We start from the raw sequence: 72,089 nt of genomic DNA, 5'->3' as shown, positions 1-72,089 counted from the left end.
CACATTATTGTTGTCTATTCTTGATTCATTCAGGTATTATACCTAATTTTAGGGACTGAGCTTTTGCCTTGTGATTCACTCCCAGGACCTTTTTGTCCCTCTATATTTCCATTTTGGTTACATGGACAGCATTCCAGTTCTGCCTTTTGCATGCTGTTCTGCTGTGAAATTAAAGTATTCAAGTTGTGTGAACTTGAGTCTTCCAAGTATACAAGTTCACACATAGCTCAGCTTGATTTACCTCTCTACCACCTGAAAGCCTAAGTTCAAGACACTTTACAGATGGTAACATCTGCTGGCCCTGGCAATTGATTGCATCAGGGGTGAGGGAGTACTATCTACATTGCTACTATCATTTTCTCTCTAGCTAGATAGATGGGGTATTAGACATAATCCTGCTGCATATTCCTGGCCTGTATCATTGAATGGATGTTGATGCCTCATATGGATACGGAAGGAATTAATAATTGAAGATGAGGCCAAGGGAAGAATTAAGAATGAACCCAGTCTGATGCCTGGCTGGCTGCTGGTGCCATCAACTAAAACAGAAAATCTGGGAGAGAAAAATGTTTGAGGAGAGTGTAGTAAGTTATAAACATAACATAGATTTGGACACAGGAAGCTTAATACACCTTTGAGACTGAAGGTAAATATACAACTCTTGAGTTTAGAAGAGAGTTAGCATTAGAAAGATAGGGGAGTTATCCACATAGGATTTTATGTGTCTACAATGGTAGTGCCAATGAATGGCATGGGGAGGGAAAACATGTTAATTCTCAGCCGTATTTTAAATTCAATCTTAAATAAAAAGAATGGGAATTTTTTCCTGTGAAAAATGTATACTTTCTTAAATTTATGTAAAGTACAAATAAAATTTTATAAAATATTAGTATTTTTAAATTGATATTTTATTGACTATCAATAAAATGCAGAACAGTGATTTGCTCTGTATAGTCAATAAAATAGGGAGCAGTGTATTTGCTCTGTAAATGCAGCTTCAACGCAAGACCCCTGGCTTAGCTGGATTTCTGCCCTGAAGCCCCACATATGTAGAATTTTGAAGCCACCACTGTATGTCTAATGTATACATTTCTAGATTCCACTTTCATTAAGGATATTCAAGACTTTGATGGATACAAATTCAGTATGTATTAAGAGGAAGTTCTACTTTTACTTACTGTTGGACTGTGTATATGATAAGTAATTTTGCCCTAAAATTACAGGGTCAATAGAACAGAACAGAAGTAAAGTGCTATGTGTTTCTGAAACTCAATCTTACGCCCACCATTTGCAGTAATGTCAGAACTTATAAAATGTCATCAGTTTAAAAATACTTACAGATGATAATTTTAATACTTTATTGACTAGTTAATCAAAGACAATATATGTATTTAGTCATAACATGCTTGCTACGTAAGGTGGTTTTACTACCTGCCTCACTTCCACTTATATTATTTTGTATTCAATAACATGATTTTTACATAAAAATTAGATCATGGGTTAAGAGAAAGAAAGGAGACTCCTTACTCTATGAATGGAATATGATTATACATTATATTTTCAGAATGGTATTTTGTAAAGTTTTCCTAGAGTGCTATGAAATTAAAGAATCATTAGTATGCGACTTCTTTCTTATAAACTTCAAAATTTCTATTGAAGATTCAATTAAGTCTTAGTGATCATGGAAAGCATAATTTCAATAATAATCATTTGTGCCAAAATATCCTCCTCTACCTATAATCTTTCAATAAGCTTTCCTGAATACATATTTGGTCCTAATCTTTTGGCATCTTTCTTATGGAATGCAAGCAAGGGGTCATCTCTGGTGCCACTGGGGCCCTCTGCACAGCTGGATAGGTGGGACACTAGTATAAGGGTCAGTCCTGGCTTTACTGTGAAACGTTTGACTTCCATCATTTGGAAAATTATTTCTATGCTACTTAGTGGTTATAACTCTTCTTTTCTTCTAAGATGTGTATGCCCTACTGCAAGCTAAACATTTTGAATAATATGCTCATGTGTTGCTTGATAGTAGGGAGTGCATCTTTTCATTTTTGGTAACACCTGGTACAATTCCTAGCATGTAATAGGTGCTTTATAGTATGTGTGAACTAATGGAAGAGTTTTGGGTTTTTTCATATTTATGGGGTATGATTCTCAAGTTATCTTGTTGTTGTTGCTGTGAATTCTCTGGTATTACAAAAATATGCCTACTTTAGAAAAGAACCACTGCCTATGCATTTTTAAACTGAGCCACTCCTAAAAATATTTTAACAAACATTCCTTTTTTCCTTTTAGATTCAGCTCAAAGGTTCTCTCTTCTGGGAAGCATAATTTTTAAGTCAGAATCAATCATTCACCTTTAGCTACATGGCAAATGTTTAATGGGATCTCTATATTGAATATTATTCCTGTGGCTTACTCCTTTGCTTTTGTGAGCTCTAATCCATTGAAGAGATCTTTCTGCTTTGATGCAGGTTGAATATCATATTATTTTGTATTGAGGAGAGTGTAGTAAGGAATGAAAAGGAAAAGGAATGAAAAGAAAAAGACAGAAGTAGTAATTAGTATTCAAGAGTAGACTGTATGGCAAGGCAATAGTCTGGATTTCAGTGATTGAGAATTGGAATTTCCAAATTCCATCATATCTATCATTAACACAGACTTAGGGACCTAGTCCATAGATTTTTATGTAAGTTTTCTAGACGGGAAGAGGATGGAGGAAAAAACCTGTCCCTTTCTAATCCTAGAGAAATGTGACAAGAAAAGAGAGAATGGGAGAATATGCTGAACAGATATAGCCCTTCTATGAGTAAAGATATCACTGCCAAGAGTAAGGCCTTGCCCGACTGAGACTCTGGGTGGAGTGGCTCTCATACTCTTTCTTATACCATTCTGGCTGGGGCTCAGCTATAACAGAGTAATTTTGAAGGCACAGCCTGAAATTTTATTTTTTTCCAATTCACTCTTACCCTTTCCTGTGTATTATAGGCCCCCTGGGGAGCTAAGAGTCTGATTGGTGACTTGCCAAGACTTGGCAGTGTGATGTATTTCTGTGAGTGGACCACCTAGGCTGGTACTGAATGGGACACTCAGCTCAGTGTTTATAGCAGCAATATGAGTAAAAGTGAGGCTGAACCTGCTAGGGGAGCAATCTGCACATTGGAGAAGCCGAAAGAATTGTTCACCATTTACTTGCTCAGATTTCAGCATGGGAGGACCACAGAGCACCCAGAAGCCAGGCAATTAAGGGGCATCACTGGGAGCTGGAGGAGCCAGACAACCCCATCCAAGGGATACCCCACCCCTGCCACCCTTCCCCCACACCCAGATGTCATATTGGAGAAGAACCTGGGAGGTGGTACAAAGAGTAAGGAATCTGAGAGACTAAACATTTCCCAGAGTTGCTGAATATTATCCAAACATATTATTTCTACTGTCATATTGGTTTAAGTTTTAAAATGGGTTGGACAGTTAGTTAATGCTTCTCCCAACAAACAACAGATGGGGACTCTTGAAGCCCAGATTAGTTACAACAAAAATAAAGAAACTGTATATTCTCTAGGAATTAAATTTTGTAACCCATCTTCATATTTTTATTAAAGTAAGTTAAAATTTATTCTTCCCATATATTTGTGCATCTGCTAGTTCTTTTCATATTCTTTTATAGAAAGTGACATATGTATCTGTCTCTGTATTAGCCTGCTAGGGCTGCCCTAAAAGAATAGTATAGACTGGGTGACTTAAACAATAGAAATTTATTTTTGCACAGTTTTGGAGGCTGGAAGGCCAAGATCAAGGTATCAGCAGGGTTGGTTTCTACTGAGACCGCTTTTGTCGGTTTTTAGATGGCTGTTTCTCACTATCTTTTCACATGACCTTTTTTCTGTGCTTGCACACTCCTAAGCGCCCCTTGCTCTTCTCATAAGGACACCAATCCTACTGGATTAGGGCCACTCTGATGACCTCATTTAATCTGAATTGCCCTCTTAAAGACCTTATCTCCAAATACAGTCGCATTGAGGGTTAGGTGTTCAACATATAAATTTGGAGGGGACATAATTCTGTCCACAGCCGTCTCCATCACTGTATCAGTTATCTGAAAACAGGGACCTTGTCATTATATTCTGAATCCCTACCATGGTGACTGACAGATAGTAGTGCTTAATAAATGATGAGTAGATACAAAGGAAAGTAATACATGCACAGTGTAGTATAAGGTGGTGAGAAAAGTCACAGACTTTTGAGACTTGTGTTCATTTTCTGGCTACACCTCTTATCCAGACCCAGTTTCTAAATCTGTAAAGTAGGCATAATAATAACGCCTCTCTTTTTTAATTATTAGAAGATTAAATGCATGTCTAGTAAATTACACATGCTCAATAAATGTTAGTTATGACTGTTAACATTTAAACATTTTATGTGATTAACCTACTTTCGTTTGTGTATCAGCTAAAACCAACACCTCTCCTGTCTGACCAGCAGGATCAGAGCACCCTGGGTTATCATCAAGGGCTGCAGACGTGGCAGTAGAGTGAGCATGTCACAGAGCCATCATTCTGGGCCCTTGTTCTCTAGGGATTGTTTCTGTCTGCTTGGGGGTGATATTTTGGCCCTCGTGATGGGTAATATTCTTAGTGTTTTCAGGCAAAGTTAGGCTGAATTAATTTTAGAACTGACCCACTTACATATTTTTAAACTTTAGACTATGGCAGCTGAACAGCTAAGTTGGACAATTTACAAACTGTAATATGGCTTATATGGGGCAGGTTACTCTCAAGATAGGACCAAGAGGCTCAAGAGTCCAAATGAGAGGTTCTTGACAGATACAAAATATCAATTAAATCCTTAACCCTTGGTCATCTGCTGCAATTCTGGCAGTTTAGAGGGGGAAGTAAAGAAACATACTATACAGTCTGGTTGTGGAATCAAAAACCAAAAATGAAAAATCAAATCTAGACTATCATAGAATAGTTAAATAGAAGTTTGGGCAAGTTTCCATTACACTGAACTATAATTACTTACCAAATTTCAATTTTAATCCTTGGATTAATTTGGTAAACTTGCAGGCTTTTCATGTGTTCAGGAAATGGTATACTACTCATTCTTTACCTCAAAACAATATTTGTGAAATCTTTTACCATTTCCTCCATGAATCTTAAAGTAATCCTTTGAATTAAAATTCTCTCCCCTAAACCCCTACACTGATTAGAACTTTGTCTGTGCTCCTCATATGTAACATTTATCATTCAGTGCATTTGGTTTGGTTTACCTCTTCTTCCTCCCTCACCCTGCTGCCTTCCTGAAGTCAAGGGCGGTAACTGATTTATCTCTGTATCTCTTGCAGTGATGTTCAGAGTCCTACACATAGTAGGTGCTGAATAAATATTAATGAAATCCATAGTAACCAGCACCTATTCAGAGCTTACTCCCTGCTTCTTGCTCTCATTCAAGATTTTACCATAACATTTTTCCTACTGAGTTGAATTTGGACCTACAATTTTTCTCAACACAGTGCTCCTGGGAGCTACTATCTGCCAGTTATTCTTGGTATAAGAACCAAACATCTTTGCTATTCTGGCTCTTGAGTTTCTAGCCAGAGATTTTGCCTTGAATTATAGTCATTCATCTAGACCCTTGTTAAGGATAAATGAAGTGAGGTGTTTTAAAATGAGGTCAAAGCTATCATTGGTAGCTAAAAAATAACTCCTATATTCTTTTTTTTTAAAGATTTTATTTATTTATTTGAGAGAGAGAGAATGAGAGAGAGAGAGCACGAGAGGGAAGAGGGTCAGAGGGAGAAGCAGACTCCCTGCTGAGCAGGGAGCCCAATGTGGGACTCGATCCCGTGACTCCAGGATCATGACCTGAGCCGAAGGCAGTTGCTTAACCAACTGAGCCACCCAGGCGCCCACTCCTATATTCTATTTGTATTGATAATAGGTCAGGAACATGATTTTATTGTGGGAAAGATGACCAGCTCCTATCAACAGTTGTGACTAAATAAGAGTGTAAGTGTGAAATAATTGCTATCAAGTATTCTGAGTTATATTTAGGTCAAATCAATTGTTTTGATAATTAAACATAAGAATAGCCCTTGTTTTTGATGGTTTTTATTCAGTTCAGTGTGAAATAACTCCATGTTGCCCTACCATTCCCACTGGAGAAGTTAGTTTATTGACCCCTGTTTTAAAGATTATGGAGTTTTCCTTTAATCTTTATTTAGTTTAAATTATTTTAAAAGGCAGCACCTGGGTGGCACAGGTGGCTAAGCCTCCAACTCTTGGTTTCACCTTAGGTCATGATCTCAGGGCCATGAGATCAAGCCCCATGTCAGGCTCCACGCGCAGAATGGAGTCTGCTTGAGATTCTCCCACCCTTCCTCTCCCTGTGCCCCTCCCCTTTTGTGCTCTCTCTTACAAATAAATACATCTTTAGAAAAGATAAAAGATAAATTATTTTAAAAGCATTTGACACTACTATAAAGTTTCTAAGAGTAGTTATAGACCTTTGCTTCAAAATAAATGCTTTCACTCTTTTAAAAATTTTGGACAATATTTATCTTGCTATTTACTTTTATGTACATGGGAATCTATTTCTCTTATCTCCACCTCAGGGAAAAAATTGGGATCACATGTGCATGTCGAGGGGAGTTATGAACACTTGGCCACACTCAAGGAGATACAGGGGAGGCAGCCCTTCCTGACTAGACCTTGTGCTCTCTGTTGATCAGAGTTAAGAAGACTACTCTTACTAAAATTCTTCTAGTCAGTGAGAGCCCGTTTGGGGTTAAGTGGAGAAAGCTGGAGAAATGATCAACTACTTTCCCCATTATGTGATGCCTTTATACATATGGTCTCTAATGCTATTACTGCATTTGCTAGTAGCTTTGATACAAGAAAGAAATAAAGACAAAAGACTACCTGGTCAAGAAAGAATAATGAAACTGGAATAAATAAATGCTCACAATCAAATCTGAAAGTAGTAGTATAACTTCAAAGAGCTGCAACATACATAGAAGCTTTTATCCATTTTTCTTAGAAGATATAATACAAAATGGAACTATATTAACTACATGTTTAATATCACAAAGAAGTACTATATGTAGAAGGAAATTTAAAGATTTAGAATTTCGTTTCAGCAACCAAACTAAAGAGTAAATTAACTTCACACTAGGATTTATTTATTGGCAAATAGTTTCTTCCTGTCAAAATTCTATCAGGATCTGATTTTCTAAGCCTATTAAAAATAATAGGTAAGTCAATAATAATTTAGTGAACTTCTTTCCACTTCAACCTCCTTCACATAAAATGAATAAAAACATTCCATTTAACCACTTATTGAAAGAGAAAGTCATAATTTATTGACATAGAATCAATGTCTCTTGTTTTGCCTGGGTCCTGCTTTTTTAACTAAGACAAGGAGATATTACCATGTGAAAATATTTTGGTTTAAGCATATGTATTTTAAAAAATTAATTGTAAGGCTTTCTTACAATTCAACTAGAGGTAAGTCATAAAAGGGACACTTTATGGCTGCCAACATTTTGCTAATAGTGAATAGTGTGGTCAAAAAACCTGAAGTCATACAAATTTTCTGCAGTGTTTATCAATAGTATTGAATTAATATCTGATTATGGATCACATTTTGATAGTATGTTACTAGTAACAGATCTACATAGTTCTAATACCAAGAAAATACTTCAAGGATGTGTTCATAATTATGGGGATTTACTATTTATTATCTATATTGTGTGAGAAACATTTCTAAAATATTACCAATATAGATTAAAACCAATAATCACTAATGATTGATGGAGAAAATTGCCTACAACTTTGCACTTACCAATGACAAAACAAAAATTGTATAATTAAAAAATGGAAGCATAAATGCCATTCAAAACTAAAATTTCTAAAAAATTTATACAAACCCTTCTCCAAGTGCAGGCTGTTTTTATTCTTAATGGAGAAATCATGGGATAATAATTCACTTCTTCATTAAAGTATCAGTATGCCACATCTTTTATCTCCCTTAGAAAAATAACTGAAAACTAAAATCTCATCCAAAGTTCCCAACTTTGTTTCTGTAACTGTTAAGAAAAAGGAAAGTACTACATTACTTCTAAGCCTAACGAGACATTTTGAGAGTTTTAATTTATGCTAGTTGTAAAATTCTATTTGCTTATTATGCATGATGTTTTTATAATTGTTTAGGTAGGTGAATGAAACGTGTAAAAGACAGAAAGATCCCAAAGGACCAGAGGACTCTCGAACACCAACATTCAACTCCCTTATGCCTGATACCCTGGTCTTGCTTTTAGTCCCAATTCTATTTTCGGTTCTGTCTTTGTTTTTATGACATATTTCGAACTCCATATGAAGACCTTACGGGGAGTCCATGCATGGAGCATGCCTGCCACATGCTGGGCAAATAGAACTCCCTGTAATTATCTCTATTTTATAAGGGATGAAACTGAGCTGCAGAAAGGTTAAGCCATTTGTGAGAAACTACATATAAGTAAGCATTCTTTGAGATGGAGATAGAAACCTTTAATCAAGAAGAGGTTAAAATGTCACGATTCCAAATCTGAAATAGATGGTCTGAAATGGCAGATTCTTAAGAGAATAATTAAAGGAGTTGATGCCTCATTGTCTTTAACGATATTCCTTGCTGTTCCATCAAACCATTGAATAGATAAGAGGTGAGCAATAAGTTTCAAGCTGATCTTTTGTATAGCCAGATAATTTAGACAAAAGCTCATAGGGATGGTGTGGAAAGTAAATTCACCTACCTGGCCTCCAAAATCCAACTTTCAGTAGAGGGTGAATGAGTGACACCTGGACACATGGAGAAGAAAATTACACTGTATATTCTGGTTTCCTTTTTGAAATTTGCAGTGTCAGGCCACAGACCATGTATGCTATGATAATTGTAGTAATTTGAGCCTTGGAAACAGAGATTGCTATGCCACTCCTGAATTTTAGACTGGGCAGATGAACTTTATTCATATTCTATTTTCACTTCACCTATGTTCAGAAGACTTAACCTATAATTATATAAGATGGTTAATCCTAATTCTTTCCTACAGTGGCCATAAGTTTCAGTGTTTAAAGGGTGAAAGAAAATATCACCTTCCAAGCAGGCTAGCACATATTTTTGACCCCTCTCTCCATGTCTGGGAAAGTTCTAGATAGGAAATCTTATGAGGCACCTCCTCGCCCCCAATTTAAATTCCGATTACTCTCCTGGGGAAAGGAAATAGGCCATTCCTAAATTTAAAATTTTTGCAACCAGGGAGAAGTAGTGACAGTATATATTTATCACATCTCCTCTAATGGTTCTAATTCCCTGATATTGGTTTTTAATGGATCATTTCCCTCACATCTTTATATTTTATGTGAAACTATACTTGAAAATGATCTAATGTTAGTCTACTTGTTCATGGATTCATTAGTCTCTTTTCTTTTGTGCTCTATTATTCTTTAAGGTTTTTTCAACTAAGTCTATATAATGCATGATGGAAATTTATCCTATAGGCCTTCTTATATAAATGAGTATGATAAGCAACTTCATACATACGAGACCTTCTGTGGCGACTGTTAATACATTAAACCTGTTCAGTTGTTCGTTTAAAGAGGTTTTCAGAAATACACAAAGCACTCTTCCTTAGACTCCAGATAGGCAGTGGAGAAATCACCTCCAAGTGAGGATAAGCAGAGAAATGATGATATATCAGTGATATAGGACTCCTTTATCAATTGAGGAATCATCTGTAGACTTCTTCATCCTCACGGAGTATGATAAAGATCCCAGTGTGATTGCTTGGATAAAGAGAATAGATACTGCTCCCTTTTAGGGGACTGGACTGATCCTCAGAGTTAGATTTGAAATACCATCCCAGTCTTACATATGGATGCAATAAAAATATTTAGAAAAGAAGAGTTCAGCTGCTTATCAGGACACCTTCAGGAGTGGCAGAGGGACACATTTTAAGCACTTCTTTTAAATACTAAACAAGATTTACTTAAAGGGTTTGAGGAGGAAGACCATTGAATTGTGAGCCAGCTGACCAAATGCTAGCTTTGCCTATGCTGCTAGTGTTCTAATAAGAGGAGGGGAAAAATTTTCCCTTCTTCCTTGTAGACATGCTTCTGTTACAATAAAATGTAGCAGAGGGTCTACAGACTTTCTAGAATCCCTTCCAGCTTATATATATTGTAATATACAAACATCTTCTGGTAAGGCTGTGCTCTTGGAGCTGTGGGAGACATGATACCATATAAATTCTTTTCCAGCTCTTCAACAGCTAGCCCTCCTTTACTTCATGCTATGAAAATAGTACAGAAAATTAAGCTGAAATTTTGAGTCAATCTTGCAATAGTATGCAAGTAAGAACCCAATAATGCTGTCTGATCTGAATTTGATGATAACTACAGTACTATATCTTCATGGTTTGTTTCTTGGGCATGCAGATTGCCTGTAAAGAGTGAAATGCCATTCACTCTAGCAATCTAGTGTGGTTCAGCCACATGTATATGTGATGTACACAAATTACCTAAATAATGTGTGGAAAGCTATCAACTAAAATTTTTAAAATTAAAGTCACAGACTGATACACTTTTAAGGAAGTAAAAGGATGAACACTAATTGTTGTATCCTAAAAAAAACTGTCTAATTCATAATGGAGAAGTTAAGTTACACGTCCTGTTATAAAAAGGCAAGGGCACTTTCTTATCCACCCTGGCAGAGGGTAAGAGTATTAATATTTACTGAAGTGAGCCTTACAAAATGGAAGTTTGGGGAGTCAATTGATAGTGCCCGTCCCAACACACACATTTACTCACACAATGAACAAACAGGCACAATTCAACACACAAGTTTAAGTACATTGCAATAAACTTCATGGGTCATAAGAGTCAGATTTAGAAAATTAAAGGGGACCTTGGGGATCATCTAATTGTTTTATGATATTGAAATTTTATTTTAATGAGAGAACATGACTAGAAATCACATTCTTATTCTGTGGGAGCTAGGGATGTGAAAGAATTTATGTCTAACCTTTCTGAGGGAATTACCAAATTAAAATAAGTTTAAATTCCAAAAGTGTAGAAAGGATAGTATCAGATTCTTCCTATCCCTGTCTGTTTACCCTTTAGGCCTCTAGGAACTTCTTATGTTCTTTTGGTTTATTTTGGTATGGTTTGTGTGAGTGTTTTTCAGATGGGCTTATGGGATTTGGGGGTGGGAGACAGAAAGATTGGGAGTTGTCAACTCCAATGGAAAAAGATACAACATTTACAACTCTTCTTTCTCTTCTGTGGTTATTCAAGTGCAAAGTGAACACTGTAAGGTACCGTCTTTAAAAGGAAGTTACACAAGCAAAAAGAGAAGAAAGCATTTATTACAAAAGCAATAATATCTAATGAATTCGTGCTTTGAAAAATATAATATTTTACACAAGTTTAAAGCAATACCTTATTTTTCATTTCAGTGTATGCTACTGTGAACTGAACACCTGCTGTTTGCTAGGCACTCTGCTTGGCCTTTAAAAAAGATATCTCATTTAATATTCATAACATTACTGTTCTTATTTGTGCTTTACACCTATATAAAGAAAATGAGGCTCCTTTAGAAAAGTCAAATATTTGTCCAAGGTCACATGACTAACAATGTATGAACCATATTTTATTTTTTAAAAGATTTGTATTTGTCACAGAGAGAGAGGGGGAAAGAGAGAGAGAGAGAGAGAGCATGTACACACAAGCAGGGGGAATGACAGGCAGAGGGAGAAGCAGGCTCCCCAGTGAGCAAAGAGCCTGATGCGGGGCTCGATTCCAGGACCCTGGAATCATGACCTGAGCTGAAGGCAGACACTTAACTGACTGAGCCACCCAGGCATCCCCATGAACCATATTTTAAATAGAATTGTCTTGACTCAAGTGTTCTTTTCATAATGTGCTGCTCTCTCCCCTGTGGATTTTATTGAATTGAATTTATTGTAAAGTGGTGAGTAGATGAAGGGTACTAGCTTTGGGACTAATTCTATCCTTTACTAATTAGCTGTGATGAATGAATTTGGTTCCATTTAACTTAAGCTCAAAAACCAGAAAACTAATCAGTGGTGTGAGAAGTCACCATAGTGGTTACTTTTGCGAAGCAGTTATTGGGAATGACTAGGAGACGGATTTCTGGCTGGAGCACTGGTAATCTATTTTTTTCATACTAGTTGGTGGTTAAATGGCTAAGTTCAGCTTGGGAAAAATTCAATGAGCTGTACGCTAATAATTTGTGAGCTTTTCTGCATGAATATAATACTTCAAAAGTTTTGCTTCAGTTGACATAACTTTTATGAAGATTTTGATTAGCATAGTAAGTTTTTATAAGAATATCAAATGCTGCTTCCAAAATCAAAATAAAAAAGCAAAAACTAATGTAAATTAGATTGTGGCACAAAATGACAAAGAACTCTATATTAGTTTTTTTCAAAAGTGAAATATGTTGCCTTATGAAGAAGTTTGCTGTCACTAAATTCATCTAAGATAAAGATAGAAACATTCCCATTAATAAATCTTAAAAGGGAGTCTTTAAAGGGTGGATGGAGGTAGACAGAATGATTTCCAGGGAGCTTTCCTACTCTAGGAGATACAATTTTAACCTTATAATGAATAAACACAAGCTCCCAAATGTGTTCTACCAAATAACTTTCCAAACACTGATCATCAGTGAGCAAATCATTCAAACTTTCAAGCTGATTCCACCTGGAAGAACATATATTTCTCACTTCCTTACATATTTCACAACTCTTTGTTATAGGATTTAAAAATAGAGATGACTAAGCTACTGGGTTAAGCAAGAGATTATGTCTAGATTTCTTTTTTATTCTTAAGAAAAATCTAAAAAAATCCAAAACAGTTGACTACTCTATTGATAAAAGAGGATTTGCCATAAGAAAATTTAAAATGATGCTAATATATTTATTCACTGTACCGGGAGTGCCTTATGAAAAATTAAGCAAGTTCTATTTATTTCTCACCTAAATAGTCAGATTAGATATGCATAATGTGTGTATGTGTTCATATAAACATCGTCATGTATTTTTCATATTGCATAGCAAAGAGATTTTTATAATGGGTACTGATTCAGTTTGGGCTGAACTTGAGGTGCATGAAAGGGACAGACTGGCACATATTCTACTTGTAATTCACAGGACCTCCTCCTCCTGACTGTCAAATCATCATTTGCAGATATCAGTCATTCTTAAAACTTTGGCTTAGAGACCCAGGCAGTAAATTTTGTATAGTCAACACAGTTAAATGTAGACACGCACAAATTTAACATATAATTTTAGAGAATTTTCAGATCCTTTATTTTCCATCTACTTACCCTGCAAGGTCTATATACCACAGGTTCCGAGCTCCCAGCCTGGTAAACTAATATGTACAGTTGAGACAACTACAGCTAAGCAATGCTGACAGTGTTGCTGGCTTTGTTATAATAAACACTATTAGGCACCATAACCTGCATGGCAAATTCAGCTTAAGATTCTTTAAGTTGTTACTGAGGTATTAAGTACTCATCTTTACCCAAAACTGTGCCAAGCATTGCATAAAGCAAATACATATCTTTGGAACTTTGGGAGAAATCCATAGTAAATGCTAAATTTTTGCCTATATTAAGTAACCCAATGACCCATAAATATCAATTAAAAATTTATTAAGATATTACTAGGTTATGCCTATCTTTGAGAAGCTTTTAATATATTTTCCTTCTAGGGCTAATGCTGGATTCCTCCATACCCCAAGGTAAGAATCCAGCTGACCACTTAGATTTCAATGTTCTTATATGTAAAATGAAGGGTTTAGCCTTGATGCTTGCTTGCTTAGCAAACTTCGAACTCTAGGGTTCTTTAACTCTGTATTTATACATTTTTATTTCAATCAAAGGAGTTTAAAGTGCATTATTTAATCCATATAAAATAAGCACTTGGTACTTGAATATTATACTAGTTTTTCTTTTGTAAAATAAGCTAAAGAATGAGGATGCTGCTTTTGGTGACAAACTCTTCTGCTATAACGTGATCAATTACCTACACTGAATCATTCATCTCTCCATGGGATAAATGACACATACCTTTAAAAATTTATCTTCACCTGGCAAAATTTCCACTTTCTGCTGATTTATCTGTGCATCCTCTTTTGGTAGATGTGCACCTTTACAGAGGATTTTTTCCAGTAATTGGCATCTGATGAGCCAACCTGTGTCTTTAACTAATAATCCTTTAAAATACTAAGTATCAATATTAGTTATCAAAAGATCATATAATTCATTTTTATAACTTAGATCAGTAATTCCCAAACAGGAGTACAGCAGATTCTCTGAGGGAGAGAGAGGACAGTGTAAGATGTTATATTTACCAAAGGCAGCAAAGGTTAAAAAAGGTTGAGTGACTCTGTCATAAAGAAAAATTATCTGGACACTCTGGAGATCTTTCATCAAATGGAAAAAAGAAAGTTCACAAAAGTTAATTGATTTTAAAAAATAAACTGGATTAGAACAAATGAATTTTAATGACTATTTTTCAAAAAAATGATTACTTTGTTAATTTTGAATTCTAGAGCTAAAAGTTGGTGAATGTATGGGATAATATGGAGAACACTGGACTTAAAGCAAGAGAGAGCTGAGATCAAGTCCCAGCTCAGTTACTAAATGATGGGGTCATCACTGTTTCAGATCTCAGTTTTCTTATGTGAAAGTCAGGGGACCAGCCTAAATGATCGCTAAGTGACTTAAAGTTATGCTACTTTATAACTCTACTAAATTTTTATGTCATTTTTTATAAAAGTTATTTTATAGACTCTATACAAAAAAAAAAAAAAAGCACAGGGGTGCCTTGGTGGCTCAGTTAGTTAAGCGTCTGACTCTTGATTTTGGCTCAGGTCATGATCTCAGGGTAGTGAGCTACAGCCCCACATTGGCTCAGTGTGGAGCCTGCTTAAGATTCTCTCTCTCCCTCTGCCTCTCCCCACCCGACTTGTGTGCATGTTCTCTCTGTGTCTCTCAAAAAACAAAACAAAACCCAAAAACAAAAAACAAACAAATAAAAAACAAAACCAAAAAAAAACCCCCTAAAACAAACCACATAATACTTGAGGGATGATAGCTATGATTCTTTCTAACTAGAACATAAGTCCCTGACTCCTTGACCCTATAGGTTCCAAAAGACTTGCAGATCGTGCATCTTCACCAATCTTTAACAGAATCACTTGTGCATTATCACCAACCTGGAAGTTCTATTCAGTGCTCTATTCAGTAGATCTGATGATGCACCTGAGCCTGTGTGGTTTGAACACCTCTCAGTGATTTTGAAATGTATCCTTGGTTAAAAATCACTCTTCTGGGTTCTCTTTTGACAAAATATTTCTTGAGTTCAGGTTGCAAAGACTTATGCCAACAGGGAAACAAATGTGACATTATAACTAATCTCAAAAAAGATTACTTCTTTCTTAGCCATCTGTGGATAAACTCAATATTTCTTATTTATGACTTCCACTGGATCAGTTTATGAATGCTAGATATTTCAACTTTTCTTGCTGTGACAATAAAATATCAGGTAATAGGAACTCAGTTAGCACTGAGATAGAATATGTATTAAGCAAGAGGAACATATATGCATATTTTAAATTATATATGTTTAAACATAATGTATAAGCATGTAATAACTGAATAATAAACTTTTAATTTCTGATATCTTTGCTCCTCCAAATCCACTTGCTACTTTTTTTCACCCTTCTCCATCTTGCTCTCTATACCAGGAGGCTGACCTGAATGAATTGTTATAGTCCCCGTAGCCCCTGGCCAATGTGTAGCCCTGGTAGGACATCACAGGAAAGGAGAAGAGTAAGTTCAGTATATTTTTGTTCCTGGATCTCTCTTGGCAAGGTCATATTTGGTTGGCAGTGTCCCTTGACCAAAGATCACTGATCCTCTTCAGCCCGTAGGGAGCTCAGGGCACTCTTCGCTTTTGGGTTCAGATGATTGTCCCTTTCCTCATCCCTTGAAGGACAGTAACAATGCTGATGCGACCGGCCCCCAGTTTACTGCACTAGTCCTTAGGGCTTTTCTGCATTTATACTTTCTAAATAGACCCTTGTAAATAAGCCCTTCTGGAAGGAATTATCTTATTTTGAGCATGATGTTGATTTCCCACTTCGTGGGATCCTGACTGATACAGTCCTTTACATTAAAGTTACCTTTGAGAATCTTTGATTAATACAAAGAAGTGGAATATGTGAAAACTTGAGCTGTAGTTTGTTAAGAAAAAAAAAAGCCCTAGTTCTGTTAAAAAAAAAAAAAAGAAGTATGCCTAAGCAGTTGAAGAAGAGTATGGTACAAGTCATGTTAAAATTGTAGTGGTGAATATGAGAAAATGGGATGTTGATTTGATCTATGATATGGAAAAGAAGCAAAGTGATGTGAATTTTAACTGAATACAAACACCAAGTCACAAGGCTGAAACCAGTATTGTTTCTTTACATGCTCCAGAGACACCGGATCTGTGATACTGCATTCATCTGGGGGCAGTTCATTAACAGAATAATATAGGTAAGCTGGAAGGAGTTCATAGAGGAGTAACAAAATGATAGAAAGCCCTGGAGGATTGACATGTGAGAAGAGATTAAAAATCACTGGGCTTTAGCTAAGTGGTGACTAAGGGGGAACATTCAACTGTCTACAATTATGCAAAGTTTATAAACTGCAAAAGAGAGGCAGTGATTACCACAGATCAAGGGAGCAGTGCTCTGGATAAAGGCATAAAGAAAGAAGAGAAAAGTTTAGTTCAAATAATAGGACCATTTTCTAAAGTAGAGCTATTTTATGTCTTTTAAAGTTAAGTGTTACATACTAGAGTCTTTGAAAAACACAAAAATCAAATTACAGATTATTATTTAATATTATATATGTGGACTCTTTATAGTCTATTATCTATTAATGTGTCTTAGAAATCAGCCTTTCACAAGCATATTTAGAAATGAAAATAATGCCTGCCACTGTTACTGTAGGTTTTGTGCTAGACATTTAACATGCAGCTCATTTGTTAACATTGCATTTTAACAATGAAAGAAAATGAGGGTTAAAAAGTTTGAGCAAAAGTCTGAACATCACCCAGCGAATAAGTGGCAGAGACAGAATACAACCCCAGGGGTCTTTAGCTCTATGCCTCTGCTTGTAACCCTCAAATAGTTAGATTACTTTGGTACATCATTGTATCTGTGAATTTTCATTCTTCTATTATTTACATGACTGTATGGATTATTGACTAATTCTATAAATTATTTTGTTACTAATTTCCTTGAATACCTACTGATATATTTTAGGTACCTCAGAATATTGCTACTCAAAGCTCATGGTCATTAACTTTGCAAGGGATAGCCATTTTCCATTCTTGAACAATACATGAGGTCACCACTCATTCTTGCTATATGGATGAGGTAAGGCCCAAATAATTTCATTTCCTTATTCTAGACACTGCTCGTTTTTAATTTTAAAAAATAATTTCATGAGCCACTACTTATGCAATTCATATTGTCCAATAGTTATAATGTATTTACAAAGCTGTAATTTTAAAGAAATCCTGCTGGGCAGCTCTCTCTCTTTTTAAATTAATCTCCTTTCACAATTTAATTTAATTAATTGACTGAAGAATAGGAATCTCCCTATGACCTTCAACCTCTGTGATCAGAGATAACCACTGCTAACAATTTCTTTTGTCTTTCCAGGAATTTTCTAGGCACATAACTGTGCACACTTTCTTTTCTCACTTACCAATTCATCTTGGTTATCTTTCTGTATCAACATATAAAGTGCTACTTTAGCCTTTTTAATGACTATAAAACATTTTATTGTATGGGTGTCACATTTTTTATCCAGTTTCCTGTGGGCGGATATTTGGATAATTTCTAGAGTTTTTAAAATAATCAATTGTTATGAACATATATCTATATTTATCTTTGTATATACAGTGATAGGGTAAATTTCTAGCTGGAAACTTTCAGGGTCAAAGCATATGTATGTTTAAAATTTTTTTATAGGTTTTTACCTGATTGTCATCTCCAGAGTGGATTTTACATTAACACAAAAAAATATGGTGGTCTAAACAGGCTGCTCACACTTTAAAACTCACATCAAACTCCAAGATGTCATGGTATTAACTTGTTTTGTGGGCATAAAAATGGCAGTTTGCCAAAGATGAACACTTTATTCTACATAAATATTTCACTCCTGGGCCAGGCCTACCATTGCCCATTTATATTTTCAAGTCAATAACCTATTACTTGTGTATATTTTTTCCATAGCTTAATTAAAAGAAACTTAACTAATGTTTAAAATAACGGATTTGACTAATTATTTGTTCTAGGCCTTGGATCAGGCCATTTCTTCCACCTGGAAAATCCACTCACTCCAGCCCTGCATGTCTATATCCTACCTACCCTTCATGGTATATTTCAAATGATACCTTCTTCATCTAAATCATGTTTCCTCAGGACTCCCAGTGCCTCTATTTAACCCTTTTATAGTTCACATTTTAGATTTTAAGTCCCTGTTAAATAGTAGCTATCATTATTATTAGGCACTGGATTCTTCCCCACTCTATAAATGTTCTTCTTTTCTCCTGTCCACCCTTGTCTGCTTCAGTGGATTGATTTAGCTCAAAACTACATGTTAGTATTGGATACTACTTTTATTTTATTTTTTATTTTATTATTATTTTTTAAAGATTTGGGAGCCCGATGTGGGGCTTGACGGCAGGACCCTGGGATCACGACCTGAGCCGAAGGCAGACACTTAACGACTGAGCCACCCAGGCACCTCACTACTTTTATTTTCTTTAAAATAAGGGGTCTATGTTTTTATTTTTAAGATCAACTGGTTAAAACAATTTTTTAAATTCTAAAGAGTTTCATATTTTTCAACACAGCAAAAAACGATTTAAAATGTCTTTTTGGAACTCAGCTCATAAACACATGCAAATTTAAAAACAGTTAAATCTGAAACATACTGGTGAGAGTAACATGGATGCTATCATATTAAAGGCCTTTGGAGGCAAGCTAGCATAGTTTACACGCCATTGGACCTATTTATAGAGCTGACTCCTTTCTGCAATGTCAACTGTAATATAATACTTATTTTAAGCCTCAGTATCTCAAATATCAGCCTCTACTAGTTGTACAGTCCTCCCTTATTTGATATCAGAGAGCCCAATGGAGCCTTCTGAAGAACCTAGGCAGATTAGCAAAGATAAATTTTTAGAAGTTCCTAATTTATCTGATTCTCTTTCTGAAGATGAGGAAGTTAAACCTACTTTCAAACCTGGCTTCTCGCCTCAACCTAGTAGACGAGGTTCTGATTCTTCTGAAGATATATACCTGGACACTCCATCTTCAGGGGTAAGAAGAGTTTCATTCGCTGACACCTTTGGATTCAATCTTGTGTCTGTCAAAGAATTTGATTGCTGGGATTTACCAAGTGTTTCAACCGGTTTTGACTTAAGGAAGGACATTTTTCACACAGAAGAATATGTTTTATCTCCACTATTTGATTTGCCTTCTTCAAAAGAAGATCTTATGCAGCAACTTCAAGTACAGAAAGCAATACTGGAGTCAACTGAGTATCCTCCTGGGTCTACAAGTATGAAGGGCGTTATTCGAGTTTTGAATATTTCTTTTGAGAAGTTAGTATATGTGAGAATGTCCTTGGATGACTGGCAGACACATTATGACATTTTAGCAGAATATGTCCCAAATTCATGTGATGGTGAAACTGACCAGTTCTCCTTTAAGATTTTATTGGTTCCCCCTTATCAAAAAGATGGCAGTAAAGTTGAGTTTTGTATACGTTATGAAACTTCTGTTGGTACATTTTGGTCAAATAATAATGGCACAAATTATATATTGATTTGTCAAAAGAAAGAACAAGAGCCGGAGCCTGTAAAACCACGGGAAGAAGTTCCTAATAGACAAATAAAAGGCTGTTTAAAGGTAAAATCAAGGTGAGGATCTATCTTACATTCTTTACTCTTCATAATCTTAAAGTCTTTTTATGTCATTCTTTATTTCATGTGCTGTATGAAATAGCCATTCTGTTTAAAACTATACTGTTCATCATATATAAAACAATGGTGCTAGGCTTTAACAAGGTCAGTGCTATTCAAATAATAGCACCATATTATCGCTCCTCTAAATGCAAGGAAAAGTATGGGTATAATTTAGTAGATGGGGGAGGAGGGGAGCACAATGTGCATCTTGCTTGCCTAATGACTTAGGAATTGTTAAGTTCAAACCATGGAATCTGGATTCTTAACATGCAACACTTCATTTTGACATTTATAGTATATTTATTTTCAGTGGGTTTTAAATGTCTATGCTATACTTCAAAACATTTCTGATTAACATAAAACTGTGTTTCAAATGCTCTTAGTACTCAGTTATTCATAGGCTTCCCCCTAAATTTCTTAATGATTGAGTCATATAGGGCTGTTTGGAGTACATGTTAAGGTAAATCATAAGAGCTATGACTTTAGTGACAAACCAAGAGAAAGACAAAAGTATATGAGTAATGTATAAATTACACACAAAATTTTATAATTACAACCAAATATAATATTATAGAACACAAAGTAGTATAAGTTAGTAAAAGCAAATGGAGAATTTAAAAAAATGACCCAAATAGAAATAAGTACGTTCAGCTTCACAGATTAGAGATTTGGGATATGATTCCTCATTAGTAACCCTGCTCTCCTGTTAATATAAAAAAAAAATAAAGAAAACTGCATTCAGCTCTCTCTATTGTAGAGTTGGCTAATTTCCATGACACTGGGTTAGCAGATAAAACATCCAGGAGGAGATAGATCACTTCTGCTTCTCAAGGTGTCTCAGTGGAAAAAGTCCACATTGCTCCCCAAGTCACAGGCAAATGTTAGATTGTCCTCTGGGTGGTCCATCCTAACTGTTACTAGACCTAAAGATTCTAGCAACTGCACCAGAAATACTGTAATATGATGAAGAGGGAACTGTATTAGGAATCAAGACACCAAGATTCTAAGTGGAATTTAATAAAAACATAAGGAACGACAATTGGAAAAATTTTAGCCTCTTTATGCTTTAATGCCTTGATCTGTTATATGACAGTAAATATTAACTACTAAGTGTGTTAGTCTCATGCATTAATGAACTAAATATAACATAGGTGGAAGCAATTCAATCATATAAAATATTTCTATTTTCATTATCCTTTAAAGTCATTTGAAAGATTGGCTTACTCAACTTTGTGAATTTTGCCAACTTTCTTAGTCCAAATAAAACTTTCTCAGATTTTAACTGATGCTATTAAGAGAATAATATAAACATAATCTCTACATGTGCTAAAATAGTAACTTAGATGTTTATGAAATTACTCAGGAACATGTTAGCTATATAGACAAAATAAACTCAATACTATTTAACAAACTGATTCATATACACAAACATACACATTAAATACTTTACAAAAGAGATCATCATCAGTGAATATCTATTAAACGTGCTGCAACTTGTTCTCTTTGTTAGAGAAAAGCAAAATTTAGAAAAGTCATAGCCTTACTGTCAAAGAGCTAATAGAAGAAGTAGTGTTTAACTCAGAGGATTTTTCTGAAGTTAAAGATGCAGCTTTAAAATTACAAGCGATACATACTGAACTATGATAAAAATAGGGGATTCCTTTGATAGGCCAAATTTGACTTGATTCCAAGAACAGAAATGGGCACCGATAGGCCTAATCTTCTACCCCACTCATGACATTATTGGAACTTCTCCTACTTTAAGATATGTATAACTATATATATATCCATACACACATTTGTATTCAGAACAGTAATCATTGGATTCAGAGCGGACACTGTTCAAGTTTTAATATGGCTTTGGGGGAAAACCTGAGAGGAACTAAACCACAAAATGGTCTAAAGGCCTGTAAAGTTTCCTAATGAGTTATAAAAATGGAAAAAATCTCTCTCCTTCAAAACCACAAATACATTTTCTGCACTTCTATAACTTAAAAATGACCAACATAATTCAAACCACATTTTGAAAAAAGCATTTGCCTCTGGAGGAGGCCTTTTGTGCGGAGTTTCAGTCCAACGTGAATTTTTATATCTGATTTATATACCACTCAAAATGGAGTGTATAAAGGAAATCCTGACAGATCCTTAGAACAGCATGTGCCGTAATAGAATATTTATACAGCTTTTCCATGATATAATTTATATGCAATGGGGTTTCAAATATTCCTAAAACTCACACAAGAGAGCATTATCAAATTTCTAAATGAATATTGCAGTTGGATTTCATTGTGAAGAATTTAGTTAGGGAAAATAGCATACCTTATTAGTGTTATTTTACAAGACGTGTATTTGGCTAAAATAAAAGTGAACTAATACTGATTTGATCAAAAAATGATAGCTTCTAAAACATCCTTCTCCCTCCAAAGAGTTACATAATTTAAATGGGTCTTTTACGAATGTTTCCACACTTCCTCCATAGTTTAATTTGGAGGTCACTTCTCCCAACAGATAAATACAGAAGAGAAATTTATGTGGATTTTTGCTTCATACATGCAAGTAATTAACAATAGTGCGTTATATAACTCAGAGTTAAAGTGAAAATAAGCTGTCCTAACGTAGACAGTAACATCTAACTTGAATTCCTCTTAATACCAAAGTTAATTTGCTATCAGGGTCCTGGAGATTATATCTTCTGAAAGCATCAATAATCACTTCTAATAAGTACAGAACCAACTGTGAGATTACACTTAGTGAGGTAGGATTTCTGTTATGTCAATCACCCTAGACCCTACGCTTTTTCTATAGAGATTTTTTGGGTCAGAGTTTGTAAATCTCTACATTGATGTAGTTGTTTATTTTCTTTGATGTTTGTTAATCCACCCACTTCGGCAGAAAGAAATATCTAGAGTGAGAGGAAAGCAGTTTGTTCCTTGTAGACATGTGACTGAGAGTGACCCAGAGGTATTTAATTGCACCAAAATGCACGCATCATGAGATACTTGGTAAGTGTCACTACATACATGGCACAGGTGTGTGTGCTAGCAAACAAACTAAGCAGATTGCTGATCCTCATCCCATGGACTTTATTTCAAAATAAATGACCAAAATAAATAAATGACATTGATATAAATTACCTTAAATGTACATGGATAAATAAGCTAAAAATAGCATTCAGAAGCATTAAAATTATGGGCTTCAGAGTTAAACATATCTGGCTTTGAGTCCAAGCTCCACCATGCTAGCAGATGACTTTGGGCAAGTGAAGCTTGGTTTCCTCATCTGTTTTGGGAATAACAATAGTACTATCTCATAGGGTTGGCTGAGATTTCTGTGAAATAATACATATAAACTTTTGGCACAGTATCTGGAACATAATAAATTATCAGTAAATGTTAACCAGTGTAAAAACACAAGGCTAACTTTAGCTTTAGATGGATCTCGAAAACCCTAGAAAGGCTCAACCTGCCCAAAAATCTCTTTCCTCTTTCCTTCCAAGGTTCCTAAGTTTTCAACTTTGGAGAGCCACTTCCTGGTCTCTTACAGGACTTCAATCAATAAGCAACACTAATTAAATTCTAACTTTTCCTGAGATGTGTGTCAGCTTATATCTGAAACATCTTAAAACTGGTTATCTTAATGACTATTAAATAGTCCACATTTACTAGATGATAAAATGCAGGACCAGATGGGAAGGGATAAAAAAGGCATGAAGTTTGGCATTGAACAGACTTGTACATTATTCCCAGTAAAATATATACTTACAGCTATGTGACTGTGGACATACTACTTTACTTCTCAGCACCTCAGTTTATTCATCTGTAAAATAGGGGTAATGATGCCTGCTATTGTGATAATTCAATTAACATAAAATTAGATATTCTTAAAGCTTTAAGTGCAGTGCTGGGCACATATAAAGTAGCCATCAAAAGCCAACTATATTTGCCATCATCATTATCAAACCTTGTTCAGCTAATTAATTTCTGATTCTTGGACTTGCATTATTTCTCCAGATATCATAGTCTACATTGTTCAGGTTCCAAAACTCATTCAACAACTGTTTATTAAGGACCTGTGTGTTGTTAGGCACCAGTATCCATGAGAAACATGGCTGGAAACATGACCCTGTGAAGATGAGGAGAGGTCCCAAAGAAAAAGTCCTCACAGGGACTGAGAACAGAGAAAGGGACAAAGAACATCAACTCTAATTCTTTGGGTTACATAATGGAAGCCATGGATAAAAAATAAAATAAGAACCATTTACATTATGTCTCAGGTCTTCTAGAATATGTGATCTATAACTGATCTTGTGCATGGGCTAAGGGAGTGAACTTTTTTTCCCTCACCAGCTGCTAAATGTATGTTCCCAACTGTTGGGTACACAGACTGACTTCATCTGGTTTTGTATTTTATTAAGTGAAACCAATTTATTATTTTAAGTAAAGAAATGGCATGATATAGGTGTTGGATGGTATTTATAACTTGGCCAGGTGAATGCAAATAAATTCCTGAAAGACTTTAATGCCAAAGGAGAAAATTGATCAGTCTTCAATTTTTGTACCTGAAAAATAGAATCAGGCACATTCAAGAAGGGAAAAGAAAGAAATACTTTCTAAAGCATGATTTTAAGATTACAGAGTTTACCTTTCAGGGTGGTATAAAATTGTTAAAATGAGGCCAAGAAAAGCACTGGAAAATGGAGCAGAAGATATGGTAATGTTGCATGTTCCAGTCAGAGGCATTGGATCGTGAGACTTCCTTAATTTACACTTACAGTATAATCTGGGATCCTGGAAATAGTCCAAAGAGGTGTAAATAGCCCCATGAGGCCTTTAGGACTTAATGTATTCCATAACTAACTTGTTGTGAGTCCGTACTAATTGTGGAAGCCAGGTCTGCTTAAGGGGGGAGCTCTGGCAAGGCCATATGGAAACATAAAACGCAGCTGCACAGGACCCGTCAAGAGGACCGTTTGGAAGCTGCCATCTGGTTGAAAGCAAGGAGCCAAGTAGCTTAGTTTCCTTGGAGATCTACCAGGGCTTTTTGGCTTCCTGGTTTTCTGTAAATCCATACCCCTAGAAGCCTAGACTCCCTGGCGTAGTTTTGTCACCTTTTCTAAGAGAAGGGAAACAAGAGGGTCTCATCATTCTCAAGCTCTAGCTGAAGGGAATCACTATGGATGCCATTTCTTTTTTTTTTAATTTTTTATTGTTATGTTAATCACCATATATTACATCATTAGTTTTTGATGTAGTGTTCTATGATTCATTGTTTGTGCATAACACCCAGTGCTCCATGCAGAATGTGCCCTCTTTAATACCCATCATCAGGCTAACCCATCCCCCTACGCCCCTCCCCTCTAGAACCCTCCGTTTGTTTTTCAGAGTCCATCGTCTCTCATGGTTCGTCTCCCCCTCTGACTTACTCCCCTTCATTCTTCCCCTCCTGCTATCTTCTTCTTTTTTTCTTAACATATGTTGCATTATTTGTTTCAGAAGTACAGATCTGTGATTCAACAGTCTTGCACAATTCATAGCGCTCACCATAGCACATACCCTCCCCAATGTCTATCACCCAGCCACCCCATCCCTCTCACCCCACACCACTCCAGCAACCCTCAGTTTGTTTCCTGAGGTTAAGAATTCCTCATATCAGCGAGGTCATATGATACATGTCTTTCTCTGATTGACTTATTTCACTCAGCATAACACCCTCCAATTCCATCCACATCGTTGCAAATGGCAAGATCTCATTCCTTTTGATGGCTGTGTAATATTCCATTGTGTATATATACCACATCTTCTTTATCCATTCATCTGTCGATGGACATCTTGGCTCTTTCCACAGTTTGGCTATTGTGGACATTGCTGCTATAAACATTGGGGTGCACATACCCCTTCGGATCCCTACATTTGTATCTTTGTGGTTAAATACCCAGTAGTGCAATTGCTGGATTGTATGGTAGCTCTATTTTCAACTGTTTGAGGAACCTCCATACTGTTTTCCAGAGGGGTTGCATGGATGCCATTTCTTACATGGATCCTCTGGATCTCCACAAACTTGAATTTCCCACCCGAAGTCCATCTGCAAGGCTGTAAAAATTATTATTATTGTTTTTAGATTTTATTTATTTATTGGACAAAGAGTACAAGCAAGGGGAGCAGCAGAGGGAGGGGGAGAAGCAGGCTTCCGCTGAGCAGGGAGCCCGACGCAGGGCTCGATCCTAGGACCCTGGGACCACAACCTGAGCCAAAGGTGGACGCTTGACGACTGAGCCATTCAGGCGCCCCAAGCCTATAAAAATTCTTATAGGGCCCAAGCACTCTGAGCCAGTAAAACTCTAGGCAAGGAAAAAAAAAAAGATTATGAATTGGGACACTTAGTTTTTCAACTTTTTCCAATTTTGCTGATTGTGACTCTTGTCCCTGTTCTAAGTTTTTAGCCCCAAACCCCAACAGGAATAATGAGAAATGACTTCAGGAGCAGACCGCTGAGGTGGGTCTGATTGCTTAGTGACCTGATAGACTTAAAAGATCTTCTAAGCTCTGACACTTCACTTTGAAACCATGCCTGAAATTTTTATATATGTGTGTGCATGTGTGCATGTGTGTGTGTGTGCATGTGTGTTCAGCGGAAAAGGTGGATTCCATAAACAATGAGGCATAATGGAAACAGCATACCCTTTAAAGAGGGGTAGATTTGGGCTTTCAGTCTAACTAATTACTAACTGTGTACACTTGGATAAATTATATTTTGTATCCTTTTTAAAAAGGCCAAAATAGGGTTAATAATTTCTACTTGGCAGAGGTGCTGTGAGAACTACATTAGCTAACATATATAAGGATCTGTCCCAGTTGATGACCCTCCATAGATACTCAAAATGACATTGGTGATAAATATTGCTTTTAAAAATCTTCTATATGGCTAGTCCTATGCTCAAGATTAAGGGAGGAATGCTTTATTTCCTCATTATCATTTATGCTGCCAGGACCCAGGCTAATACAAAAGTTTCAAAATTAGTTGTATTATAGATTCAATAAGCTTTGGGGCACTAACCAGAGAAACTAGTATTTATACTATTGCTGCTAGGGAAAATGATTCCCAAATTCCAGCAATTTCTGGGTTACAAAAAAATTTGGAACATTGCCTGTTCATAAGTTGAACACTACTTTAAAAAAAAAACTACAACGTGTTTCTTCTTTAAATAGTTCTTAAAATAGTTCTTTTGGACTAAATAAATAAGATAGCTGCACACAAATTCACCTTATCATCACTTTATACCTAGAAGGTGAAATTGAATTTTACATAACTCTTTCCTCTAAGAAAATATATTATACACCATTGCATTTTGGTCATTCCTTTGTTTTATTTTTAAATTTTTTTAAAAAAGATTTTATTTATTTGACAGAGACACAGCGAGAGAGGGAACACAAGCAGGGGGAGTGGGAGAGGGAGAAGCAGGCTTCCCGCTGAGCAGGGAGCCCGATGTGGGGCTTGATCCCAGGACCCTGGGACCATGACCTGAGCTGAAGACAGACGCTTAATGACTGAGTCACCCAGGCACCCCCATTCCTTTGTTTTAAAGCATTCTCTGTACCCCACCACTATATAAAAAAGAAAAAGCTCCTCAAGACATATGTCTCGAATCTTTTCAGGTTTTTATTCTGCTTCTCTAATAGTTTTACTTGGGTAAATGGCATGGTAGTTGTTATTATCTATTATATAAGTAATAACTGATTTTGAAGGCTTAATTATATCATCCTGCTATTTAAAGATTTTTATGACAAAATAGAAATTCCTAAATTGGACTGTTATACGGCATTGTTTGGTGATAGAGATCAGTTGTACATTAAACAAAGCTGTCTTAGGTAATTTTACTACTCCTTCCCCCTCAAGTGAGGGGGTCTGAAAATGGTCTGTCTGTGCTGCACTTAAGCGCTATTCAAATCACAAAGAGACATGAAATGCTAACATCGTAAGACAATGACTATCCTATGTGTGGCTCTGGATTTGAATTTTACGCACCCCTTTAATTACCAAAAGACAAAATATCGCCCAAATTTATATTTGTAAAGCATGCCAAATAGTAGATTCTTTTCTTAATTATGTGAAACAGATTTTATAGCCCATTTAACACTGATGGTATTCTGATTTGTTTTACAGATTTAAGCCATGATACAAATCAAGTAGACTTTAACTTGTAAGAAAAACCCCAAGCTTATTCTCATTCTTAAAAATTACTGTGGAATTACAAATCACATAGAATTGTGCAGGTAAACGTCAGCTTCATAAGCCATATAATGAAAGGAAGTTGGGAAAAATACACTTTACTAGTATCTCCTTTTGAGGATAAATACTTACAGATAATTTTATAATGTATTGTTATAACTTAAATCTTCTGGGTATTTGTCAATAGAAAAAATTACACAGTTTTTAAAAATCACATTCAGATGCAGTAAAAAAAATGTAATTTTCACACATATTCTAATAGGTGTATAAGACTATTGATTTTGGGGGCGCCTGGGTGGCTCAGTCATTAAGCGTCTGCCTTCGGGTCAGGTCATGATCCCAGGATCCTGGGATCCAGCCCCGCATCGGGCTCCCTGCTCAGCGGGAAGCCTGCTTCTCCCTCCCCCACTCCCCTTGCTTGTGTTCCCTCTCTGGCTGTGTCTCTCTCTGTCAAATAAATAAATAAAATCTTAAAAAAAAAAAAAGACTATTGAGTTCCGTGTAAATAAAGTTCAATCATTGTTTCCAGTGTTAATACAACACTTGATTTCTGAATCATTTTCAATAAATCATATGTTGTAGAAAAGACCATTTAATTCTATTTTTTGCTTTGAGGCAGAATTATTCTAAAAACTACCCAAGCCAAATGGTTATATATTCTCTTCTGAATCATCTTCTGGAAAGATTGCATTCTTCAGTAATGTATTCTGTCAGGAATTCTAGGTCTTTTATATAGCCATTCATATTATTCTATGTCTTTTATCTTGTCATTTGTTTACTCTGATTCTCAGTTGAATCAAATGTTGGCGCCCCTACCCTTACAAAGTTAAGCAGAATCATATTGTTTCTGTGATTGTTTCCTATTTTTCAGGTCAACTAACCTAATAACTTTAGATTTTTGCCCTGAGGTCCTAACTAGTAAACTAATAAACTAGTTTGTAGTATTTTAACGCAAAAGTCAGAGAAGAAAAAAACTCACTGCCAACTAGATTCTCTGACGGGGGGAATGACATGACACTTACAAGGACTGTGCACTACGGGCACTAACATTCGAGGAGCTGCAGGGAATAATAGCAAGCTAGGTAAAGAGCTCTCCCAGTCCTGCCATCATTAGCCTGGAGTTCTGAGTACTGGAGGGATGGTTGTTATTACTGTACTTCCTATGGGTGCCAGGGAAGAGAAGTTACAAAATTCAAAATATTTCAGAAGATTACTCAGTTTATTTCTCAATTCTACCTAAAACGATAGCTGCTAGAATTTTTGAAACCCTCTTAGACAAATAATGAATAATTTAGAATAGCTATGTACTCTATTTTCTAGATATCTAATTTTTAAATAAAATTTCACTCAAGAATGTAACTGTACGAGACACTGAAAAATTTCAAATAGGTTTGCAAAAATCAAATGTAATATAGACCAACCGAAACTTAAATTGGTTCTAAGTGTATCATTTTGTAGAAAGGTTAATACAATAATGACAAGCAGAATTCACCTGAATAGATGTTAAATTTCTTGAATGTGTGTGTGTGTGTGTGTGTGTACAGTTTTAACTAAAAGCTATTTGTTCTAATCAAGGAATGTGTGCAGAGAACTGAGACAGCCAATTCAGTTCATAATTTATTTAGTAAACTGAACAGAGGGAGCAGTTAAGTAATACTGCCTATCTATATTTGAATTATTCTAAATGCATTGCCTTTTTGTGTGGAAAAACTACACACACACATCCGTATATATGAGCTTTTTAGTTAAACCTTATCTTGTGTGTATGTGTGTTATACATATAATAAAGGCATTCTTCAGATAGTTCATATGTTTTCTAATATTTCCTATTGTCTGTCTTAGTAATAGCTTATTTAAAGCTAACTTTGGCAAACCAAGTTAAGTTTTTAGACAATGCTAGTTATAGGGACATTCAAGGCATTTGTTTACAAATCTCATTAAACTCATGTAGTTCAACAGGACTCCTAGTCCTATTCCTGATTTATCCATATTCTGGGATTGCTTCTGCCCTTATATTGCTTTGTTATTCTTCCTTTAAATTAAAATAATTCTGGCAATATTTTTTCATGGAGTAGTTATTTCGAGGGTACAAAATAAAACAGCTTTCCTTAAATGAAAGGGTGGCTGTTTACCGTGTTTGCACCTGATGTAATTTATCTATAGGCAAAGAAATTAACATTTAACAAAAGACTTCCTGTTTATCATATATTTGTATGTCTGGAAGGAAGCGGACTTCCATCATATGGCCCTCTGTATCTGTTCAGTCAAAATGTTTACAAAGGTGCCATTTATAATGAAGGCCTTTCCCTGCACTTTAAAAAACCTGTGTGTGTGTCATCTTCCTAACTGGACTGCAAGTTCCTTGAGGCCAGGAATGATGTATTTGTCTAAACATTATTCCCCACTGTAACTAATAAAAGGATTTGCATATAAAAAGCCCTTAAAATTAATATTAAAGGCAACTGGTTTTCTCATTGATAACCCTGAGACCTAGTAAAATCCAAAAGCACCTTCTGAATAATTGAAGAATGAATTTTACTTGCTACAGTTTTAATGATGAGTACTTGCATTGTTTTCACAGTCTTTAAAAATCAGATGCCTTCTGAACATCTCCATCTGGATATCCAGGTGGCAAATTAATTCCCTTAATGTCTCACACCAAAGTTACATATTTCCTCAAATCCTAACTCTTCTTCCTTTATTCTATGTTTTGTTTAAAATCATAGTCATCATCCCTGCGATGTAAAAAAAAACTTCAAAATAATAACTGATTTCTCTTTTGCTGGTTCTTATTAATTCTATACCCATATTATATTCTATGTCCATGAGGTAATGCTTGTTCATTGGATCAAAAATAAAAATTACTCTAAAATTAAAAATAGGATAAAATATAGGAAGACTATATTTAGATCATAAAAACAACAGAAAAAAAGGAAATTTGTCCCTGCAATAACCACATATTTGTTACCTAAATCAACTCAAAATTAAATATAGAAATGAACACATTAACCATTATACAGTCTTATAGACAATCTAAGTTTAGATGGTTACTTTCAGTTATCAAGGTATCAACAACAGATCAAATTGAGAAATAAATTAACATGCCTACTATGGGATACTCTCATTATTGTCTTTCCCTCTATCCTAAGTCTTCTAAAGAGCTGATTCATGGAGTCACCATAATATTACTTTGAAGTAATGTCAAATAATCTTAACATCTCAAATAAAATAAATACTCATGGGTTAGCCTTTGGCTTTCTTCATACCACAGTCCAGACCAGTGGGACCAGAACCAGAAAAATCTAATAGGCTAAATAATGAAAGATGAGAGGCAAATATTGTGTGTCTACTGATCAGAACAGAGTCGTTCATTCTTCCTTCTTTCCAGGGCCAGGATCATGGCCAATATTCGCAGTAGTGCTCATATGGTGCTCCCTGACTCTGACACCTGTGGATTCTGGGCCTGCCTTCTGTCCTATCTGCTTTTCTTTACCTTAATGTCTTCCCTTGACTGGGCCTTTTGCCTCTACCAGATTCCTCCTGTGTACCTAAACCTAAACTTTATTAAGTCATACAGTACTGTCACCTCTGTCTTGGGATTGCATGCCTGGTCTTCCCCCACAGGAAACCAAAAAACAAAAGTATTTAAGAGGAGTAATGCAATGTGTCTACGTGTTTAATCTTAAAACTTAACAAAAAGGAAGTGTGATGGATCTGCTACACTCTATTGAATAGTATGTACAATTTTTTTTGGATATAATTTTAGATTTAAAGAAGAGTTGCAGGAAGAATATTAAGACTTCACATATTCTCGTATACATATGTTTTAAAACTATATAACAGAGGGGTCCAGTTGCATTGATTCTTATAGGCAAGAGCTTTAACTTTTGAAAACTTTAAGCAATGGTAACTTTCTAGTTCACAGCTAATTACTGATTTTGCAGAATATAAAATGCATTTAAAGTATCTTGTGAAAATGTTAAACTCAAACTGAAGTAGTACCGTCATCAGACATTATAATGTGTCAATTTAAAAAAAAATTTTAAACTTTAAAAATTATATTATTTTTTTATAGTAGTAAGAGTTGGGAAACAAACATATTTTAGGAAATTAGCATAAATAATTATATTTTTATTATTGGCAAATATAATACGCTTCCCTATACTGATAGAGCAATTAGTTCTTACATTACCACCCTCAACTAACATTTCATAGTTTTCATTAAGAGTTTTACTATAATTTTCCTAATATCCTATAGAACTTTATTATGTAAAAGCTAAGGTCACAACCCAAAGTAAAAATGTATTATTGAGGTAGGTAATGCATAGCATTTGTAAATAGTTTTTTTTTTTTTTACTTTCTAAGAAGTTTTTAAATGAAGTTGGCTGTAAATTAAAGTTTGTTGTTTTCCAGTTAACTTTCAATATACAAGTGGAGATGGGTTCCACTGAAATGTTATTTGTGAGACTGAATTAAACATTTTCTGGGTAAGGCTTAGCTGTTGAGAAATTGTGGGGGGTTATATTTTTTAGTACAATAAAATATATTTGTCTGTGATGAATTGTAACCTCTAAGGAAATTAAATTTTTAGAAATCCTTTTCAAAATTATGTTGGCATGATTATAAAGGTCAATTGTGTGTGTGTGTGTATTACTCCAATTCTTAGGGAATTCCTTGACCACGTATGGTATGAAATTCCTTTCATTTGTCTAATTTTGTATCTAAAGATCTGTAACGTTAATTAGAACTTGGCTACAAAACTAGGCCGAACTTTCATGTCATGTATGGACTATACCTTATTGACAACTTTAGTTCTATGATATTTACTACTTTAATAAGTTACCTTGTTTTTTTATTTAGAAATTTCTAATTATATAAGCTCAAGGAATACGTGTTTTAAATCTATCATTTCTTAAGTGATACGAAGTTATTTCCCATTAGATCACCTTTGTACATTGTAGTAAGCAACACCAGCCCCATTTGACATAAGAAGAAATTTAGGCAAAGGGATTTATTTGATCAAATCCAGAAAATATTTAATAGGAGAAACTGGGTTTGTGATTTAAATTCTTTAATCTCCTATGGCTCTGAATCATAATGCCTCCGTAAGGCACTTTATTCATAAAGAAAAATAGAGTTCTTATTTTATGTAGAACACTCTTAGGTAGCTTCTATCTTCAAGCATGAATTTGGTTAAGGAATAATATTTATATACATGAAAACGTAATGTGTGCCAAATGGAATAACACATACTCAGAGAAAATCATAGGAGATACAGAGCAATAGGCATTCAAGAAAGGACTATTATGCAGGCTGCCCTCATTAGGAAGAGCATCAGAGAGGAAATGAACTTGACCTTCAAATGGTAAAACTTGGGTAGGTGGAGAAGAAGCAGGGAGTATTACAGAGAGTAGAAAATATGTGTGGAAATGGCAGTGCAAAGGACAACTTGGGGATTTTGTAGTCAATTAGATTGCCTAGAATGGATGGAATTGTGAAAGTCAAACTTGAAAAACAAAGTTGGTGACGGGTATTAAGGAGGACACGTATTGCATGGAGCACTTGGTGTTATACGGAAACAATGAATCATGGAACACTGCATCAAAACTAATGATGTACTGGATGGTGACTAACATAATAAAAAAATAAATAAAACAATAAAAAAAGTTGGAAAAGAATTGTACACTCTTGCTAGGCTGAAAATTTGAACTTTAGTCTCCCTGTTCAAGGATAGAATAGTATTTTAGTTATATTAATTCAGAAAGTATTCAGAGTAACTTAATGAAAAGTATGAACTAGGTTGCTAACTATAAGAAACGAGATTGATGTCATTGTAAACGTTGAGCATAATTTCTGCAATGTTTCTCTCCTAACATGCTTTCCACTAATCATGTTTTATGAAAGATTCTTTATTGCCTTGAAAAACTGCTTATGGCACTTATGAACACCATCATAATTCTGCTTGTGTTTTGGGAGTCTCATGTTTAAAAACCTTTTCTATGTTTTTAACCATTTTTTACTTACTGTCTCTTTCTGTATTTGGGATGGTTAAATACAGGTTTTTAAAAAAAAATTTTATTGTTATGTTAATCACCATATATTACATCATTAGTTTTTGATGTAGTGTTCCATGATTCATTGTTTGTGCATAACACCCAGTGCTCCATGCAGAATGTGCCCTCTTTAATACCCATCACCAGGCTAACCCATCCCCCCATCCCCCTCCCCTCTAGAACCCTGTTTGTTTTTCAGAGTCCATCATCTCTCATGGTTCGTCTCCCCCTCTGACTTACTCCCCTTCATTCTTCCCCTCCTGCTATCTTCTTCTTTTTTTTTCTTAACATATGTTGCATTATTTGTTTCAGAAGTACAGATCTGTAATTCAATAGTCTTGTACAATTCACAGTGCTCACCATAGCACATACCCTCCCCAATGTCTATCACCCAGCCACCCCATCCCTCCCACCCTTAAATACAGGTTTTACCCTTTTCTCATTATCAATATTAGTTATTTAATTTTGCTAGAGGTCTTTAATATAAAAAGCAGATATGTATGATGGCATGCATTTTTAGGTATTCCTATACCTATTTCATGGGTGACTCATCTTACTGCTCTGGTCCTGCTCAGGGAAATTTCTTTTTGTAATTAGTTGATCCAAATTCTTCCTTTAAAATCTAAGATTTATGTTTTAACTTAGTGAGAAAGATTAGTCCAGGCATCTCAATGTTTATCCTTGTGGATGGGTATATGGAAATTACACTAGTATGGTTCCTTCTAATACCAGTGCCCTCAAGACTGAGAGAGTATGTGTCTTGGTTGACTTGAAAGAAAAAAATCATCAGGATATCAGTAGCAAAGTTCTTACTGTGTCCTTTAGCTTGTGCACTGATAGAGAATAAACAAACAAAAACTATCAGTGACTGGAGAAAAGAATAAAGGGTCTTCATGCATTCAACAACTGTTATTGAGCACATACTATGTGCCAGGTACTGTTCTAAACACTGGAGATACATTAATGAAAAAATGACAATTACTTTCCTTGGTTAGCTGACAGTCTAATGGAAGGGAAAATTAATAAGTAATTAACATAAAGAATAAATAAGTTATGTTAGAAAATGGTAAATGCAATTGAGAGTATAAAATGCAATACCACAGAAGAAGGAGTAAAGATTGCACATCACTGAGAAAATGACAGTTGATCAGAGACGTGAAGAGAGTCAGTCATGAAGAAATCTGGGGGAACAGGGTTCCATGCTGAACAAAGCCACAGGGCAATACTTGAAGCAATTTCAAGTGATGGGCCTTTCCCCTATGTTTGCATTAGGTTCTCATGCTCCATATGCCTCCTGTAGATTCTTGGGCATACCAGTCACTACCTAGCCACAGGGTCTTATGCAGGAAAGGCACAGAAACAGTTTCTCTTTGACACCAAACCTCTTTAGGATGCCTTTCTCCTTTCTCAGGCCCCTCCCTGGCTTCCCAGAGTCTCATTCCTATCTTTCTAAGTCCATCCTTTGCACTGGTGCACCATGTTGTATCTTTGTTTCAGTGAAGATGGAGTTGAGCTACAGTTAATCAAAGAAGGAATTCAACATTTGAGTTATTGGAGTTAAAAAGTACTAAATAATTGTATCTATCATTATTTTTATTTTCCATTATTTTGATTATCCTGACTATAGATTTCTACAATCTGCAATCTGCAGAATAAGCAAGAGTAGGAACTTTATATAGATATCCTGACCATAGTATTATACATACGGAATAAGCTTATGTAAATTGAGATGTGTAAAAAGAAATTTTTTTCATAAAATCAACACTATATACATATTAATGAAGCAAACTGTTGTAAAATGCTGATCCTCAAAGATAGGAAGTGCAATCTTGCAAGTGCCCTCACTTACATGCCAAATCAGGAAAAAAGAAGACCAGAATATATGTGGTTGTGGTATTTTTACATGAAACATTCTCTTATACATGATAAACTCCAAACACATTAAAATATCAGCATTATCCACAAACTTATGTTTAAACTATTATATTGCAAGTTCTGCCTTTTTCAATAACTGTCATCTCATTTCTATTATTTTTACCTCAAGATTCTAATTGTTTCTTTTATAGGATCTAACCTACTAGTGTCCTTGGCAATACACTTTATGGTGTTTGCATTTGCAATAATTATTTGGACAATTTGCCACATAGTACAACTGGAAAATGTTTTACTAGTTCAGGTCTAAATTCTTACAAACACTATCAGCTTTATAATGAGCAATATAGCTGTTAAAGTAGAAATGATGAATGTCTTTTACCCTAAACAGCACGTAGGTTTCTTTTCAGTTAAAAAAAAAAAAGTAAATTTAAATGCACTGAAGTATGGGTGGGTAATCTCCATGATAAATAAAAATTAATTGTTTTATAGGCTTAACAGTAGCCAAAGTACAATTTGTATAAAATTTACATTAATGCTACCCTATTTGATTATGTACACCCTCTTCTCTCCCCACCCCACGGAAACTCTTAATAGCAGAGTATTTTTACTGAAGAACTTAATTTCACACTAACCATACCTTCATAGAGTAAAAGCCAGTGTAGAATAGTAGCGTAAACTGGTGTTTTTCAAGCTTGGCTGCACACAGGAAAGGGAAAAATAAGGCACCCATACACAGGCCCCACGACAAAGACTAACTGAATTGGTCTGGGGCAGGGCTCAGGCATAGGTATTGTTTAAAAATCTCCCCAGGTAATTCTGATGTGCCCCAGGATTGGGAATAACTGGTGTAAACAAAAAACCCAAACACAGGTGTTCTGAATTATAATTACTTAAAAAATTGCAAATCATTTAGTCTCAGTACGTACCAAAAGAGTAATGCTATTTAAACAAAAAGAAAATTAGTAAATCTAAATGAAATAATGCTTTTGTAGGTATGGTGAGAGGGTTAAGCAAGAGTAGGAACATTGAGGATAAAGTTAATTGCCATTTAGGATGAAGTCAACTTTTAAGAGTTTTCTTTTAAAACAGTTTTCCTTCTTGAAAAAAATGTATATTTTAGGATTTAGAAAATCACGCTTTTAAATATGATCTTGCAATCAGATTGCAGGATCTGACCTCCTTCCAGTCTAACGTGTCTTTACAAGCCCACATATGTGCCAGATGCTACTGCCTTCATTGAGTTTGGGATAGTGTTCTTAATATTTTTTTCTGTAGAACCCCATGCTTCCCCAATCGTGAATGGTACAATTGTGATTTTTAAACTGCTGGCTTGTATTTATCTTTCTTTAGACTATAAACTTTATGAAGGCAGAGTTTGTTTAATCTTGGCTTGTGCTCGTGGTTTAACTTCTAGTATAATGGCTAGCAAATATTAAATATTTGTTGAATGAATACACCCTGAGTTTTGTCTAACATTATTCTGAATTAGCATTATGTCCAATAGCAGGACTGAGTCCTTTAAGCCCACCTGATAGAAGTATTCTTCAGAGTGTTGACTGCAGAATCTGCTGTTGCCTTGTTAAGAGTGTGGCAGAGATCTTCATCTTTGGCAATGTAGCTGTCAGCAGAATTTGGCTCCTATACCAGACTCCTTCTGCAACCCCGTCTGTGGCCCAACATCTTCAGTCAAAAGGCTCCTTGCCTTTTGGTTCATATCTGGCTCTCAACTAGTCCTTCCCAAGTACCATATTGGTCTTGTACTGATCTCCAACCATAGTTTTATCTTACTAAGCCCTTCTCATTTCATCTACTTAGGATTTCCTGGTAAACCTTGCTCTATTTAATCAGGGATCTAAAGGCCTTCAACTGGGAGAGTCATCTTGGCACTGATGAGCTCCTCCCTGCTTATTCTATCTCTTCTAGCTGTAGGCTCCAGAGAAAATAGCATAATGTTTGTACTGTGAGCTTCCTAAATCAGTTGGACTTCTTTCCTTGAATCTACATATTCATTTGCAGCATTTCTGAATCTGCTTACATCTACTTCAGTCTAGAACCTGGGTAGGACCGATAACTGTTGAATGTTTTCTAGCATTTAGTATTGAAATTAACATTAGAAGAATGTGAAGTATAATTAGCTGCTTGTGATAATTATATTAATAAAGATTATTTATGTTAAAAATACTGTCTCCTATTTAAAGAGATTCAATCAAACAAAGTTTGTGTAGGGGGCACCTGGGTGGCTCAGTCTGTTAAGCATCTGACTTCAGTGCAGGTCATGATCTCGGGGTCCTGGGATCAAGCCCCACATCGGGCTCCCCGCTCAGCAGGGAGTCCGCTTGTCCTTCTCCCTCAGCCCCTCCCCCGTTGTGTTCGCTCTTTCTCGCAAATAAACAAATGAAGTCTTAAAAAAAAAGACAACCCACATAGTGGAGAAGATATTTACAAATCATATATCTGGTAAGTGACTTATATCTAGAAGAATTCTTACAACTCAATAATAAAAAGAAAATTCAATTTTAAAATAAGCTAAGCATCTAAATAGATATTCTCTAAAGAAGCTATTTTAATGTTCTATAAGCACATAAAACAATACTCAACATCATTAGGAATGCAAATCAAAACCACAATAAGGTATCACTTCACACCCACTAGAATTATTATGATCAATAAGAGGTAATAAATGTTGATGAGGACTTGAAGAAATTAAAACCTTGATGCACTAATGGTGGGATCATAAAATGGTGTAGCCACTTTATAGGAAAATAGTATGACAGTTCCTTAATATGTGAAATATGGAATTACCATAGCCCAGCAATTTCACATCTAGGTTTCTACCCAAGGGAAACAAAAACATATGCCCACACAAATGTAAATGTTTATAGAAGTACTATCCACAAGTACCAAAAGGTGGAAAAATCCAAATGCCCAACAACTGGTGAATGAATAAACAAAGTGTGTTATATCTATATAATGGAATACTATTAAGCAATAAAAAGAAAGTACTGATACATCTACAACATTGATGAGCCTCAAAACATTATGCTCTGTGAAAGAAGCCAGACATGAAAGGACACATATTGCATAATTCCACTTGTATAAAATGTCCAAATTGGGCAAATATATAGAGACAGGAAGATTAGTGTCTCTAAGGCTGGGGTTGAGAAATGAAGAGTGATTCTAAGGGACATGAGGTTTCTTTTTGGGGTACTGGAAATGTTTTAAGATTAGCTTTTGTTGATGGCTGCACGATTCTGAAAATACACTAAATATGCTAAAAATTATTGTACACTTAAAGTGGGTGAATTTTATGGCATATATATTATAATTCGATAAAGCTGTTAGCTTTAAAAAATGTTACTGATTTTGTATGGAGATATGAATTTTATGATAAATAGACTTCTGTAGATCTACTGCAGAGTTGAGGGCTAATGGAAATTAGAAATAGAGTCTGTTTCTCCTGAAGTTTAGCAGAGAAGGTATTGTGTTTTAGACAAGGTTAGAATAATAGAGTGGCAAGAAAATGAGTATATGTAGTACATAAAGTCCCACATGAAAGGGTATATTAAAATATAGTTTCTATACATGAAATGTGGATAAGCTTCTAAGGATACCTGAGTACCTCTCCATGAATGCTGTAGCTAATTCTGCTGTAGGAATAAAGAATATGTTTGATTCCCTCGTTATGATATGTTAATTTATAGATGGAACAACTTTCACTCAATAACATTTTTCTTGCTGTTTCAATAGGAAATGTGGATATTAACTTCATCTTTGTGCAGAGTGCAAAATGCCAACATAATAATAACAGCTAATACTTATTGATTGCTTGCTGTATGCCATTGAGTGGTTTAAATCCATTTCTTCATTTAATGTATTACATTGGTATGAATACTTACTCTTCCTACTTGGTTTAATTAAACTTTTTTTTCTTGTGTCTTCTTTCTTGGGCTTTTCTCAGCTCTATTTTTCTCTTTCCCCTCCCACTTTCAGTATAAATGATACTATTAATGTTTCAGAGTCTCATTTCTTAAAAACAACCACTTTGTTCACATTGCCCTGACTTCAGCCAAAAACTAATTTGACATTGGAGAAATATATCAAATCAGATTTTATGCTAAATTTTTACTGATTTATTCAAAATGTTCAAGGGGTTTGTATATGTGAACCTGCATTAAATCCCAGAAAGGTGGGCTGAAGGGGAGGAGGTCTTTGAATGTGAAGTGGTAGATTCTACAGGAGTACGGAATCTTTTGTGAAGAGATCTGCAACAGAGGATGGAAAAAAGAAAACAGTTCACAAAAGGTGTGGGTGAAGGGTGGCAAAGAAGACATGTAATGCAAAATGTGGACATTTGTGAGGGATGCCTCAATGCATGCATTAATAATTTACATATTAAGAAGTCATGAGTCTTCGTGTTAATGAATCCCTAACTAGTCTCTGACACAATAGACTGAACTGTCCCTGGAGGAGTCATTATGGCCTATCATGTCAATGAGCCACATATTAATGACTCTCTTACATGCTCATCAACAGGTAGCCTAATAGGCTCCCATTGAGTTCTTTTTCATTTGCTTTTTAAATGTATCCTCTCCTGCCTTCCTTTTGTAACACTATTGTGAAGAATTGACAAAAAGGTGCATTAAGATGATTTTAATGTGTGATGTAAGTTCACAAAAGCATTAAATTCAGAAATAATGCTTTAAGTCTTACTCCTCTGCCTAGAAAACTTCTCAAATGCAGTTAAACACAAATCCAGTTGGATAATAGGTTCTTATTTGGATTTTAACATAAACTATCCAACCCAATTTACCATATTTCTCTTTTCCCTGATATATCAATTTATGCTGTGATTAGCATAAGTAGAATAGCTAGTTTGGAAATATGTTTGTGAAACTGAATTGCTTGAACATGGAAATGAATTAGAACAGATTTCATATCATAAACACTCATTAAAACTAAAGCAGTAGCTGATAGTATAAAAATTAAAAATATTAAAAATAAAGAGGAAATAGCAGACATATATTAATTTCATAGCAATGAAGAAATGAGCTAAAAAATGACTTTATAACTTTTAAATTTAATAATTCAAGGTAGTCTCAGGAAGGCACAATTTTAACTTTTCTAACTTGCTTTGGCAAGTTGGTCCCAATTACTCTATTTAAAATATCTGGTGCTTTTTTACAAACATAAAATCTATGATCTCATATAAAAAATACTGAAGAACTGTTCTTCCAGTATTTCTACTGAATTATGCACCATCTCGCCTGATTTACTTTTCAGATGAAGGAAAGAGCATTGACACATGCTTGAAATCCTTTGTCAAGAGACAGGAATGGGTAGAAGCTGGGGGGAAAAGTTGGAGAAGTTTCTTAGCACTTTGTTCCCCACAAACAAACAAACAAACAAACAACCACTTATAAACATTGCTATTTTGAGAAAATTGAGGGCAAAGATGCTCAGGTGAGCAGCTACAGGTTGGTACTCTGACCTCATACCTGTCACCCTCCATTTGGCAATTCCTTCTGAGAGGTGTCACTTCTTGAATGATTTGATTTCAAAGTCTGGAAGTCTCATGCTCCTTTGTGTTGACTCCGCCTCCTAACTCTTCCAAACATATATTTGGATATATCAATTTACATTTTAAATTACTTTTTCTTAAAACAGTTTCAAAACAATATGTCACACAAATGCTAAAGAGCTTGTATGTCAAAGCTCAGTATTTAACAAACCAAATAACTTAGCAATACTTACATGTAGATTCCACAAAGAAAGCGTGTTTAATCAGAGTTTCTGTAATTTCAGGTAGCTGGCTCAGTAGTCATGACTCTGCGATAGTGACTTTTTACACAACCACAGATAAATCAACATCATTATGAAAAAAAGAATGCCTGCAACTTAGTATCCTTAGGGAAAAAATACACATGACAATACTCTGATAATTTTTGGAAGATAGAGATGGTATGAAACTCTTAGCAGTCGCTTTGCGGGGGACTCTGGAGAAGAAGGATGTCAGACTTTGCAAGTAGCAGGACTCAGCTGAACAATCACTAGTTTCTTGTCACCCACCTACTCCATGGGTGACAACTACTTCCTTTAAGAACTCAAGTAAAATAAGGCCTTTGGGCCAATAAGTTTAAGAACTTTTTCTGATATCCCTCTGATGTGTATTCTTTAGTTTTTCCAGTAGTCATTGCTTAAAAACATTCACATTTCTCTCTCAATGGAATATAACTGGCAGGTTGTGCCAGAGTCATCCCTTGAACCAGGTTTACCTATAAGTCTTCTTTACTTACAATTCATGGATGCTGCTTATAATTATATCTCCTCCCAAAGCAACCTACAATTTTTGGTTCACACATGGACCTCCAAGAGGCTACTTCATTCTTCACTAGATGCTCACAGTGTAGTACCTCTTTAGAAAATACACGTTGCCACAAAATGCACATGTTGCCCAGATTCAATCACAGAACTACATTAGTCTTTTTTTTTTTTTGTCCTGATTCCCGTGAGGTGAGGTGAGCAGAAAAAATAGCACCCAGCACTTTGACATGGCAAGGCAGATTTGAATGGGCAATCCTTAGTAGGCAACCAAGTTATGAAATGAAGAAACTTTGGAAAAGAAACTTACCAAAGGATTCTTCAACAAAGGTATGTTTTTCAGTTATTAAAATTTCCTGTATTGAGAAGGCATAGTACAATTGTTTTCCGTATGCTTTCAAGATCAAGCACCGAGGCAATGGGCAACTCTAATTGAGAAATAGAAATAGAAAAGATTTTTAGGAATGTAGTAAATCAGCTTTATGGAAAACAGGAAAATGACTCAATAAAACCATCTGGTCCCTAATGTCGTGGCATGTGCTTAGTTTCTTGAATGCTTGAGCTGTTCACTAGAGTTTACTCAAGGGGCTTGTGGTTTGCCATGGTTTATGATTATATTTTATAAGTAATAAATGCGCCTATATGATAGGTATTATCCAATGCATTTGTTTATCCAACCAGTTGTGATATATGTAATGTTCTGTTATTTGAAAAGTTTTACATGGACATAAGTAAAATGATATGGAAGTAAATGATTCTGTAATCTTTACTACAAATAATATAAGATTAGCTCACAAACTGTGCAGGTAGGATTTCTATCAATTTGAACTGATAATGCTGACCATAAGATTTTACCAAGAGTTTATTTTTGACTGTGTTGAAATTTTGAGTTAGCATCTATTTCTACTGATTCTGCTAGCATTTTTACTTTTTTTAAATAGTTTAAGAAACTTCCAAATAAAACATTTCAAAATTATATTCATAAATACTCCTATTAGTTATATAAATATAGAACTCTAAAACTGGAAGGTATATTATTTAATAGCAAAACTGAGAAGAGCAAGTTCATTCTGGTTTGAGCAACAAAAGGGTTGATGGGTAGTGGCTGCCTGGCTGTGTGGAGAAGGTTCATGGATTTGAATCTGGTCTCAGCAAGGAAATCCCTTGATCTGTTATCAGTGCTTGCCATGGGTGCTAGAGAGAGAGGCCAGCACGAGGGTATTGTATTTGATATCCCTAATCTGATCCAGAGCCTTCACTTCAAAGATAAGGAATGTGATGCCCACAAAAACTGTGTTTCTTACCATATTAGTTATTAGTCTCCAGATTCAGCATTGAAGGGAATATAAAGCCATTTAAAAATGTTGATTTTTTTTCTTTGAGATTATTTCTTGCTTCTTTCAATCCCTGTTAATAATGCAGAGCTGTGTTTATTTTATTGTCCTTTCTTTATCATCAAGGAACTGACTATAATTTGTCTTTTCAATCTAAATTCCTTCTGCATCATGTCTTTAAATCTTTTTTCCTTAGATACTTCTGCTCACAATTAGAAATTTATCTCTTTAATTCTGTCTTTTGATCAAATATTTCACTGCTGTTTTTGGTTTTACTCCGGATCAAGAGGAGACTACTGGTATTGTAACACCAAAGGGATAGATATTAAGCTTTACTAGTTAATGTATTTTCAACATTACCTCTCGTTAAGTACAAGCTTTTGCGTTCCCTCATCCATTAACTCAGAAGTGGCTAAAAAAAAAAAAAAGTCAGAATACTAGAAAGTGAATTTTTAGGAAAATATCACCATAAAATTATGAAAATAAATAGTATACAATATGTAAGTATTATCCCAGGAAAGCCTTTTCAGTATTTCTAGAAGTAGCCATTTGTCAGTGCCAATGTCAATGTTAATGTACTCTTTTTAAGTGTCTTAAAAAAAAATCTCAAAGAGGTGCCTATTTTTTCTAGTGTAAAAGTTCTCCATTTATTTTCCTTTCTTTCTTTAAGTAAGGAGGATAGAGGAAACAAAATGAGACCAAAGAGGACAGACAGGCTGAACGGCTTGAGGAGTTCAACATTTATGCACCTTTTAGCTGTTTCTCTCAGAGTGAAAGGTGGTGCCCAAGAATTCCAAGTTTGGTGCTCTCTGAGCAATGCCGAGCACCTTACAGCAGTGTTAGGAAGACACAAATACAAGTCATGACCACTTTGGAAATGATCCTTTTTTATGCCAACTTTTTTATTCCTCTTGGAACAGAGTTACACTTTTGCTGCCTGCAACCCAAACCTAACATTTACCCGGACTGGTTGGGTAATTCCATCACATCAGACGAGGATCGTGTGGAACAGGTCTCTGAGAGGTTTCACTCATATTTTAAGAGACATATGAGCTTTTTAGCACAATGGCATGATAGGACCTTAGGAAAATCATATCATTACTTATACAAAAACAACTACATTTCAAGTGTTAAAATTAACTCCAAAAGCAGAAGTGCCACATACCCAGAAACTGCAGTAGTGTGGTAATATTAACATGGTGCCTAAAACTTGACACTGAATAAATAAAAGAAAGTGTGGATTAACATTCCCTTGCACACTGTATTTGGAGAGTACACTTTTCAATAAAAGGTTACTTTTACTGAAGATCTAGTGATTTTTCTTTGGAGGATGGTCCTCTGAGAAGGGCATTGTAAAAACAACTAAGCAAGTATGCTATCATGGGTTACAAATTTTACTCTTGAAAGTAGCTTGTGAATTAAAAGTATGAGAGAATATAGGGTAAACGTTAAAAACTACAGATAACTCCAAGTGAAAGGAAAAGCATGGCACTTGGGTACCATGTAGTGTAGAATGTGTTTACCACACATCACTACACATCACTAATAACAATAATAATAACAATAGTGATAATAATGATAAATTTATTAAACACTTCCATGTATTGAGAACTGTGCTAAATAATTGCCCTGTATAAGGAGGAGGCAATATTTTGGAGAAAATTGTGGCATAGAGATGTTGAGTATCATGTCCGAGGTCACGTGGCTATTATATTTCATATGGATCATTACTGATCATTATTGACTGGAAACCGTTAATTTCTTTATATATTCAAAACATATTTATTATCTACTTGAGGCCATCACATAAAATTTCAATGTTATGTCCCATTTCTTTGAAGTGGGGGGAAATTTAAATTGTAAAGATGATGCAAGGCTTTGTGCAATGATATTATAAGAGAGAAAAAAAATAAAATCTGGGCATTTTTCATTCAATAAACACTAATTTTCACTTCCCATTTGGTCAAAAGCCCAAAGGTTTTCTAAGCCTAACACATTTCCTCAATGAAACTCATTGCTTTCCTTCACCCTTGTTTCTCCTCCTGAATTCTCTATCTCAGGTGATGCTAGCTCCATCCTTTTAAATTCTCAAACGAGAAACCTCTGCATTAGCCTTTATTTCTCTCCACTCTTAAGGGTTTTCTAAATAGTAGGAAAGCATGTTACAAAGTCATAGCAAACTAACAAGGAGTAGAGGAACCAGGTTTGGGGCCAACTAAAGCAGAGAAATGACTCTCCCCACTGCCTATCATCGAGGGAAGGGGCAGTCTGCATAGCTAGACCCAATGGACTCAGTGCACTGAGACACATCACATCTTTATCTTTATCGGGGTTTACAAATCTGGCCTCACATCACAATCATCTTGGGAGTTTCTCAGCTCTATCATTCTCCATTCCCTCCCCACCTCCATGTGCAGGTCTATTAATTTAAAACTTACAGAGATCGGATCTGGTGCTTCTGATATGAAAAGGTGATTTGGGGAACTGTTGTTATATCAAGAGCTATAGTATCCATGGGAGAAGGGAAGGACAGGTAGCAGGGCTCCTGAACAACAGAGATGCAAGTTCCTTTATGAGCTTGATCTCTAGTTCCTTAGAAATTCATCTAGATAGAATGTCCAAGTCTAGCAAAACCAGTAGGCACTACTTACAGGGTGGCTAATAACCACTTAGAATGTTATGGCCCAGGTGAACAGTGTGGATGGGAAGGCATTTTATTTTTCCCCAGTGGAGGACTAGAATAAAAGCCAGAAACCTAAGCATAACTTGTGGGTCCCCTGTCCAAGCATGTGAGATTTGGGAGGAAGGTGCTTCTCATGGGTACCTGAGAAGCAGATCACCCAGCCCATAAGAGATCAGAAACCACACTGCAGATTAATTCAACACCTTCCTGACTTGTAGTGCAGGGGCCCCAGTTAACTGCCAGATTTAACTCTTCCTTCTTTAGGTCTTAGGAGGGAAAATAGATTTCTAAATCTCACGAATGCAACCAAGGTCAGGCAGAGAGAGTCATTTTTAAAATCTATCTACAGGGAATTGATCAACAAATCATATTTTTGCCACATCAAAAGTTGTAACTCAAATTTGATTCCTCTCCTCTTTCCTCATTGCCATCACCTTTAACCCTTGTCATATTTGTGCCTGAAATATTGTAGTCCTCTCGTGGCTAGTCTATCTGCCCCACTGTGGCTCATTCAGGTTCTCCTTAGAGAAGTCCCTAAATGTACCTCCAGAGATTGGTTCTAAAATGGACATCTGATCATGTCTCTCTCCCATTGAACTCCCTTTCCCCACCACCCCCTGCAGTGGTTAAAAAATGCATAAAGAATTCAGCCCCACTCTGCTTGGCATGCTAAGCCCTTTAAAAGCTACTCAAAAACAAACTGGGGGTTCTAGAGGGGAGGAGGGTGGGGGGATGGGTTAGCCTGGTGATGGGTATTAAAGAGGGCACATTCTGCATGGAGCACTGGGTGTTATGAACAAACAATGAATCATGGAACACTACATCAAAAACAAATGATGTAATATACGGTGATTAACATAACAATAAAAATAAAAAATAAATAAAAATAAAACAAACTGATGGTTACCAGAGGGGAGGTGGGCTGAGGGATGGGTTAAATAGGTGATGGGGATTAAGGAGGGCACTTGTGATGAGCACCGGATATTGTAAGTGTTGAATCACTAAATTGTACACCTGAAGTTAATATTACACTGTATGTTAACTGACTGGAATTTAAATAAAAACTTACTAAAACAAAACAAAACAAAACAAAACAAAACAAAACAAAACCTATTCAAACTAACTCCAGTTCTGTTCCTTGGCATTCTTTCCCCCCAGTACAATTTGAACCATCTGAACATCTCATTGTTTCTGAATGTGTCTCTGTCTTTTGTGCTTTCTTACCCTAAAATCTTTTACCACTTGTTATTGCCTCTGTCTGGAATGACCATACCATTCTTCTCTAATTGCCAAACTCTTACTTTCCTCAATAACTCAGTGACTCAAAATGTTACTTCCTTTGTAAAAAATTCCATGATTTCCCCACAGAGTACCTCCTTGTTTCTGTCCTCCCTTTTTTTCTTAGAGAATATGTTTCATATTCCATAATTTTTATAATACTTATCACTTATTATAATGATTATAATAATTGCCTGTTGATGTGTCTATTTCCATCCTTACATTTATCTTCTTAAAAGTAAGATGTTATGATATCCCAGTGTTTATTATTAAGTTATGAGAGTGGATGATCAAAATATCTTCTAGAAGAATGAATGACCCTTCTTATGATTAAATAATACAAAAGGCTATATTATATGATTTAAGATGCACTGGAAATAAACTTTCTCCACAAAATACATATCTTTTTGACTTTTTAATTTCTAAGTTTATAAGATTTTAAAATGTTGTTTAATTATTTGAAGTCACAATTAAAAACATTGTCCTGAGCTTTGGAAGGGGTGAAGCTTTAAGCATTATAAGACAAAGAGGTAAAGAGAAGGGAAGAGTAGAAAGGATGTTGTGCATTTATTCAACAGCATTTATTATGCCACTAGTATGGGTCAGGCACTGTTTTAGCCCCTGGGAATACAAAGAAATAAGAAACTTCCTTGCTTAAAAGAGCTCAGGTAACAAAAGGGAGGTCCGAAATATTCAATAATGCTTTTCATTTCTATGACAATTGTGTATAGTTCTACGCCCTATCATCAACCATCAGGTGCTTTGTTTTTATCCTCAATTCTTCTAAAGTTGTTTTAATTATACTCTTTAGATGTAACTGGTCATATGACTGGCACTTTGAATTTCAGAGTGGGATTTTATCTAAAGACATTCTCTAATCTAAGCCAGAGAGCAATTCATTTGTCTTAATAAATTATCTGAAATTAGAATTTAACTAGATATTTTGAATAATGTAATAAGCACCTGCAAAACTACCACTCAAAACAACAAATTCTAATAGCTTCCTTTCCTCATCCATTACCCCAGCTTGCCCCACCCGACATAACCATAATCTTGAAAATCAAGCTTTCTTGTTTATATAACTTTTTAGTATATTCTGTTTTCATTGATATATATATATATATATTCAAATTATTTTAGCAGTTTTTAGCTTATAAAAAAAGAACATCCTCTGATGTAATGTTTTGGAACTATTCATTTAATGTGTTGTTACTAAGATTTATCCATATTGTTGTATGTCCTTGTGGTTTATTAATTTTGAGTGCTATGTAATATTTCTTTTTATGATATGCCATAGTTCTGTGTCTCTCTTCTGTTGGTGGGTATTTGGATTGTTTCAAGTTTGTGTACTTGATAGCAATTTTTATCAATTAAATGGATATTAAAATAGTATCTCCTTGTGGTCTTGATTGACATTTCTCTGTTCTCTAACAATACTGCCTATCCCTTTATGTGCTTACTGGCTATATGAAGTTTCTCTTCAGTGAAATGTCTGTCCCTCTCCCCTGATTCTATGAAAATGTTCCTCCTTTCTTATTGATTTGTAGGAGTTTCTTATATATTATTGATGATTTTTTTGTGTTGATTTTATGTAACACATGCATTCTATCCTAGTTTGTAATTTATATTTTTCTCTTATAAATCTGTCTTTTAATGAACAAGTTTTAAATTTCAATATAGTTAAACTGACAATCTTTTTTTATAGCCACTTTTTTTCTTATTTAAGAAAACATTTCCAACTCTGAAGTCTGTAAGATGTTCACATGTATTTTCTATTAAGAATTTCAAGGTTTTGAGGTGCCTGGGTGGCACAGTCGGTTGAGTGTCCGACTCTCAGTTTTGGCTCAGGTCAAGACCTTAGGGTAGTGAGACTGAGCCCCCCCGTTGGGCTCTATGCTCAGTGTGGAGTCTGCCTGTTGATTTCTCTCCCTTTTCCTCTGCCCTTCCTCCCGCTTGTGCTCTCTTTCTCTCTAAAATAAATAAAGAATTGATACTAACCGTATTTCTGATAACTAGGTCAGTGACAACTGCAACTTAATGACAATTCCATGGTTCAAAATGTCATTCTATCAAAGTAAAACCTGTTAAACAGATACCAGAAGTATACAGGAGTAAAAATAAACCTCTACTGGTCAATTTAATCAAACTGGTTGTATAAATTTCACATTTCAACAGAACACTGGCAAAAAAGAATATTTTGGCTTTATATACTTAAATCAGATGCTAGATTTTTTTTCTGAATTAAGGAAATATTTTGTTATAGAGGATACACAGATTTCCAATTTTATCCGAACTTCTGGGTTCATTAGACATTAGTTGCATTACTGCCAATGTTTTTGTTGGTTCTAAGTATGATTTAGTAGATTGCTTAAGCTATTCATAGAGACAAATTTAAATCTTAGTTTTTTTGTTGTTGTTTAAAACAGGAATACATTTTAAAAGAATAAATGACTTTAAAATTCAAAATTGTTTATATTTCAGCATTCCTTAGTGGAACATTTCTGTGTTATTTTTCAAATGTGGTAATAGTAAATTTAAGTTTCAAGGGTAAATTTCTTGAACAGTTTTACTTATATTTGTTCATTATACCTATTTACGAAACCAGACTTTTCACGAGCATGCACAATGTTTACAGAGAGAGGTATATCTAGTTTAGAGTATGCTATAATAAAAGCTGTGTTTTGGGAAAATTACATCATGAGTTCACTTACTGTTTTTTATTGTACAATTACAGAAATACAGAATACAATTAAATCATCTAGATTCTTTTTATATTTTGCATAAGTATGATTCCAGATGGCTAAATTATTTTAGGATACTATTAGTCTAACAAGCAGAAATAAAAGCAGTACAAACACTTCTGCTGTGTATGGGTCCTGCTGGAGAAGTTAATGTAAGGTCATAAACATTGGTCTTACACAGTATTGGCCACAAATGTTAAAATAAAAATGCATGTATATATTTGAAAAATAAAATAAAATAAAATAAAATAAAATAAAATAAAATAATAAATACATCTTTTTAAAAAAAGAATTTCAAGATTTTTGACATTTCAGATGTTAATCCATCTGGAGCTGATTTCTGAATATATGCTGTGCTGACTTCATCTTTTCTCATAGAAGCAGCCATTTTCCCTATCTTCATTTTTGAACAATCCCTTATTACCTGCTATATGATATACCATGTTTGCCATATACCCAAGTTCTAGATATGTGCAAATCTGTCACTATGCTCTTGATCCTTGTCTGTCTGTCTCCATACCACCATAACTGTCTTAAAAAACTAAAACTTCATAAGATCTCTTGAAATCAGGTAGAGCAGGTTTCTCCTCACAGTTACTTCTCAAAAATATTTTACCTACCTTCAGTCTTTCGTCTTTTCTTTAAGATCCTGTTTTCAAATTTTGTAAAAAAAAAAAACTGTTGTGGAATTTTTAAAAGATTTATTTATTTATTTGAGAGAGAGAGAGAGAGAAAGAGAGCAAGCAAGAGAGCCCAAGCAGGAGGAGAGGCAGAGGGAGAGGGAGAAGCAGGCTCCTAATGTGGGGCTTGATCCTAGGACCCCAAGATCATGACTTGAGCCAAAGGCAGATGCTTAACTGACTGAGCCACCCAGGAGCCCCATAAACTGTTGTGGGACTTTGATTAGAATTGGATTGAATCTTAGACCAATTTGGGAGAGAATTAATACTTTAATATATCTTCTTCCTATCAATGAACATGGTATGTATCTCAATTTTTCTAGGTTTTTAGTATTTCCTGATACAACTTTATTCTTTTCCTTGTAGGACTCTTACACATCTTCTATTGTTTTTCTTCATAGATATTTGGTATAATATTTAAGTTTCATGTATTTCAGCTTCTCTTTCTTGTATTTATCCCTGAATCTAAGATTTCTCTCCTATATTTATGTATTTACATGTTTTATAAGACACCAATATAATAATACACAGTTTAGTACCTAATTTTTTGTCCCCCAATTTAGTTAAAAGCCAGATTAATTTCCTTTTGATGCAATAATTTTTTAAAAATTGAAGTACCTTAGAGAATTAAGTTAGCAAAATGATTGATAGCATTTTGGTTAGTCAGAAACAGAAAGCTTAAATGGCTATGATTTTCCTTCTACAAATGAGATTTTCAACACTGTTATGGAGATAAAGAGGAAGCAGGAACAACTAAATGATATTTAATGGTTTATATATTTTTAAGCTCCTATATATCATGTATTTGGAGAAGGAAAAATGCATCAACTTGCAGTTAGATTCCATAAAAATAAATCTTTGCATAGTTATTGGCCTCATTAAACAATACAGATTTATAGATTCAGTATCAATTATGTAAATACTATATTTTTCCAATGGTATTATATTTATGTAGAAACATTATTTTCTCTCATGGACCCACTGGAAAATACCAAATATTTTTGGTAAAGTTAAATTAAACATATAAATATAAACAAAACTGAATTACTTTCTTATGTAGTCCAGATGGAAGAATTTGCAGTTTTCTCATGATTTGTTGAAAAAAGATTGGCTTTCCTGGGATTTGGATCAACATTATCCATGCAATGAAGAGTAGACTCCATTACACAACTTTATCAGCAATTGCCAACTCTCTAGATGCATTTTATTGGAGAAAAAAGTCATTGAGAAAAGTCATTATAAGAAAATTCAGCTGAGACAATACAAGAAAATGTGGAAACTGGGCCAATCATTTCTGATAGATTGACTTGTGATATAACTATACACAAAGTGAGATTTTTCACTAACATTTTTCTTGCTGAGTGTCATGGACAAATCTAAATTCTAACGATGCCACACATAAACCTACAAGTAGAGTACCTTTGAAAGAAAAATATATTTATCTTCCTTAATCACTATGCGGAAAATTATCATAAAGGAAGTATAACCCAAATCATTTTAAAGAAAGAAAACACATGCTTTCATATGAGCAATCTGAAGTCTTCGTTGTAAAATTAGCCCGTGGCAATACACACATAAAGTCTTTGAACTGAGTATAAATTTGGCTGCCTTTCAGTTTTTAGTAAGTTTGTTTTTTTCTCCTTTCTTGGAGAGAGAGAGTTAATGTTATATCCACCCAACTGAAACAATTTTGAATAAAATGGAACACAAAAAAAATTAATAATTGGAACGTTAAAAAGCAATTTCCACAACCACAAATGGACTGTCAGTTCATAAAACTTTATCATTTAAACCAACAGAAAAATGTTCTCACTTGCAAAGACTAACTTCATGAATGATGGAATAATCAACATTTACATATATTTTTACTTTGGTTATATAAGTTTTAAATATAGGCAACGCAATCTTATTTAGAAATATGGCATTGCGGAAATTATTTAAAAATTTTTCTACTACTAGTAATTTACTATTGAATTATTCTAAGAGATCAATTTTATTTAAAAAGCATACCAAGAAATGCTTTATTTAAAAAGTAATGCAAGAAAATATGAAAGGTTATATAATATTTATTTGGCTTGTTATTTGTTTGAATTTTCCCCTGTACAAAAATAGTTAGAAGAGGTAGTCTCAGAAAACATTTATAACATTTTGTTTTCAATTTGACAGTAAAGAAGAATCATTAGTAACATCAGACGAGAATAACTTTGAGAATTCAAAGATTACAGGTAATATTTTTATTTGATTTTTTCAATTTAATGTTTAAACAAAATCTGTGTCTTTTGTTAAAGCCTACAATGATAACAATCTTACACAGACACAATTGTATTAACTTTGCAGATACCTATATCCCAACAATTGTTTGTTCTCATGAGGACAAGGAAGCCTTGGAAACCAGTAATCAAACTGTAAAAGATGTAAACAGGGAACATGATGATCATAATGAAAAAGAATTAGAGTTGATGGTAAGTGTTCTGGTTGCCACGGTATTACAGACGATGAATCCATTTATGCTTCAAAGATGCTGCAATGCCTGCCTTTCAATAGTTTCAACTAATATAATTTGCAAATGTGAAAGCACGCCTATTCTGTCCTTGCATCTCTAGCTTGATCAACAAGGCACTTTGATTTCAGTATGTTGCTTCTGGTCTCTGCAGTGGTAAATTAATGACATTCATTTCTTATCTCTTCACCAGCGGCTCTGAGTAATAGTTTGTAGGAATTATAGAAGAGGTAGCACTATCCTGATGTGCATTTCTAATCTTTGTGACAAGTGTACACTTAGCATAAACTCGTCTGTAAAATGAGAGGGCTGGACTAGATGGTTGTTAGAGTCTGTCCAGCTTTTCAAGTCTGATTCTTGCATTTAGCAGCATTTTTTTTAAAACTTACTTCCATCTTTGTGAGAATCTCACAGTTCTATATCATTGGAAAGTATTAAATTACCAAATGAGGAGAAAATAGCCTGTGCTATATTTTTTAAACAGGAAACAAAGTCAGTACTGTACAATTTAGTATTAAATTTGTTATCATAAATTTCACACTTGGTGAACATTCAATCTATTTGGAATTTTTGGGGGGATGGTTTAGATAGCATTTTTATCACAAAGGAAGAAATGGGAGTAAATGAGTCACATAATGCAATTTATCCTTTACTGTGTTTGGTCGGAGCTCATATCATTAGGATACATGGATTCATAATCACTGAAGATTAAAATGGCATTTCCTCTTCAAGTGTCAGTGCTGAAACAGAAAAGAAATAGAGCTCATCTCTTTCCCCACATTTTCCACCTTTTCTATAGTGATATGGAAGCTGCATCACTAAAGTATGCAATTTACTTTTGCTCCAACTTTAAGAAACTACAAAGTTGTCACCCATTGTGAGAATTCTCACCAGCTGAAAGTTAACATCACCATTTTTTTTCAAACCACAGAATATAATGAAAGGGCCCTGAAAAATCACATGCTTCACCAATACACCTCATTACAATGAGCAGGCTCAAATATAAAAGTTTGTTTAGAAGTTACTGAGATTGTACATCCAATAAATGAACAGGGAGCTGTAATTTAGATGCTAATTTGCTCCATGCTGACGTTAATGCATAAAACAATGAAGCTCTATAATAGATGGAAATACAACCAAATCTGTGGAACCCACAGGCATTGGCTTACAAGACAGCTGTGCAGTTGACAAGTAACATGAGCCTTATGTGAGAAGAAGGGGAAAACGTAAGATTTGCATATAATTATTGAGATCATGCAAATGTCAGTTATAAGGAGAAAAAAAAAAACAGGCATCTCACTGTTAAATCCTGACAGTTGGCATCACTGAAGAGCTCAAATACATTTGAGTACCAGTTGGCAGAGGGTCATTAAAACAGAATTTGCAGAGACATTAACTCCCTCACTTTTCTTTGAGTGACGTTTTGCTATTAATAGTTTGCAGAGGCTTTGCAGAAAACATATTAATAAGAGAAACTGTAATAGGGGCACCTACAGCAAGTGTAAATGCAGCAAGGGGCACCCAGGAAGCTGCTCTCTAATTGATTAGCATGGAGCTATCAATGTGTATAACCTAAGTGAGGAGAAAGTGCAATGACAAGCAAGAATAGTTGAATAATACAATGTGATATTTGGAAGCTGGGAAGGAGAGTGATTAATTTTGGTCCGTTTTCTTATTAATCTCATTCCCAAGTCATAGCCTAAAAGGATCCCCCCAAAACATCTGGCTTTCAGAATTTATACAAAATCCAAAAATGAAATGAATCAAGGAAATCTACCAGTTAATTGCTAGCCTCACTAATGAAATCTAATTCACTTTGTATATTTAAAATCATTTGATCATTACCTGTTTTGTTTTGTTTTCTATCCCTTAAGATAAACCAATGCTTAATAAGAAGTACTGCTTCCAGAGATGAAAAGAATACATTTGCAATAGATCCAGTCAATTTTCCAAATAAAGCTGAGGGGTTAGAGAAGAAGCAAATCCATGGTGAAGTACACCCTGACTCATTTAAAAGGCCTTTGTCTTCAAGTTCATCAGCAGAAAGCTCCTTAAAGGGAGATTTTTACTGCAAAGAAAAATATTCCGCAGAAAATAAGTGTAGACATCAACCTTCAGAGGAAATTACTTCAGATATAGAAGAAATCAAGCCACCATCGGGAGATACTCGTAGTGATGAATTAGTGCAATTACATATTGGCAGCAAAGAAGTACTGGATGATAATGCTAATCCAGCAGAAGGGAGAGGCAGAGTGCAAATATCCTGTCCTTCCTCAGATCAACTAGTCGAAGACAACCTTAATAAAAAACATGAAGGAAGAGCTGAGAAAATTGAAATAAAAGATTGGGAATGTTTAAGAAGAGATTTTCATTTGGATTTCCGTTCAGAAGAATCAATGGAAAAAGGATCTTCTAAGAAAGATTATGGCAATGGTAAGACTGAGGAGGAGGAGCAAAGAATACATTTAGGTGTTAATGTAAAACAAAGCAAAAATTTTCATTCAGTCTTACACGACCAAGAAAGGCAGATGGGCCAGTCTGAAATCAGTATGGAAGGAACAGAAGCTAGCAACAGAGACCTAACTGTTCTGCTGAGTAAAGATATCACAATTCCCAACCAGGCAATCACAGCAGATTTGTTTCATTCACCAAGGATAAGTCTAAGTTGGGAAAACGTTGTGTTAACAACTCCAGAGCGTGATCTCTTGACTAGTGAAGGCACTACTTTACAAGGGATGCCCGGTCAAGTTTGTTCACCAAGAAGTGGAAATGTTTTGAGGAATGATTGTCTTTTCCAAATTGAAGAAGAAAAATCAGATTGGATTAATCCTGAAGATCAGAATAAGAATGCACAACAGAAACAAAGTTGGAGTGTTCTAGAAAGACAAAGAAAAGCAAGAGAGAGTAAGACAAATAGAACAGAACAGACCAAGGAACAATCTGCTTGTGAAGACATGTGGGGAAAAAGAGATAATACAAGGAATTTGAAAGCTACTCCTATGGAAGAATTGTTTACCTGCCAAAAAACAGTGAGCTGTGAACTGTCTTCTCTAGCTGATCATGGTGTTACTGAGAAAGCAGAAGCAGGTACAGCTTATATAATTAAGACAACATCAGAAAGTGCTCTAGAAAGCATGTCTGCTAGAGAAAAAGCAATAATTGCTAAGCTACCTCAAGAGACAGCACGAAGTGACAAGCCCATCGAGGTACAGGAAACAGCGTTTGATCCACATGAAGGGGGAAATGATGATTCACATTATACCCTTTGTCAACGAGATACAGGAGGTGTAATCTATGATAATGATTTTGAAAAGGAATCACATTTAGGTATTTGTAATGTACATGTAGATGAAATGGAGAAAGAAGAAACCATATCTATGTACAATCCCGGGAAGACACATGACAGGAAGAAACGTGGCATTGGAAATATCACATCTGTAGATGAATCCTTCCAGGTCATTACAGGCAATCAAAAAGCAGCCTCAGAACTGGATTTACATTTGGGAATGATACAAAAAGACAAAAAAATATTTCCAGAAAATAGAGATCATAAACAGGTCCAAGAATTATCAAAGAAAACAGACAGAGATGCTATTATTCATTCTGCTTTAAACTCAGACACTAACAGAGCTTCTCAGAATGGCTCTCACGTTTCCAATCACCATGCTAAAACCTCAGTGCCATCTCATGAACAGGCAATTGCTGTAGAGAATATAATTACTACCATGACTCTCCAATCTATTTCTACTAAATCAGAATATAATTGTAATCCAACAAGTGAAATCCAGGGTATTGAGAAGCACCCTCATCTTGGGTCTATACCTGAAGAAGTTTCCAAAAGTTCAGGAACAGAGACCTCAGGTAGTAGCAGAGAAAGATTTAAAAGCCAGATTTTTCAACAAGGAGAACGCGGTGTGGAAAAATCTCTACAGCCAATGATTTTCGTCAGTGAAGCTATTGAGACCGTGGAAGAGGCAAGGCATGAAAATGAAGGATTAGCCTCTGGACAATCACTGGGCTCTTCAGGTGACAAGGAATCCGAGAGCTCTGCTTCTGCTAGTCTCCCTGCCCAGGAAGGTGAAACTGAGAGCAGCGAATCTCTGCTTTCGAAATACACCAACTCTAAAGTACCGCATGTCCTTTTGTTTGTGATATTTCTTGTAACCATCTACCAATATGACTTAATGATTGGCCTGGCATTCTACCTTTTTTCATTGTACTGGCTATCTTGGGAAGGGGGGAGACAAAAAGAGTCTGTCAAAAAGAAATAACCTCACCACTATTATTATTTTCTCATAAAAGATAAGCTTTTTAGCCCCAAACGTTTGGATTGGTGAAAGAGACTATTCATTGTTCAAAGAGCCAGTGCAGTTTTTCTCTTGAAGGATCATTTAAAAAGGAATGCGTATGAAGTTTGCTCCTTCATATAAGTAATTATTCTATATAGGACCATTATGTTTGGATCATTAAATACCTATATGAATATGAGATCTGAAGCACGTCAAGTTGAAATTAGGTACAGCTGTTGCTCCTTAGCAGGCTATGAAGTTGCAATGCTTCATGTCTCTTCACTACTTAAAGTGCCATTTCTTGCATTCATTTCTTTTGCAGTAAAGCTTCATTTTTTTTTCCCTAGAGTATTTTTCCTTCTGAGGTTTTTTAAAAACTAGATAAAACATGAACAATGGCAGAGGACTTTTTTTTTGTCTTTTGGTACTGACCATGAAATTTGCATTTATCCCTGTATCATTTATCAGCATATTTTGATAGATCAAATCTTTCAACTTTGATTTCATATTTTTAAGAACAACACCCATGTATATTGAAATGCATAAACTTAAAGAAAGACCTTGTTTGCTTGAATAATACTTTATACACAGATACCTTTTACCTCCCTTATATCTACAAAGTTAGAGCACTCATAAGCCAAATCTGACAAAGACTGAAACAATTGGGAGATGATCTCTCAATCTACAAAATTTTCTGGGGGGCCTATCTATAAGCAATGTTTTTCTCTTATAAGAAGAGAAAGTATAACACAGCTGAACAATTTTAATGTCAATTATTCAGTTGAAGTTTTAAAATTAAAAGTTCCACAAGCATTGCTTCAGAATGAATTTGTACCTATAAAGCATCAAGTATTGAATGATAATAATAATTAAAAAAATTTCCAAATGAACTATTTTACTTGGTAGTACTTTTTTGTCTTCAAACAAATTTTTATTTTTTGTTATAAGACAATGAATTATTTTCCAAGGTGCATATAGAGATGAAATAATCATTGGTGGTTGTTACATAATCATTAGGTTGTTAGATGATAACTCAAGTTTTTAGTGGGCAAATAAGTAGATCTGGCAATCTACTCAGGGAAAAATGAATATCCAGTGTAGCAGTGACTTTAGCTACTGTTATTTTCTATGGCTAAGTATGTGAAATAATGGAACTAATCATTTTGGTCACATACTGGGAATGCAAAGATTTTTATATAAGATTTCAACAACCATTTATTAAATGATTGCTAGATACAAAAATCCTGTGCTCTGGTCTATGGCACAGTACTTCCTTTGATACCCTGAATGGCTACTTTCCAGGGAGGAGGCATAGGTATGTAGTTTGATACTTTTGATTTGGTCAGGAATATGGAAGAGAGTAACACCGTGGGAGTCCATTTGGGTGATTTCTTTTTCATAGGAACTTCCTTCATAGAGTATGTAACATGATCTTCAGAGAGAAAAGAGCATCTATTTACCTGTAAAGGTAAATTCAATGAGTAAAACTTGCATATATCATCCCATACTTCTAAGAAGCATGCATTTATGGGAATAAAAAATGAGAACAAAGCATTTAAACTGACATTCATGTAGTAGTAAATGATTTCCCTAATTTTCATTAGGTACACAACTATTTCCAAATCCCTAATTGTATGCTTGTCTCAAGTCCCATTGAAATTGAATGCTTGACTTTAACTTTTTAGTTGAACAAATACAAACATCCTGAAGTAGAAGTTAGGGCAAATACTTGATTGCTTGAAAAAGCACATTTTCATTAAATACAAGTAGAATACTGTAGGCCATACCTAGAATATTATCTCTAAAATTGCTATCCTGATAATTTTGTTGACAGGTCTAAATTACAGCGGAGTTAAGGTTAGTATTTCTTCAGATCTTAATGGCTTGGTTTTTGCATTCTACCTTTAAGAGTTTCGGTCAATATGCCATATCTTATTAATGTAAAGAAACTACATTACTTATTAACACAGGTGTCTGAACTATAATTATTCCCTTATACATAAAAGAATGTAATTTTTTTAATCTCTTTTACTTGACTTTGGTAACATTAACTTACTAAACCTTCTCATTGCATATTTGTAATATGACAATAGAAGTTTCAAAGAATTTAAAATATTTAATTGTGTATTTCTCTGCATGCAGTGAAGAAATAATTGGTGATTTAACTGACTTTCCAAACATTTCTTATGAAGAATTTGAGATAAAGTCTTAAAAACTTAGGAAACTATTGCTAGGTGGAGAGGTAGATTTTTGCAACCCATTTTCATCACAGCATTATGATGAGCAAGAGAAATGGATCTCAGAAAGAACTGGGAGCCCCTGTAATAAAGATTTGACTGAATTATCATGACAAGGTAACCTTTATAAGTATAGCTGCCTTCACTGTGTCCCCCCAAATATGGGTTAAGGGACAAAAGAGAGAGGTGGCATGAAAATAAGCAAAGAGTACTACATTGCACATCTGCCTCCTATACTGGCTAAGAAATGTGGTATAACTATCACCTTTTATTTTGCTGGGCTTCTGACTATTAGAAACAAAATTCTGAAAATTAATTGGCAAGTAAAGGTAGTAAAATCAACTATCTTAAAAAAAATCACATCTGCATAAGTCATCAATATCCCAGTGGATTTTCCACATAAAAGGAAATGAATCAGTGAAATGACTCACCTCCCAATATTCAAGAACGTTGGGTTAATGCAGTTATGCTTCCCTGCTGATTTCTAATATTTTGATAATGAAATAGTGATTGTCACCATTTGTGAGAGAAACAGGATCATCTTTTACTTGTTATCTTAAACTAGTCAGCTGTGTAAACGGAAACTTAAAAATATGCAGACCAAATTTGGGAACATGAACTATCTTATTTTTCTCAAGCAGCATTCATGGCACTTTCTTGATAATTTTTTTCAGTCATGAGTGTTATTTGGTATCACCAGGCCTGTTGCCTTTTGTATTAGACTGACTTTTGCATATAAATGAATCAAAAAAGCACACAAAGCAAAAAAACAAACTAGCAGAACTAGTAAAGACACAGGCAGGAGGACTGTCATCCCCAGGGCCAGTTCATCCACTGATTCCTGTTACCAGGATCTCTGCCCTTTCTTTCAAATTTTTGACCGAGTGAATACAGAAATCAAACTATGCAATAAGCACTGTCTTTTGTTCTTTGAATCCTGTCTCAGCCAGTTCTTGTGGAACTGAAGAATAGGGTTAAACTGGATTCTACAACAAGGTATGAAAGAAATATGGGAGGTCATGCTCTTCCTGTGTCTTCACAGTTGTACACATGTATGAAAAGAACAGCTAAGAAAGTTACTTCTATTTATTTAATTAAGTTGCCTATTCTTTTCTATTTTCAGAAATAGATCATAATAAAAATCATAGCAACATAATCTACTTTTCATCTTTTAAAAATAGATTTGGTCATTAATCTAATACATTTCCATAACTTTATCCGAACCTCTTTAAACAGCAAATGAAATTTTCACTAGCCTAGCTTTGAACAATCATATGTTTTCATGAAATGTCATCATTGTAGTATGCTAAAAACTTATTAAACAAACAACGCTTTAAAAAGTTCAGCATTTTTGTTTTGTGTCATTTCTATATTTGTTCAATGCATATATATTACCTTCATTTTTTTTTAAACTTAAGTAGGCTCCACGCCCAGCATGGAGCCCAACATGGGGGCTTGAAATCATGACCTGGAGATCAAGACCTGAGCTGAAATCAAGAGTTGGATACTCAACTGATTAAGCCACCCAGGCGCCACACTTTCATTTTTCAACGTGAAACAATACATTGTGTGAAAGTTTAAGGAAAATTCCCTAAGTTTTTCCCCTAATATATCCAATTCTCTATACTCATGATAATAAAGAGTGGTATGGGCAAATCAATAGTGGATTACAGAGAACTCATTTTTATTTGGCTGAGATGCCATCACAATCTGATATTGCAGCACATTTCTTTCAATGCCTAATCAAGTTACTGGTCTTGGTTTAGTGCATCATCCTTATCACCCCACCTGAACCACGAGGCCTTATTTCCCACTGCTCTCTGCCGTAAGTCCTCTGTCAGTCAAGCAAGACATATTGTCCCTGTTCCTCTGTGGCTGCTCATGTACACCCCTCTGTCTAGGGTACTTTCAGGCATCTTTACTCTTCTTATCCAACTCTGCACATTTTTTCTATATACACCTTAAGCCCTTATTCTTTTGAAGTCTCCTCCTAGTTCAGGTTGTGGGATCTCTTTGTTTTCAGATCTCTTTTGACACTCATCTTCCTGCATGCAGGGGGCCTTTGAGTAATTGTCCTAACTGGACTGCCTGCTTGTTCAGGACAGGGACAATGGTTTCTTCTTCCCTCCCATCACCTCACAAGGTCTAGTCTGTAGGAATCCTCAGTACTCATGGATGGAATTGAATTGCAGTGATGTCTCCTTCCTATCCTATTTCTAAAATGTAGACAGGATACTCTGAGGTCTGATTTTAAAATGAGTAAACTTAATCAAAACAAAGTTAGGATGGTTTAGTAAACTACCAAAGACCACATCGAAAGGGGCAAAGAGAATAACAAGACAGAGTAATACAGTGGTTTTAGGATGTGGGAAAGAGAGAAACAATCCTTTTTCTCTGTTTCTCTTAATAATTAAATTGATTCTCTATATTTAGGAATTCTTCTTAGCACAGGAAACATTCCCTTCATTCTATTTCATGGGAAATAATATAAAAATTGTATACTAAAAGAATAATAATGTATACCTTAATTCACTAATGTGAAAACTGATAGAACAAGACCTGCTTTCAGATAAAGTAGTGCAGTAGCTTAAAAACCAACAAACATCACAAGGTATAAAGTGTAAGAAACTCAATCTTCTCAACTGCTGCCATGCCCTTTGAAAATGGCTGATCTCTCAATTTCACACCTGTTCTGCATGTCAACTTTTTGGGTTAAGCAAATAACACAACCAGCAAAAATAGTCACTGGATTTTGTTTTAAAAGAAAACATTTGCCTTATTAACATATAAAAGAGTATGTATATATATATTCACATGAATATATGAATGAATATATATATATATTCACAAATACACTCACACAAGCACACAGGCACATGCACACACACATACGTGGGTATTCCAACATCTGACAAATAACACTAATGGCAGTGAAGATAGTCTACTAATACAATGTGTAGTGATGCAGATGATATAACATGTAAAAGATTTATCCTTTCCTTGAAGACACTCATCTTATATATTAGATATGAAATTAAAACAGTAACATAAAAGTATGCCTATTTTTGCAGCAGAGTCTAAAGGAAAGCAGTATATGGCCTAGAAATGTAGTATCATGTCACATAATAGCTTGAGACCATCAGCAATCAGTCTCTTAAGACTTAAAGTAAGATACACATCTACTGCATTGTAGAATTCATCAATGTTATGTATTTATTTGGTTCTGAGTGGAAACAGATTTAAAATTTCCTAAAGACAAACTCTATAAAACATAATATCAAACAGCAGGGAGGTGGTACTTAAAAATCACTCTAAGAAGTTAGACATTCTCCTTGTAAACACTTAAATAAACCATAATCTACTTTTAATAGTTTTATGTAGGAGGCTTTTAATGTTCAATTTATAAAAGATTTTTAGCAAGGAGCATTTATGAAAACATCACACATTTAAATCATGTTTATACATACATTCTAAAATGATATTAATCTCATGTTTTTTATACATCAAATGACCCTTCCCAATTAATCCATGAATTTTTGGGAAATTCAATTTTCATTTTAATTACGCATGTAAAATCCCCATGTTCAAGTGAGAAAGTTCTGACTCTTACCTAAGGAAGGAATAAAGGTTAAAGAAAAGATCATTTATTTCCCACCTTCACATATATAAGTGGAAATATTTTAAATATGTTTCTATTCTTTGAAAGTTGAAAAGGGAAATAGGAATTAAAGGTAAGAGATTATAAATGCCCTTCATACAAATGTCCCTCATTTCACAGTCTTCAATATTTGGGGTAAATCCTATAGATTTCAGTTTTAATGCATTATCTTCTCCCATGTGAGTTATTTAGCTTAACTGGTCTTATTCCCATCCTTAAATCAGTATTTAATTTAAGAGCAACATGTTGATTTTTCATTACATGAATGAAAAATCATTCTTGCTCAGGACCCAGTTAGTCTGGATATTTGAGTATAATATCTACATCTGTATCTCTATTGATCTGTGCATGTGAGGTTCATTCTTTAATAATAATAGTAATAATAATAACACTTGTTATAGTTATTATAATAAGAGTTATTACAACAAAGCAATAGCCAACTCTTAAGCATTTACAATAATTGGACACTGTTTTAAGCACTTTATGTGCAAAAACTCATTTACGTTCACAACTCCATGAGAGAAGTACATACCTTCCCATTTTACAGATAGAAATGGATGCACTGAGAATCTAGTTTTTCCAAGGTCACACAGCTAGTAAGTGGCAAAGTCTAGATTCAGACTCCAGTAGATTTTCTCTCTTAACCATTGTATTGTGTTGCTCCTTCAGTCCAGATATACCAAGTTATCATATGAATCACAGATATATACTGGCATGCTACATGGTATCAAATTGTATATAAAAACATTACATGTAACACATGATCTTTTTCACAGATAATCCTATCTTTATTAATGCTCCTAAAAAACAGAAAGTTCCTAAAACTATTCTGTTCTTTTCAATTTATTCGGATGACCTCAATTAAAAAAAAAGTATACAATGATTCCCTTCCAGGCCCCAAGAAACGCACCAGTCCCATGTCTCACCTAGCCTGAGTGTAGCAAAGGAGATGGAGACATAAACCAACAACTGCAATCTTGTGACCAGTTTAATAATAGAGGTAAGATTTAGGAAAACAAGTGGTATAAAGGAAGGACTGTTTGTTCCTGTAAATACTTCATTTCTTCAATTTCAGAGATGTGCCATCTTTTTAACACTATAATTTTAGGCATCAAGGAAACCACAATAAGACCTTCCAAATACCTCATTACAATTAAGTGTTACAATCTTAAAAACTACAATGAAGATACATCTTGATGTGAATGGTATAGTGCTTATTTTTGCCTGATGTCTCACTCTAATTATTAATAGTACTCTTTTCAATTTCAAAAGTTACATGATTTGACTGAAAAATGACAAAGTCTGCCTAAAAATCCAATAAAATATCCTAGCCAGTAGGTATAAATCACTCTGTGTCACATGAATAAAAGGGAAAGCTTCCAATATGAATACCTCTATAACCTACAGACAAAATTCTTGTCCTTAGGGTTGTCGAATATAATTCAGATATACTAGCACCTGGTTAGCCTAGGTAAAGAACTGAAACATTTTTTGCTAATTCAGTAATGCTGAGGGCAGTGATTAAAAAACAAAAGCAGGGACTTATTTAAAGAATGTACTGGTCAAAAACCATTGGAAAAAAGTCATTTACATTACTGACACAAGTTAATTATAACATTGTGGAACCAGACACTATGGCCTATACCCTATTCAGAGGGCTCAGGACATGATAACTCCCTTATACATGATAGCCAAAGTGGAACTTTCAAGATAAAAGAAACCTTTGCAAAAGCTGTGTGTTACTCAAAATTATATGTTATGTTACTCAAAATTATAATAGTCTATGTTGCTGGAAGCTATATTATGAGTATACATTCTTCTCATTATCTGTAAGAGGAAGAAAAATTTTTTGGAAAGAAATTAGATCATATTACTGGCATTTAACAAACATGAGGTAAGTCAATAGCATTACAATAGCCAAAATAAATTAAAATATAAACAAATGACCTAAGATATTCAGTGAGAGACAAAGACATTTTAAGACAGAACCTGTGTCCCTCCATCTAGTTTTGGCCTTTGCAATAATCTTAACTTTTGGCCTCACTTCAAAACAGGTGTGCTGTGCTAGGACTGTGAATGGCAATGGATTCAAATGGAAGCATTTCCTTCATTTCTGCTTAAGAGATGTGTGTTTGCAATTTTACCCAAAGAACTACTATCACAATTTACGGCCACAAAGTATGTTCCTGCCGAATGAATGGCAAAAGGCTAGCATAACTGCCTTAAGAGCCTTTAACTGTGGCTTTACTTCAACCCAACCTTACCCACACAAGACATAGAGGGGCAGTTTTTGAATACTGGTCTTTCTATGGATACTCTTTCCTCATTTAAAAAAAATATCACTGGGGTCAATTTTATGTATGTGTAAAGCTGTTCTATCCTTGAAGTTATAGAGTTCCTGGTATTTTATAAAGTTGGGCGTCATTTTTTTAATTGTTAAAGCCAATGGAAATTCGATAGTAGTCAATCTCATTCACTCCAAGTGCTTTGTCTGGAAATAACCAAAACCTCTCAAAGTAGTTTAAGGGGAAAAAAAAGAACATATCATAAGGAAGGGCTAGAGTGAAAACAGGCATCAATAGGAACATGAAATCCATCAGAAATAGAGTTTCTCTTGGCTTTTATGTTTTCCCATCTTTTTTTTTTCCTCTATCCACTTCATTTTTCTGTTTTGGTCAGTGGATTTTCTCTTTTGACTTACTCTTCTAGATATATGGTTCCTAAAATAGAATTATCCAATAGCAGTATTACAACCTGATTATAAATGTCCAAAAGTTAACTGGTTAGAGTTTTCTGGATGTCAGTTCTCAACTCCTAGGAGAGAGAAATTCATTTGGCTCCATCTGAATAAGATGTTCATTCCAGATGGAATCCATTGTATCCCAGTAACTGGAGGCAGAGAGTGATGAGGACTTCCTGTAAAGGAAATGTTTCCAAGTTCTCAAGGGTAGGTAGGGATTTGTAATATGTATCTGTAATGCACCAATTTTTTTTTTTGTGGAAATGTTTCTGCCTCTCTTTTTCCTTTTGTAAATCTATAAGGCCCAGATTTCTTTTTTTCCTGTTTTTATTTAAATTACACTTAGTTAACATACAGTGTAATATTAGTTTTAGGTGCAGAATTTAGTGATCCATCACTTACATACAATACCCAGTGCTCATCACAAGTGCCCTCCTATAAAGCCTTAATTTCTATAGATTTATAGATCTTGGTATCAGGAGGGGGCAAAGTAGATCTTTATATTGGTGGGGTAAGGTTCCTATACTTTGTTCTTTAAAATTCTACAACTCTTGGCCATTTGTTTTTCCATCTGAATTATAGGATCAGCTTATCAAATTTCATGGAAAACTTGTTTTTAGTGGAATTTATTGAATGTGTAGAGAAGAACTGACATTTTAATACTACTGAGTCCATCTATAAGAACAGTTTATTTTTGTTTTCAACTATGATTTATAATATTCTCCATGAATGCATTGCCCATTTACTATTAGATTTATTCCTATAAATCTATGGATTTTGGTGCTATTGTGAATGAATTATTTTTTTCCCATTGTATTTCTTTTGGGAAATTATTAATTTTTATTGTAAGACTTGATTTTTATGTGTCACTTACTCAATTACTTTGCCAAACTCTCTCACTAGTTCTAATAGTTATTAGTTTGACATTTTGTTAGTTATTCCAATAGTGTATAAGAACACTTGATTTTTGCATATTCTTTTATGCACTTTGCAAAAACTCTCACATTAGAACAACTAGTTTGTATTATTTTTAATCCTTTTCCTTGTTTCTTTTGAGGTGAATGTATACCTCATTTATTTTTAATCCTTTTTCTTAAAAAAAGTTCATATAATACTATAAAATAAAGCTAACATTTTTAACTGCATTGAACTGGTTTTGAGATAATTATATCTCAAAACATGTATGTGTGTATATATATATATAATATTTTTAAATTTTCCATTCACTTCTACTTATTTCCTGTTTCCCATAATTCCCACTGTAATTCAACACATGAATGTGTTATTTAACAGGACATTTAATTTTTTTATGATCTCTGATTATTAGTGTCATAGAATATGATTTATTGCCAATTATTTGAACTATGTTAACACTTCCTTTATAATCTACTACATTATCAATTTAATTATTAATCTATGTATGCATTTTTGGGTATAGAATTCTGTATATATTTATTATATATTTAGTCTGCTTCAACTAGCATTCCTTGAAATCTACTAATATCATGGAGGAATTCACTTCTTGTAATTATGCCTGTTTCACTCTGAATATTTCAAGACTCTTAGTTCTTAGTTGCAAATAAGCTCATTATTGTTAACATTTCTTAAGTGCATTTTTCCCTTTCTTTTTGTCCATGATATCTTTATTAATATTTTACCTTAAATTCTACGCCATCTTATATTAATATTGCTGTACTAGTTTTTTTTAAAGATTTTATTTATTTATTTGAGAGAGAGAGAATGAGAGATAGAGAGCATGAGAGGGAAGAGGGTCAGAGGGAGAAGCAGATTCCCTGCTGAGCAGGGAGCCCGATGCGGGACTCGATCCCGGGACTCCAGGATCATGACCTGAGCCGAAGGCAGTCGCTTAACCAACTGAGCCACCCAGGCGCCCGCTGTACTAGTTTTCTTATGGTTAGTATTCACACCACCTTATCATACCTCTTGCTAGCAACTTACAGCTGTATTAAAAAAAAAATCCAATCTGTAATCTGTCTTTTAATAGGTGAGTTCGAGCCATTCACAGTATTTTAATTAACTAATATATTTGAATTTATTTGTACCATGCTATTTTGAGTTTATATTCTATAGTTTCTATCTTTGTTCTCTATACTGCATTCTTAACGAATTCCTTAAATTATTCTTCCAATTCACTGCTTTTCTCTTCTACTCTAATGTAGAAATTATTTTTCAAATTTTAATAACCATAATTTTTATTTAAGTGTATAGAATTTGTTCTCTTTCATGCCTAGCCATTTTCATTTTTCTTCTTTTTAAAAAATAATTCCTTGCCATTTAAAAAATAGAAGTATTCTTCCATTTATCAATTTCAGTATCATAAATGTAGATATCCAAAGTCTTTATTGGAATATTTCATAAAATTAATTTAGCTTGAAGTGAATGTGCCAATTCTTGATTTGATTGGCTGTATTTGTTATTTGATTTCTTCATGTGCTTTAGAATTTTTGTTTATAAGCTCATTGTCACTTTCTTTCTCTGAGTTTATTTCTCCCTGTCTCCATCCTAATTTGTGGTTGTTTTCACCTGGCTTCTTGATCCTCACATGCAGAACAACCTAATCATATCTTCAGATTTGGGGGCTTCTGCGCTGTGGGGACAATAGAAACATTGCAAATTCTGTCAGCTGCAAAGTCAGTTGGTTGTTTTTGTGCTATTCTTAGCAGGGAGGCTATGTCTTTAGACTTGCAGCTTGTTAAAGTTGCATTCCAGGTTTCAGTCTGTGTTCTCATGAGAGGGGGAGCTCCACCTCCAGTTGTTAGATTCAAATTGTGAACACTATCAAATGTTTGTATTTATCCCAGTATTGTATGTGTCACATCCTAGGAAATGGCAGGAATGGGAACTGGAGGGGAGAAAAATTCAGTCCTGCATATTAGCTAAAAAGGGTGTTAAAGGGAGAAGAAAAATATGTGCATTGCCTGTCTCTGTTTAATAATGTCCATTTAGGATTATCTTACAGTAATATAGTGAGATAGTTTACTCCTAAGTTTACTCCTAAGAAAGGCTTTACTGATCAATGCCAGTTTTAACAATAGCAACAGATATTGGTTGAGTATATTGCCTTTTATTCTCTCTGATTAGTGCTAAAATTTTAAGTAATAAGAATTTAGAATTTTATGTTTGTACTGGAATTAAAATTAAAAAATAGTAAAATTTAAAATAGAAGAAGTTAGAATTAGATCAGAGATACTGTGGAATTGATTTTTCAAATATTTACGATTTATCTGTAAATTATACTACCACATATCCTTTTATGGAATTCAAAATATGTAGAACTTACATTTGAACATCATTATGTTAAAGAGAAAGAAATAATTTGTTATAGAGGTTCCTAGGCCTTCGTTAAAATGTTTGTTTCCAAGGATTCCTTAGGGCTTGAAAGGTCTATGTCCAAATGCCTAATGGAATCAAATCTCCTTTGTCATGAAATCCAGGTACATGCATTTGAAGTAGTTGATATTATTTTCTCATTTCCTCACACTTGTAGCAGAAAAGCTGAAAGTGGCCTGTATAAGGGATCACAATCCCATAGAGAAACCTGAGAGAGAACTCAGCTTTTAGATTTCTAGGCTTTTTCTTTTCCACTTCATTTTATGTCACACTCTCCCTTTCTTTCTTCCTAATCTTTGCCACTGTAATGATAATCTTTGCTGCCTTAAGATGATCTCAGATACTTAAATATATATATATATATATATATACACACATATATATATATCTCATCTTGCAAGACTTTAGGACTGAGTCAAAGCAGGTTAGTATTTGCTATGATCCCACCAAAGTATGATCCTACTAAAATATAAAATAACACCCAATACTAAAATATAAAATACCTAATATTGTATAAATTATTCTCATTAAATAACTAGAGAAAAGAAACAAAAAGTTATTTTAGTGCTGAAAACCAATTAGCCAGTGACTGATTTAGACTACTATCATGTTTCAATTCCAAAAGGCATGACCAAAACACAGCAACATCAAAATACATTGCGACCACTTCTCTGGTTATTTTTGTCACCCTCCTGAACCATATCATGGCGTATGGCTGACCTAACAAGCTATCAATTCCTGACAAGTATAAAATCCCTTTCATCTTATTCAGGGAAAATGCCTACTATATGTTTACTTTTCATTATAGGAAAATACATCTTTATGTATTACCTCATCAAAAACATGCTTTAATATAACCTAGAAAATTGAGTATGGTTCCTCAGATACCAAAACAATTCTTGTATGGGAAAAGATTGAATTAAATTGGGATTTTACTAGAATATTGAGTAAACACTTCATCTTTGATGTTAACGCTACCTGGGGACCTTGAGAGGTTTTTGCCTTCCAATTTATAAATTAGAATTCTGCTGTAGTTGTGACCAAGTATAGAGTTTTTGTTTTAAATATTCCTACTCAGGATTTTCAAAGTATTCTGCCAACCACAAGAATAGTTTTTACATGTTTAGGTGAGTCAGTGGAAAGATTAGATTCAAAACACAAAAGATTAGATAATCATTTTTCTATTATCCATGAGAAAAAGTTGGTAATTCCATAGCTATTTCTTACATTATTGCTAACCATAGCTGACCATAACTATTTCCTGAAGTTAACAGATGTTAGAGTTAGATGCTGTGGAAAATCAGGAGTGTACCACACTGTGAAAGAATAATCCTGATGATATTGGGAATGACTTCAAGGGGAGTTGGCTCACGGGTAGGTCCTTAAAGCGATAGGAGGTGAGAAAGTAAGAAGTGTTTTACCCAAGATAGTTGAGTTAATTTAACTCACCAAATACTTAGAACAATCTATAATAAGTAGAGTTAATTACTAATCAGCACTGCTATGTGCTAGGCACTACCCTAAACACTTAACACAAATTACCTAACTTTAATCTATTTAAAAACCTGAGGTAAACACTATTAATATTTTCACTTTAAAGATGAAGCTCTGAGGAACAGAGAGATCACTCAGCCAGTAAGTGGTTAGAATCAGGATTCAATCTAGAACAGCTGACTCCAGAACCTACACAGCTAAAAACAAGGATCTTGGAGTTGACTGTCTGGCTTCAAATTCTGATTCCATCAGTAGCACTTAGGTTACTGCCTGCTACGGGGTAAGTGCCTAATAAAAGTCATCTATTTTAATTATGTTTATTGTTATTACTAATAAATTGCTATGTCATTGCTACTTCTCTGTGGCTATATGTAAGTTATTCAATGAACTGCAGATGATACAAATATGATAGATTGAAGGTCTCAGTCTTCAATGAACTTTCAGTTTTTGAGGAGCAATGGATATATACCCCAGAGGTATAATAGGCTTAGTATGGGAGAGATTAATTCCAACTGGAAGAGATTAAGGAAGGCCCCAGAG

The 72,089-nt window shown here is 34.7% G+C and overlaps 1 protein-coding gene across 1 annotated transcript; it reads left to right on the top strand.

The window, feature by feature from the left end:
- The first annotated feature begins 19,242 nt into the window (after window positions 1-19,242).
- On the top strand, window positions 19,243-61,641 carry PPP1R3A (protein phosphatase 1 regulatory subunit 3A). Its single transcript, XM_027574879.2, has 4 exons — window positions 19,243-20,047; window positions 53,447-53,505; window positions 53,618-53,742; window positions 55,655-61,641. Exons 1-4 carry the CDS (start codon window positions 19,260-19,262, stop codon window positions 58,049-58,051), a joined length of 3,369 nt encoding a protein of 1,122 aa, XP_027430680.2. The 5' UTR covers window positions 19,243-19,259; the 3' UTR covers window positions 58,052-61,641.
- The last annotated feature ends 10,448 nt before the right edge of the window (window positions 61,642-72,089 follow it).

The sequence above is a fragment of the Zalophus californianus genome, chromosome 12 (assembly GCF_009762305.2).
Source record: "Zalophus californianus isolate mZalCal1 chromosome 12, mZalCal1.pri.v2, whole genome shotgun sequence".
NCBI lineage: Eukaryota > Metazoa > Chordata > Mammalia > Carnivora > Otariidae > Zalophus > Zalophus californianus.
This window is presented reverse-complemented; position numbering and strand designations above follow the sequence as displayed.

Coding starts and splice junctions, on each gene's coding strand:
- PPP1R3A (XM_027574879.2), top strand. CDS start 19,260: ATGGAGCCTTCTGAAGAACCTAGGCAGATTAGCAAAGATAAATTTTTA. Junction 53,506..53,617: donor TGAGAATTCAAAGATTACAG/GTAATATTTTTA, acceptor TTAACTTTGCAG/ATACCTATATCCCAACAATT. Junction 53,743..55,654: donor AAAAAGAATTAGAGTTGATG/GTAAGTGTTCTG, acceptor CTATCCCTTAAG/ATAAACCAATGCTTAATAAG.